Raw genomic sequence first — 71488 nt, 5'->3', positions numbered from 1 at the left:
CTATGATGCTTTTTGCAGAGAAACCTCTGCTGAGGCCCAGGTAACTTGCTATTTCCCATAGCTGGCACAGGAGCCTTGGAAGATAGGATTGTTTTCAGTATTTTTTCACCATTTTTTCGCCACTGTTTCAAGAACGGGAGCCCTTTTCAACCGTTAGCGGAAGAATCCTTCTTTGGAGATGAGATATTTTTCTGGGGTGGCAAGTGCAGGGCCTCTGTCAGTCCTGGGTTTGTTGGACTAGCGCCAGACATGAGAAGTGCGCCTTTGTGGGACAGGTGAATAGTGCGGATCCTGTTTCAGTCTAACTGAAACAGGATCCGCACTATTCACCGTTCCTTTCAGAATCATTTGATTCATCAGCTAGGAATGGCGATTGCTTCTCCAGCCCAATCGAAGGCTCGGCCAAAGTACCTCGATCTTTCCCAGAGGTGTGTGGCCCAACTTTTGAAAGAACCACTAAGTGGAGAACTATTTGGTATTTTTCCTAAGCACTTTTCACCGTAATTGTCCCAAGGTTGGTCTCTGCATCCTTAAGCATACCAGAGTTTTCACAGACGAAACAGGCTGAGGCCCAGTAATCTTGGCATTTCCAATAGTTGGTCTTAGAGACTACCAAGAAAGTGTTCTTTTAAGTATTATTCCTTTGTGGTTTCAGCATTATTTTCAGAACCCGAGCAGGGTTCTCGCATTAGCATAAGAATCCTGCCTGGTAGTTGAGATTTCATGGTGGGGTGTAAGTGCGGGGCTTCTGTCAGCCCTGCCTTTGATTTGTTTACCTCCAGAGTTGGAAAGTGCATATTTGCGTAAGATGGGAAAAGTGTGGATCGTGCTTCAGATTTCATCCTGACGCTTTGAAATGACCAGTGTGTTGGTAATTATTTGCCATTTCCATGGCGTTTGGCCCCGTAATAGTCATGAGGTCGGTCTCTGCATCCTGAAGCCTATGATGCTTTTTGCAGGGAAACCTCTGCTGAGGCCCAGGTAACCTGCTATTTCCCATAGCTGGCACAGGAGCCTTGGAAGATAGGATTGTTTTCAGTATTATTTCACCATTTTTTCACCACTGTTTCAAGAACGGGAGCCCTTTTCAACCGTTAGCGGAAGAATCCATCTTTGGAGATGAGATATTTTTCTGGGGTGGCAAGTGCAGGGCCTCTGTCAGTCCTGGGTTTGTTGGACGAGCGCCAGACATGAGAAGTGCGCCTTTGTGGGACAGGTGAATAGTGCGGATCCTGTTTCAGTCTAAAGACTGAAACAGGATCCGCACTTTTCACCGTTCCTTTCAGAATCATTTGATTCATCAGCTAGGAATGGCGATTGCTTCTCCAGACCAATCGAAGGCTAGGCCAAAGTACCTCGATCTTTCCAAGAGGTGTGTGGCCCAACTTTTGAAAGAACCGCTAAGTGGAGAACTATTTGGTATTTTTCCTAAGCACTTTTCACCGTAATTGTCCTAAGGTTGGTCTCTGCATCCTTAAGTATACCAGTGTTTTCACAGACGAAACAGGCTGAGGCCCAGTAATCTTGGCATTTCCAATAGTTGTTCTTAGAGACTACCAAGAAAGTGTTCTTTTAAGTATTATTCCTTTGTGGTTTCAGCATTATTTTCAGAACCCGAGCAGGGTTCTCGCATTAGCATAAGAATCCTGCCTGGTAGTTGAGATTTCATGGTGGGGTGTAAGTGCGGGGCTTCTGTCTGCCCTGCCTTTGATTTGTTTACCTCCAGAGTTGGAAAGTGCATATTTGCGTGAGATGGGAAAAGTGTGGATCGTGCTTCAGATTTCATCCTGACACTTTGAAATGACCAGTGTGTTGGTAATTATTTGCCATTTCCATGGCGTTTGGCCCCGTAATAGTCATGAGGTCAGTCTCTGCATCCTGAAGCCTATGATGCTTTTTGCAGGGAAACCTCTGCTGAGGCCCAGGTAACCTGCTATTTCCCATAGCTGGCACAGGAGCCTTGGAAGATAGGATTGTTTTCAGTATTATTTCACCATTTTTTCACCACTGTTTCAAGAACGGGAGCCCTTTTCAACCGTTAGCGGAAGAATCCATCTTTGGAGATGAGATATTTTTCTGGGGTGGCAAGTGCAGGGCCTCTGTCAGTCCTGGGTTTGTTGGACGAGCGCCAGACATGAGAAGTGCGCCTTTGTGGGACAGGTGAATAGTGCGGATCCTGTTTCAGTCTTTAGACTGAAACAGGATCCGCACTTTTCACCGTTCCTTTCAGAATCATTTGATTCATCAGCTAGGAATGGCGATTGCTTCTCCAGACCAATCGAAGGCTAGGCCAAAGTACCTCGATCTTTCCAAGAGGTGTGTGGCCCAACTTTTGAAAGAACCGCTAAGTGGAGAACTATTTGGTATTTTTCCTAAGCACTTTTCACCGTAATTGTCCTAAGGTTGGTCTCTGCATCCTTAAGCATACCAGTGTTTTCACAGACGAAACAGGCTGAGGCCCAGTAATCTTGGCATTTCCAATAGTTGTTCTTAGAGACTACCAAGAAAGTGTTCTTTTAAGTATTATTACTTTGTGGTTTCAGCATTATTTTCAGAACCCGAGCAGGGTTCTCGCATTAGCATAAGAATCCTGCCTGGTAGTTGAGATTTCATGGTGGGGTGTAAGTGCGGGGCTTCTGTCTGCCCTGCCTTTGATTTGTTTACCTCCAGAGTTGGAAAGTGCATAGTTGGGTGAGATGGGAAAAGTGTGGATCGTGCTTCAGATTTCATCCTGACACTCTGAAATGACCAGTGTGTTGGTAATTATTTGCCATTTCCATGGCGTTTGGCACCCTAATAGTCATGAGGTCGGTCTCTGCATCCTGAAGCCTATGATGCTTTTTGCAGAGAAACCTCTGCTGAGGCCCAGGTAACTTGCTATTTCCCATAGCTGGCACAGGAGCCTTGAAAGATAGGATTGTTTTCAGTATTATTTCACCATTTTTTCACCACTGTTTCAAGAACGGGAGCCCTTTTCAACCGTTAGCGGAAGAATCCTTCTTTGGAGATGAGATATTTTTCTGGGGTGGCAAGTGCAGGGCCTCTGTCAGTCCTGGGTTTGTTGGACTAGCGCCAGACATGAGAAGTGCGCCTTTGTGGGACAGGTGAATAGTGCGGATCCTGTTTCAGTCTAAAGACTGAAGCACTTTTCACCGTAATTGTCCTAAGGTTGGTCGCTGCATCCTTAAGCATACCAGAGTTTTCACAGACGAAACAGGCTGAGGCCCATTAATCTTGGCATTTCCAATAGTTGGTCCTAGAGACTACCAAGAAAGTGTTCTTTTAAGTATTATTCTGTTGTGGTTTCAGCATTATTTTCAGAACCCGAGCAGGGTTCTCGCATTAGCATAAGAATCCTGCCTGGTAGCTGAGATTTCTGGGTGGGGTGTAGGTGCGGGGCTTCTGTCAGCCCTGCCTTTGATTTGTTTACCTCCAGAGTTGGAAAGTGCATATTTGCGTGAGATGGGAAAAGTGTGGATCGTGCTTCAGATTTCATCCTGACACTTTGAAATGACCAGTGTGTTGGTAATTATTTGCCATTTCCATGGCATTTGGCACCGTAATCGTCATGAGGTCGGTCTCCGCATCCTGAAGCCTATGATGCTTTTTGCAGAGAAACCTCTGCTGAGGCCCAGGTAACTTGCTATTTCCCATAGCTGGCACAGGAGCCGTGGAAGATAGGATTGTTTTCAGTATTATTTCACCATTTTTTCACCACTGTTTCAAGAACGGGAGCCCTTTTCAACCGTTAGCGGAAGAATCCTTCTTTGGAGATGAGATATTTTTCTGGGGTGGCAAGTGCAGGGCCTCTGTCAGTCCTGGGTTTGTTGGACTAGCGCCAGACATGAGAAGTGCGCCTTTGTGGGACAGGTGAATAGTGCGGATCCTGTTTCAGTCTAAAGACTGAAACAGGATCCGCACTTTTCACCGTTCCTTTCAGAATCATTTGATTCATCAGCTAGGAATGGCGATTGCTTCTCCAGACCAATCGAAGGCTAGGCCAAAGTAACTCGGTCTTTCCAAGAGGTGTGTGGCCCAACTTTTGAAAGAACCGCTAAGTGGAGAACTATTTGGTATTTTTCCTAAGCACTTTTCACCGTAATTGTCCTAAGGTTGGTCTCTGCATCCTTAAGCATACCAGAGTTTTCACAGACGAAACAGGCTGAGGCCCATTAATCTTGGCATTTCCAATAGTTGGTCCTAGAGACTACCAAGAAAGTGTTCTTTTAAGTATTATTCCGTTGTGGTTTCAGCATTATTTTCAGAACCCGAGCAGGGTTCTCGCATTAGAATAAGAATCCTGCCTGGTAGTTGAGATTTCTTGGTGGGGTGTAGGTGCGGGGCTTCTGTCAGCCCTGCCTTTGATTTGTTTACCTCCAGAGTTGGAAAGAGCATATTTGCGTGAGATGGGAAAAGTGTGGATCGTGATTCAGATTTCATCCAGACACTTTGAAATGACCAGTGTGTTGGTAATTATTTGCCATTTCCATGGCGTTTGGCACCGTAATAGTCATGAGGTCGGTCTCTGCATCCTGAAGCCTATGATGCTTTTTGCAGAGAAACCTCTGCTGAGGCCCAGGTAACTTGCTATTTCCCATAGCTGGCACAGGAGCCGTGGAAGATAGGATTGTTTTCAGTATTATTTCACCATTTTTTCACCACTGTTTCAAGAACGGGAGCCCTTTTCAACCGTTAGCGGAAGAATCCTTCTTTGGAGATGAGATATTTTTCTGGGGTTGCAAGTGCAGGGCCTCTGTCAGTCCTGGGTTTGTTGGACTAGCGCCAGACATGAGAAGTGCGCCTTTGTGGGACAGGTGAATAGTGCGGATCCTGTTTCAGTCTAAAGACTGAAACAGGATCCGCACTTTTCACCGTTCCTTTCAGAATCATTTGATTCATCAGCTAGGAATGGCGATTGCTTCTCCAGACCAATCGAAGGCTAGGCCAAAGTAACTCGATCTTTCCAAGAGGTGTGTGGCCCATCTTTTGAACGAACCGCTAAGTGGAGAACTATTTGGTATTTTTCCTAAGCACTTTTCACCGTAATTGTCCTAAGGTTGGTCTCTGCATCCTTAAGCCTACCAGAGTTTTCACAGACGAAACAGGCTGAGGCCCAGTAATCTTGGCATTTCCAATAGTTGGTCCTAGAGACTACCAAGAAAGTGTTCTTTTAAGTATTATTCTGTTGTGGTTTCAGCATTATTTTCAGAACCCGAGCAGGGTTCTCGCATTAGCATAAGAATCCTGCCTGGTAGTTGAGATTTCATGGTGGGGTGTAAGTGCGGGGCTTCTGTCAGCCGTGCCTTTGATTTGTTTACCTCCAGAGTTGGAAAGTGCATATTTGCGTGAGATGGGAAAAGTGTGGATCGTGCTTCAGATTTCATCCAGACACTTTGAAATGACCAGTGTGTTGGTAATTATTTGCCATTTCCATGGCGTTTGGCACCGTAATAGTCATGAGGTCAGTCTCTGCATCCTGAAGACTATGATGCTTTTTGCAGAGAAACCTCTGCTGAGGCCCAGGTAAGTTGCTATTTCCCATAGCTGGCAGAGGTGCCTTGAGAGATAGGATTGTTTTCAGTATTATTTCACCATTTTTTCACCACTGTTTCAAGAACGGGAGCCCTTTTCAACCGTTAGCGGAAGAATCCTTCTTTGGAGATGAGATATTTTTCTGGGGTGGCAAGTGCAGGGCCTCTGTCAGTCCTGGGTTTGTTGGACTAGCGCCAGACATGAGAAGTGCGCCTTTGTGGGACAGGTGAATAGTGCGGATCCTGTTTCAGCCTAAAGACTGAAACAGGATCCGCACTTTTCACCGTTCCTTTCAGAATCATTTGATTCATCAGCTAGGAATGGCGATTGCTTCTCCAGACCAATCGAAGGCTAGGCCAAAGTAACTCGGTCTTTCCAAGAGGTGTGTGGCCCAACTTTTGAAAGAACCGCTAAGTGGAGAACTATTTGGTATTTTTCCTAAGCACTTTTCACCGTAATTGTCCTAAGGTTGGTCTCTGCATCCTTAAGCATACCAGAGTTTTCACAGACGAAACAGGCTGAGGCCCATTAATCTTGGCATTTCCAATAGTTGGTCCTAGAGACTACCAAGAAAGTGTTCTTTTAAGTATTATTCCGTTGTGGTTTCAGCATTATTTTCAGAACCCGAGCAGGGTTCTCGCATTAGCATAAGAATCCTGCCTGGTAGTTGAGATTTCATGGTGGGGTGTAAGTGCAGGGCTTCTGTCAGCCCTGCCTTTGATTTGTTTACCTCCAGAGTTGGAAAGTGCATATTTGCGTGAGATGGGAAAAGTGTGGATCGTGCTTCAGATTTCATCCTGACACTTTGAAATGACCAGTGTGTTGGTAATTATTTGCCATTTCCATGGCGTTTGGCACCATAATAGTCATGAGGTCGGTCTCTGCATCCTGAAGCCTATGATGCTTTTTGCAGAGAAACCTCTGCTGAGGCCCAGGTAACTTGCTATTTCCCATAGCTGGCACAGGAGCCTTGGAAGATAGCATTGTTTTCAGAATTATTTCACCATTTTTTCACCACTGTTTCAAGAACGGGAGCCCTGTTCAACCGTTAGCGGAAGAATCCTTCTTTGGAGATGAGATATTTTTCTGGGGTGGCAAGTGCAGGGCCTCTGTCAGTCCTGGGTTTGTTGGACTAGCGCCAGACATGAGAAGTGCGCCTTTGTGGGACAGGTGAATAGTGCGGATCCTGTTTCAGTCTAAAGACTGAAACAGGATCCGCACTTTTCACCGTTCCTTTCAGAATCATTTGATTCATCAGCTAGGAATGGCGATTGCTTCTCCAGACCAATCGAAGGCTAGGCCAAAGTACCTCGATCTTTCCCAGAGGTGTGTGGCCCAACTTTTGAAAGAACCGCTAAGTGGAGAACTATTTGGTATTTTTCGTAAGCACTTTTCACCGTAATTGTCCCAAGGTTGGTCTCTGCATCCTTAAGCATACCAGTGTTTTCACAGACGAAACAGGCTGAGGGCCAGTAATCTTGGCATTTCCAATAGTTGGTCTTAGAGACTACCAAGAAAGTGTTCTTTTAAGTATTATTCCTTTGTGGTTTCAGCATTATTTTCAGAACCCGAGCAGGGTTCTCGCATTAGCATAAGAATCCTGCCTGGTAGTTGAGATTTCATGGTGGGGTGTAAGTGCTGGGCTTCTGTCAGCCCTGCCTTTGATTTGTTTACCTCCAGAGTTGGAAAGTGCATATTTGCGTGAGATGGGAAAAGTGTGGATCGTGCTTCAGATTTCATCCAGACACTTTGAAATGACCAGTGTGTTGGTAATTATTTGTCATTTCCATGGCGTTTGGCCCCGTAATAGTCATGAGGTCCGTCTCTGCATCCTGAAGCCTATGATGCTTTTTGCAGAGAAACCTCTGCTGAGGCCCAGGTAACCTGCTATTTCCCATAGCTGGCACAGGAGCCTTGGAAGATAATATTGTTTTCAGTATTATTTCACCATTTTTTCACCACTGTTTCAAGAACGGGAGCCCTTTTCAACCGTTAGCGGAAGAATCCTTCTTTGGAGATGAGATATTTTTCTGGGGTGGCAAATGCAGGGCCTCTGTCAGTCCTGGGTTTGTTGCACTAGCGCCAGACATGAGAAGTGCGCCTTTGTGGGACAGGTGAATAGTGCGGATCCTGTTTCAGTCTAAAGACTGAAACAGGATCCGCACTTTTCACCGTTCCTTTCAGAATCATTTGATTCATCAGCTAGGAATGGCGATTGCTTCTGCAGACCAATCGAAGGCTAGGCCAAAGTACCTCGATCTTTCCCAGAGGTGTGTGGCCCCACTTTTGAAAGAACCGCTAAGTGGAGAACTATTTGGTATTTTTCCTAAGCACTTTTCACCGTAATTCTCCTAAGGTTGGTCTCTGCATCCTTAAGCATACCAGAGTTTTCACAGACGAAACAGGCTGAGGCCCAGTAATCTTGGCATTTCCAATAGTTGGTCCTAGAGACTACCAAGAAAGTGTTCTTTTAAGTATTATTCCGTTGTGGTTTCAGCATTATTTTCAGAACCCGAGCAGGGTTCTCGCATTAGCATAAGAATCCTGCCTGGTAGTTGAGATTTCATGGTGGGGTGTAAGTGTGGGGCTTCTGTCAGCCCTGCCTTTGATTTGTTTACCTCCAGAGTTGGAAAGTGCATATTTGCGTGAGATGGGAAAAGTGTGGATCGTGCTTCAGATTTCATCCTGACACTTTGAAATGACCAGTGTGTTGGTAATTATTTGCCATTTCCATGGCGTTTGGCACCGTAATAGTCATGAGGTCGGTCTCTGCATCCTGAAGCCTATGATGCTTTTTGCAGAGAAACCTCTGCTGAGGCCCAGGTAACTTGCTGTTTCCCATAGCTGGCACAGGAGCCTTGGAAGATAGGATTGTTTTCAGTATTATTTCACCATTTTTTCACCACTGTTTCAAGAACGGGAGCCCTTTTCAACCGTTAGCGGAAGAATCCTTCTTTGGAGATGAGATATTTTTCTGGGGTGGCAAGTGCAGGGCCTCTGTCAGTCCTGGGTTTGTTGGACTAGCGCCAGACATGAGAAGTGCGCCTTTGTGGGACAGGTGAATAGTGCGGATCCTGTTTCAGTCTAAAGACTGAAACAGGATCCGCACTTTTCACCGTTCCTTTCAGAATCATTTGATTCATCAGCTAGCAATGGCGATTGCTTCTCCAGACCAATCGAAGGCTAGGCCAAAGTACCTCGATCTTTCCAAGAGTTGTGTGGCCCAACTTTTGAAAGAACCGCTAATTGGAGAAGTATTTGGTATTTTTCCTAAGCACTTTTCACCGTAATTGTCCTAAGGTTGGTCTCTGCATCCTTAAGCATACCAGAGTTTTCACAGACGAAACAGGCTGAGGCCCATTAATCTTGGCATTTCCAATAGTTGGTCCTAGAGACTACCAAGAAAGTCTTCTTTTAAGTATAATTCTGTTGTGCTTTCAGCATTATTTTCAGAACCCGAGCAGGGTTCTCGCATTACCATAAGAATCCTGCCTGGTAGTTGAGATTTCATGGTGGGGTGTAAGTGCGGGGCTTCTGTCAGCCCTGCCTTTGATTTGTTTACCTCCAGAGTTGGAAAGTGCATATTTGCGTGAGATGGGAAAAGTGTGGATCGTGCTTCAGATTTCATCCAGACACTTTGAAATGACCAGTGTGTTGGTAATTATTTGCCATTTCCATGGCGTTTGGCACCGTAATAGTCATGAGGTCGGTCTCTGCATCCTGAAGCCTATGATGCTTTTTGCAGAGAAACCTCTGCTGAGGCCCAGGTAACTTGCTATTTCCCATAGCTGGCACAGGAGCCTTGGAAGATAGGATTGTTTTCAGTATTTTTTCACCATTTTTTCGCCACTGTTTCAAGAACGGGAGCCCTTTTCAACCGTTAGCGGAAGAATCCTTCTTTGGAGATGAGATATTTTTCTGGGGTGGCAAGTGCAGGGCCTCTGTCAGTCCTGGGTTTGTTGGACGAGCGCCAGACATGAGAAGTGCGCCTTTGTGGGACAGGTGAATAGTGCGGATCCTGTTTCAGTCTAAAGACTGAAACAGGATCCGCACTTTTCACCGTTCCTTTCAGAATCATTTGATTCATCAGCTAGGAATGGCGATTGCTTCTCCAGACCAATCGAAGGCTAGGCCAAAGTACCTCGATCTTTCCAAGAGGTGTGTGGCCCAACTTTTGAAAGAACCGCTAAGTGGAGAACTATTTGGTATTTTTCCTAAGCACTTTTCACCGTAATTGTCCTAAGGTTGGTCTCTGCATCCTTAAGCATACCAGTGTTTTCACAGACGAAACAGGCTGAGGCCCAGTAATCTTGGCATTTCCAATAGTTGTTCTTAGAGACTACCAAGAAAGTGTTCTTTTAAGTATTATTCCTTTGTGGTTTCAGCATTATTTTCAGAACCCGAGCAGGGTTCTCGCATTAGCATAAGAATCCTGCCTGGTAGTTGAGATTTCATGGTGGGGTGTAAGTGCGGGGCTTCTGTCTGCCCTGCCTTTGATTTGTTTACCTCCAGAGTTGGAAAGTGCATAGTTGGGTGAGATGGGAAAAGTGTGGATCGTGCTTCAGATTTCATCCTGACACTCTGAAATGACCAGTGTGTTGGTAATTATTTGCCATTTCCATGGCGTTTGGCACCCTAATAGTCATGAGGTCGGTCTCTGCATCCTGAAGCCTATGATGCTTTTTGCAGAGAAACCTCTGCTGAGGCCCAGGTAACTTGCTATTTCCCATAGCTGGCACAGTAGCCTTGGAAGATAGGATTGTTTTCAGTATTATTTCACCATTTTTTCACCACTGTTTCAAGAACGGGAGCCCTTTTCAACCGGTAGCGGAAGAATCCTTCTTTGGAGATGAGATATTTTTCTGGGGTGGCAAGTGCAGGGCCTCTGTCAGTCCTGGGTTTGTTGGACTAGCGCCAGACATGAGAAGTGCGCCTTTGTGGGACAGGTGAATAGTGCGGATCCTGTTTCAGTCTAAAGACTGAAACAGGATCCGCACTTTTCACCGTTCCTTTCAGAATCATTTGATTCATCAGCTAGGAATGGCGATTGCTTCTCCAGACCAATCGAAGGCTACGCCAAAGTAACTCGATCTTTCCAAGAGGTGTGTGGCCCAACTTTTGAAAGAACCGCTAAGTGGAGAACTATTTGGTATTTTTCCTAAGCACTTTTCACCGTAATTGTCCTAAGGTTGGTCTCTGCATCCTTAAGCATACCAGAGTTTTCACAGACGAAACAGGCTGAGGCCCATTAATCTTGGCATTTCCAATAGTTGGTCCTAGAGACTACCAAGAAAGTGTTCTTTTAAGTATTATTCCGTTGTGGTTTCAGCATTATTTTCAGAACCCGAGCAGGGTTCTCGCATTAGAATAAGAATCCTGCCTGGTAGTTGAGATTTCTGCGTGGGGTGTAGGTGCGGGGCTTCTGTCAGCCCTGCCTTTGATTTGTTTACCTCCAGAGTTGGAAAGTGCATATTTGCGTGAGATGGGAAAAGTGTGGATCGTGCTTCAGATTTCATCCTGACACTTTGAAATGACCAGTGTGTTGGTAATTATTTGCCATTTCCATGGCGTTTGGCACCGTAATAGTCATGAGGTCGGTCTCTGCATCCTGAAGCCTATGATGCTTTTTGCAGAGAAACCTCTGCTGAGGCCCAGGTAACTTGCTATTTCCCATAACTGGCACAGTAGCCTTGGAAGATAGGATTGTTTTCAGTATTATTTCACCATTTTTTCACCACTGTTTCAAGAACGGGAGCCCTTTTCAACCGGTAGCGGAAGAATCCTTCTTTGGAGATGAGATATTTTTCTGGGGTGGCAAGTGCAGGGCCTCTGTCAGTCCTGGGTTTGTTGGACTAGCGCCAGACATGAGAAGTGCGCCTTTGTGGGACAGGTGAATAGTGCGGATCCTGTTTCAGTCTAAAGACTGAAACAGGATCCGCACTTTTCACCGTTCCTTTCAGAATCATTTGATTCATCAGCTAGGAATGGCGATTGCTTCTCCAGACCAATCGAAGGCTACGCCAAAGTAACTCGATCTTCCCAAGAGGTGTGTGGCCCAACTTTTGAAAGAACCGCTAAGTGGAGAACTATTTGGTATTTTTCCGAAGCACTTTCCACCGTAATTGTCCTAAGGTTGGTCTCTGCATCCTTAAGCATACCAGAGTTTTCACAGACGAAACAGGCTGAGGCCCATTAATCTTGGCATTTACAATAGTTGGTCCTAGAGACTACCAAGAAAGTGTTCTTTTAAGTATTATTCCGTTGTGGTTTCAGCATTATTTTCAGAACCCGAGCAGGGTTCTCGCATTAGCATAAGAATCCTGCCTGGTAGCTGAGATTTCTGGGTGGGGTGTAGGTGCAGGGCTTCTGTCAGCCCTGCCTTTGATTTGTTTACCTCCAGAGTTGGAAAGTGCATATTTGCGTGAGATGGGAAAAGTGTGGATCGTGCTTCAGATTTAATCCTGACACTTTGAAATGACCAGTGTGTTGGTAATTATTTGACATTTCCATGGCGTCTGGCACCGTAATAGTCATGAGGTCGGTCTCTGCATCCTGAAGCCTATGATGCTTTTTGCAGAGAAACCTCTGCTGAGGCCCAGGTAACTTGCTATTTCCCATAGCTGGCACAGGAGCCTTGGAAGATAGGATTGTTTTCAGTATTATTTCACCATTTTTTCACCACTGTTTCAAGAACGGGAGCCCTTTTCAACCGTTAGCGGAAGAATCCTTCTTTGGAGATGAGATATTTTTCTGGGGTGGCAAGTGCAGGGCCTCTGTCAGTCCTGGGTTTGTTGGACTAGCGCCAGACATGAGAAGTGCGCCTTTGTGGGACAGGTGAATAGTGCGGATCCTGTTTCAGTCTAAAGACTGAAACAGCATCCGCACTTTTCACCGTTCCTTTCAGAATCATTTGATTCATCAGCTAGGAATGGCGATTGCTTCTCCAGACCAATCGAAGGCTAGGCCAAAGTACCTCGATCTTTCCAAGAGGTGTGTGGCACAATTTTTGAAAGAACCGCTAAGTGGAGAACTATTTGGTATTTTTCCTAAGCACTTTTCACCGTAATTGTCCTAAGGTTGGTCTCTGCATCCTTAAGCATACCAGAGTTTTCACAGAGGAAACAGGCTGAGGCCCATTAATCTTGGCATTTCCAATAGTTGGTCCTAGAGACTACCAAGAAAGTGTTCTTTTAAGTATAATTCTGTTGTGCTGTCAGCATTATTTTCAGAACCCTAGCAGGGTTCTCGCATTAGCATAAGAATCCTGCCTGGTAGTTGAGATTTCATGGTGGGGTGTAAGTGCGGGGCTTCTGTCAGCCCTGCCTTTGATTTCTTTACCTCCAGAGTTGGAAAGTGCATATTTGCGTGAGATGGGAAAAGTGTGGATCGTGCTTCCGATTTCATCCAGACACTTTGAAATGACCAGTGTGTTGGTAATTATTTGCCATTTCCATGGCGTTTGGCACTGTAATAGTCATGAGGTCGGTCTCTGCATCCTGAAGCCTATGATGCTTTTTGCAGAGAAACCTCTGCTGAGGCCCATGTAACTTGCTATTTCCCATAGCTGGCACAGGAGCCTTGGAAGATAGGATTGTTTTCAGTATTATTTCACCATTTTTTCACCACTGTTTCAAGAACGGGAGCCCTTTTCAACCGTTAGCGGAAGAATCCTTCTTTGGAGATGAGATATTTTTCTGGGGTGGCAAGTGCAGGGCCTCTGTCAGTCCTGGGTTTGTTGGACTAGCGCCAGACATGAGAAGTGCGCCTTTGTGGGACAGGTGAATAGTGCGGATCCTGTTTCAGTCTAAAGACTGAAACAGGATCCGCACTTTTCACCGTTCCTTTCAGAATCATTTGATTCATCAGCTAGGAATGGTGATTGCTTCTCCAGACCAATCGAAGGCTAGGCCAAAGTAACTCGATCTTTCCAAGAGGTGTGTGGCCCAACTTTTGAAAGATCCGCTAAGTGGAGAACTATTTGGTATTTTTCGTAAGCACTTTTCACCGTAATTGTCCTAAGGTTGGTCTTTGCATCCTTAAGCATACCAGAGTTTTCACAGACGAAACAGGCTGAGGCCCATTAATCTTGGCATTTCCAATAGTTGGTCCTAGAGACTACCAAGAAAGTGTTCTTTTAAGTATTATTCTGTTGTGGTTTCAGCATCATTTTCAGAACTCGAGCAGGGTTCTCGCATTAGCATAAGAATCCTGCCTGGTAGTTGAGATTTCATGTTGGGGTGTAAGTGCGGGGCTTCTGTCTTCCCTGCCTTTGATTTGTTTACCTCCAGAGTTGGAAAGTGCATAGTTGCGTGAGATGGGAAAAGTGTGGATCGTGCTTCAAATTTCATCCTGACACTTTGAAATGACCAGTGTGTTGGTAATTATTTGCCATTTCCATGGCGTTTGGCACTGTAATAGTCATGAGGTCGGTCTCTGCATCCTGAAGCCTATGATGCTTTTTGCAGAGAAACCTCTGCTGAGGCCCAGGTAACTTGCTATTTCCCATAGCTGGCACAGGAGCCTTGAAAGATAGGATTGTTTTCAGTATTATTTCACCATTTTTTCACCACTGTTTCAAGAACGGGAGCCCTTTTCAACCGTTAGCGGAAGAATCCTTCTTTGGAGATGAGATATTTTTCTGGGGTGGCAAGTGCAGGGCCTCTGTCAGTCCTGGGTTTGTTGGACTAGCGCCAGACATGAGAAATGCGCCTTTGAGGGACAGGTGAATAGTGCGGATCCTGTTTCATTCTAAAGACTGAAACAGGATCCGCACTTTTCACCGTTCCTTTCAGAATCATTTGATTCATCAGCTAGGAATGGCGATTGCTTCTCCAGACCAATCGAAGGCTAGGCCAAAGTAACTCGATCCTTCCAAGAGGTGTGTGGCCCAACTTTTGAAAGAACCGCTAAGTGGAGAACTATTTGGTATTTTTCCGAAGCACTTTTCACCGTAATTGTCCTAAGGTTGGTCTCTGCATCCTTAAGCATACCAGAGTTTTCACAGACGAAACAGGCTGAGGCCCAGTAATCTTGGCATTTCCAATAGTTGGTCCTAGAGACTACCAAGAAAGTGTTCTTTTAAGTATAATTCTGTTGTGCTTTCAGCATTATTTTCAGAACCCGAGCAGGGTTCTCGCATTAGCATAAGAATCCTGCCTGGTAGTTGAGATATCATGGTGGGGTGTAAGTGCGGGGCTTCTGTCAGCCCTGCCTATGATTTCTTTACCTCCAGAGTTGGAAAGTGCATATTTGCGTGAGATGGGAAAAGTGTGGATCGTGCTTCAGATTTCATCCAGACACTTTGAAATGACCAGTGTGTTGGTAATTATTTGCCATTTCCATGGCGTTTGGCACCGTAATAGTCATGAGGTCGGTCTCTGCATCCTGAAGCCTATGATGCTTTTTGCAGAGAAACCTCTGCTGAGGCCCAGGTAACTTGCTATTTCCCATAGCTGGCACAGGAGCCTTGGAAGATAGGATTGTTTTCAGTATTATTTCACCATTTTTTCACCACTGTTTCAAGAACGGGAGCCCTTTTCAACCGCTAGCGGAAGAATCCTTCTTTGGAGATGAGATATTTTTCTGGGGTTGCAAGTGCAGGGCCTCTGTCAGTCCTGGGTTTGTTGGACTAGCGCCAGACATGAGAAGTGCGCCTTTGTGGGACAGGTGAATAGTGCGGATCCTGTTTCAGTCTAAAGACTGAAACAGGATCCGCACATTTCACCGTTCCTTTCAGAATCATTTGATTCATCAGCTAGGAATGGCGATTGCTTCTCCAGTCCAATCGAAGGCTAGGCCAAAGTAACTCGATCTTTCCAAGAGGTGTGTGGCCCAACTTTTGAAAGAACCGCTAAGTGGAGAACTATTTGGTATTTTTCCTAAGCACTTTTCACCGTAATTGTCCTAAGGTTGGTCTCTGCATCCTTAAGCATACCAGAGTTTTCACAGATTAAACAGGCTGAGGCCCAGTAATCTTGGCATTTCCAATAGTTGGTCCTAGAGACTACCAAGAAAGTGTTCTTTTAAGTATAATTCTGTTGTGGTTTCAGCATTATTTTCAGAACCCGAGCAGGGTTCTCGCATTAGCATAAGAATCCTGCCTGGTAGTTGAGATATCATGGTGGGGTGTAAGTGCGGGGCTTCTGTCAGCCCTGCCTTTGATTTGTTTACCTCCAGAGTTGGAAAGTGCATATTTGCGTGAGATGGGAAAAGTGTGGATCGTGCTTCAGATTTCATCCAGACACTTTGAAATGACCAGTGTGTTGGTAATTATTTGCCATTTCCATGGCGTTTGGCACCGTAATAGTCATGAGGTCGGTCTCTGCATCCTGAAGCCTATGATGCTTTTTGCAGAGAAACCTCTGCTGAGGCCCAGGTAACTTGCTATTTCCCATAGCTGGCACAGGAGCCTTGAAAGATAGGATTGTTTTCAGTATTATTTCACCATTTTTTCACCACTGTTTCAAGAACGGGAGCCCTTTTCAACCGCTAGCGGAAGAATCCTTCTTTGGAGATGAGATATTTTTCTGGGGTGGCAAGTGCAGGGCCTCTGTCAGTCCTGGGTTTGTTGGACTAGCGCCAGACATGAGAAGTGCGCCTTTGTGGGACAGGTGAATAGTGCGGATCCTGTTTCAGTCTAAAGACTGAAACAGGATCCGCACTTTTCACCGTTCCTTTCAGAATCATTTGATTCATCAGCTAGGAATGGCGATTGCTTCTCCAGTCCAATCGAAGGCTAGGCCAAAGTAACTCGATCTTTCCAAGAGGTGTGTGGCCCAACTTTTGAAAGAACCGCTAAGTGGAGAACTATTTGGTATTTTTCCTAAGCACTTTTCACCGTAATTGTCCTAAGGTTGGTCTCTGCATCCTTAAGCATACCAGAGTTTTCACAGACGAAACAGACTGAGGCCCAGTAATCTTGGCATTTCCAATAGTTGGTCCTAGAGACTACCAAGAAAGTGTTCTTTTAAGTATAATTCTGTTGTGGTTTCAGCATTATTTTCAGAACCCGAGCAGGGTTCTCGCATTAGCATAAGAATCCTGCCTGGTAGTTGAGATATCATGGTGGGGTGTAAGTGCGGGGCTTCTGTCAGCCCTGCCTTTGATTTGTTTACCTCCAGAGTTGGAAAGTGCATATTTGCGTGAGATGGGAAAAGTGTGGATCGTGCTTCAGATTTCATCCAGACACTTTGAAATGACCAGTGTGTTGGTAATTATTTGCCATTTCCATGGCGTTTGGCACCGTAATAGTCATGAGGTCGGTCTCTGCATCCTGAAGCCTATGATGCTTTTTGCAGAGAAACCTCTGCTGAGGCCCAGGTAACTTGCTATTTCCCATAGCTGGCACAGGAGCCTTGAAAGATAGGATTGTTTTCAGTATTATTTCACCATTTTTTCACCACTGTTTCAAGAACGGGAGACCTTTTCAACCGCAAGCGGAAGAATCCTTCTTTGGAGATGAGATATTTTTCTGGGGTGGCAAGTGCAGGGCCTCTGTCAGTCCTGGGTTTGTTGGACTAGCGCCAGACATGAGAAGTGCGCCTTTGTGGGACAGGTGAATAGTGCGGATCCTGTTTCAGTCTAAAGACTGAAACAGGATCCGCACTTTTCACCGTTCCTTTCAGAATCATTTGATTCATCAGCTAGGAATGGCGATTGCTTCTCCAGTCCAATCGAAGGCTAGGCCAAAGTAACTCGATCTTTCCAAGAGGTGTGTGGCCCAACTTTTGAAAGAACCGCTAAGTGGAGAACTATTTGGTATTTTTCCTAAGCACTTTTCACCGTAATTGTCCTAAGGTTGGTCTCTGCATCCTTAAGCATACCAGAGTTTTCACAGATGAAACAGGCTGAGGCCCAGTAATCTTGGCATTTCCAATAGTTGGTCCTAGAGACTACCAAGAAAGTGTTCTTTTAAGTATAATTCTGTTGTGGTTTCAGCATTATTTTCAGAACCCGAGCAGGGTTCTCGCATTAGCATAAGAATCCTGCCTGGTAGTTGAGATATCATGGTGGGGTGTAAGTGCGGGGCTTCTGTCAGCCCTGCCTTTGATTTGTTTACCTCCAGAGTTGGAAAGTGCATATTTGCGTGAGATGGGAAAAGTGTGGATCGTGCTTCAGATTTCATCCTGACACTTTGAAATGACCAGTGTGTTGGTAATTATTTGCCATTTCCATGGCGTTTGGCACCGTAATAGTCATGAGGTCGGTCTCTGCATCCTGAAGCCTATGATGCTTTTTGCAGAGAAACCTCTGCTGAGGCCCAGGTAACTTGCTATTTCCCATAGCTGGCACAGGAGCCTTGAAAGATAGGATTGTTTTCAGTATTATTTCACCATTTTTTCACCACTGTTTCAAGAACGGGAGCCCTTTTCAACCGCTAGCGGAAGAATCCTTCTTTGGAGATGAGATATTTTTCTGGGGTGGCAAGTGCAGGGCCTCTGTCAGTCCTGGGTTTGTTGGACTAGCGCCAGACATGAGAAGTGCGCCTTTGTGGGACAGGTGAATAGTGCGGATCCTGTTTCAGTCTAAAGACTGAAACAGGATCCGCACTTTTCACCGTTCCTTTCAGAATCATTTGATTCATCAGCTAGGAATGGCGATTGTTCTCCAGACCAATCGAAGGCTAGGCCAAAGTACCTCGATCTTTCCCAGAGGTGTGTGGCCCAACTTTTGAAAGAACCGCTAAGTGGAGAACTATTTGGTATTTTTTCTAAGCACTTTTCACCGTAATTGTCCTAAGGTTGGTCTCTGCATCCTTAAGCATACCAGTGTTTTCACAGACGAAACAGGCTGAGGCCCAGTAATCTTGGCATTTCCAATAGTTGGTCCTAGAGACTACCAAGAAAGTGTTCTTTTAAGTATAATTCTGTTGTGCTTTCAGCATTATTTTCAGAACCCGAGCAGGGTTCTCGCATTAGCATAAGAATCCTGCCTGGTAGTTGAGATATCATGGTGGGGTGTAAGTGCGGGGCTTCTGTCAGCCCTGCCTTTGATTTCTTTACCTCCAGAGTTGGAAAGTGCATATTTGCGTGAGATGGGAAAAGTGTGGATCGTGCTTCAGATTTCATCCAGACACTTTGAAATGACCAGTGTGTTGGTAATTATTTGCCATTTCCATGGCGTTTGGCACCGTAATAGTCATGAGGTCGGTCTCTGCATCCTGAAGCCTATGATGCTTTTTGCAGAGAAACCTCTGCTGAGGCCCAGGTAACTTGCTATTTCCCATAGCTGGCACAGGAGCCTTGAAAGATAGGATTGTTTTCAGTATTATTTCACCATTTTTTCACCACTGTTTCAAGAACGGGAGCACTTTTCAACCGCAAGCGGAAGAATCCTTCTTTGGAGATGAGATATTTTTCTGGGGTGGCAAGTGCAGGGCCTCTGTCAGTCCTGGGTTTGTTGGACTAGCGCCAGACATGAGAAGTGCGCCTTTGTGGGACAGGTGAATAGTGCGGATCCTGTTTCAGTCTAAAGACTGAAACAGGATCCGCACTTTTCACCGTTCCTTTCAGAATCATTTGATTCATCAGCTAGGAATGGCGATTGCTTCTCCAGTCCAATCGAAGGCTAGGCCAAAGTAACTCGATCTTTCCAAGAGGTGTGTGGCCCAACTTTTGAAAGAACCGCTAAGTGGAGAACTATTTGGTATTTTTCCTAAGCACTTTTCACCGTAATTGTCCTAAGGTTGGTCTCTGCATCCTTAAGCATACCAGAGTTTTCACAGACGAAACAGACTGAGGCCCCCTAATCTTGGCATTTCCAATAGTTGGTCCTAGAGACTACCAAGAAAGTGTTCTTTTAAGTATAATTCTGTTGTGGTTTCAGCATTATTTTCAGAACCCGAGCAGGGTTCTCGCATTAGCATAAGAATCCTGCCTGGTAGTTGAGATATCATGGTGGGGTGTAAGTGCGGGGCTTCTGTCAGCCCTGCCTTTGATTTCTTTACCTCCAGAGTTGGAAAGTGCATATTTGCGTGAGATGGGAAAAGTGTGGATCGTGCTTCAGATTTCATCCAGACACTTTGAAATGACCAGTGTGTTGGTAATTATTAGCCATTTCCATGGCGTTTGGCACCGTAATAGTCATGAGGTCGGTCTCTGCATCCTGAAGCCTATGATGCTTTTTGCAGAGAAACCTCTGCTGAGGCCCAGGTAACTTGCTATTTCCCATAGCTGGCACAGGAGCCTTGAAAGATAGGATTGTTTTCAGTATTATTTCACCATTTTTTCACCACTGTTTCAAGAACGGGAGCCCTTTTCAACCGCTAGCGGAAGAATCCTTCTTTGGAGATGAGATATTTTTCTGGGGTGGCAAGTGCAGGGCCTCTGTCAGTCCTGGGTTTGTTGGACTAGCGCCAGACATGAGAAGTGCGCCTTTGTGGGACAGGTGAATAGTGCGGATCCTGTTTCAGTCTAAAGACTGAAACAGGATCCGCACTTTTCACCGTTCCTTTGAGAATCATTTGATTCATCAGCTAGGAATGGCGATTGCTTCTCCAGTCCAATCGAAGGCTAGGCCAAAGTAACTCGATCTTTCCAAGAGGTGTGTGGCCCAACTTTTGAAAGAACCGCTAAGTGGAGAACTATTTGGTATTTTTCCTAAGCACTTTTCACCGTAATTGTCCTAAGGTTGGTCTCTGCATCCTTAAGCATACCAGAGTTTTCACAGACGAAACAGGCTGAGGCCCAGTAATCTTGGCATTTCCAATAGTTGGTCCTAGAGACTACCAAGAAAGTGTTCTTTTAAGTATTATTCTGTTGTGGTTTCAGCATTATTTTCAGAACCCGAGCAGGGTTCTCGCATTAGCATAAGAATCCTGCCTGGTAGTTGAGATTTCATGGTGGGGTGTAAGTGCGGGGCTTCTGTCAGCCCTGCCTTTGATTTCTTTACCTCCAGAGTTGGAAAGTGCATATTTGCGTGAGATGGGAAAAGTGTGGATCGTGCTTCAGATTTCATCCTGACACTTTGAAATGACCAGTGTGTTGGTAATTATTTGCCATTACCATGGCGTTTGGCACCGTAATAGTCATGAGGTCGGTCTCTGCATCCTGAAGCCTATGATGCTTTTTGCAGAGAAACCTCTACTGAGGCCCAGGTAAGTTGCTATTTCCCATAGCTGGCACAGGAGCCTTGGAAGATAGGATTGTTTTCAGTAGTATTTCACCATTTTTTCACCACTGTTTCAAGAACGGGAGCCCTTTTCAACCGTTAGCGGAAGAATCCTTCTTTGGACATGAGATATTTTTCTGGGGTTGCAAGTGCAGGGCCTCTGTCAGTCCTGGGTTTGTTGGACTAGCGCCAGACATGAGAAGTGCGCCTTTGTGGGACAGGTGAATAGTGCGGATCCTGTTTCAGTCTAAAGACTGAAACAGGATCCGCACTTTTCACCGTTCCTTTCAGAATCATTTGATTCATCAGCTAGGAATGGCGATTGCTTCTCCAGTCCAATCGAAGGCTAGGCCAAAGTAACTCGATCTTTCCAAGAGGTGTGTGGCCCAACTTTTGAAAGAACCGCTAAGTGGAGAACTATTTGGTATTTTTCCGAAGCACTTTTCACCGTAATTGTCCTAAGGTTGGTCTCTGCATCCTTAAGCATACCAGAGTTTTCACAGACGAAACAGGCTGAGGCCCAGTAATCTTGGCATTTCCAATAGTTGGTCCTAGAGACTACCAAGAAAGTGTTCTTTTAAGTATTATTCTGTTGTGGTTTCAGCATTATTTTCAGAACCCGAGCAGGGTTCTCGCATTAGCATAAGAATCCTGCCTGGTAGTTGAGATTTCATGGTGGGGTGTAAGTGCGGGGCTTCTGTCAGTCCTGCCTTTGATTTGTTTACCTCCAGAGTTGGAAAGTGCATATTTGCGTTAGATGGGAAAAGTGTGGATCGTGCTTCAGATTTCATCCTGACACTTTGAAATGACCAGTGTGTTGGTAATTATTTGCCATTTCCATGGCGTTTGGCACCGTAATAGTCATGAGGTCGGTCTCTGCATCCTGAAGCCTATGATGCTTTTTGCAGAGAAACCTCTGCTGAGGCCCAGGTAACTTGCTATTTCCCATAGCTGGCACAGGAGCATTGGAAGATAGGATTGTTTTCAGTATTATTTCACCATTTTTTCACCACTGTTTCAAGAACGGGAGCCCTTTTCAACCGTTAGCGGAAGAATCCTTCTTTGGAGATGAGATATTTTTCTGGGGTGGCAAGTGCAGGGCCTCTGTCAGTCCTGGGTTTGTTGGACTAGCGCCAGACATGAGAAGTGCGCCTTTGTGGGACAGGTGAATAGTGCGGATCCTGTTTCAGTCTAAAGACTGAAACAGGATCCGCACTTTTCACCGTTCCTTTCAGAATCATTTGATTCATCAGCTAGGAATGGCGATTGCTTCTCCAGACCAATCGAAGGCTAGGCCAAAGTACCTCGATCTTTCCAAGAGGTGTGTGGCCCAACTTTTGAAAGAACCGCTAAGTGGAGAACTGTTTGGTATTTTTCCTAAGCACTTTTCACCGTAATTGTCCTAAAGTTGGTCTCTGCATCCTTAAGCATACCAGAGTTTTCACAGAGGAAACAGGCTGAGGCCCAGTAATCTTGGCATTTCCAATAGTTGGTCCTAGAGACTACCAAGAAAGTGTTCTTTTAAGTATAATTCTGTTGTGCTTTCAGCATTATTTTCAGAACCTGAGCAGGGTTCTCGCATTAGCATAAGAATCCTGCCTGGTAGTTGAGATATCATGGTGGGGTGTAAGTGCGGGGCTTCTGTCAGCCCTGCCTTTGATTTCTTTACCTCCAGAGTTGGAAAGTGCATATTTGCGTGAGATGGGAAAAGTGTGGATCGTGCTTCAGATTTCATCCAGACACTTTGAAATGACCAGTGTGTTGGTAATTATTTGCCATTTCCATGGCGTTTGGCACCGTAATAGTCATGAGGTCGGTCTCTGCATCCTGAAGCCTATGATGCTTTTTGCAGAGAAACCTCTGCTGAGGCCCAGGTAACTTGCTATTTCCCATAGCTGGCACAGGAGCCTTGGAAGATAGGATTGTTTTCAGTATTATTTCACCATTTTTTCACCACCGTTTCAAGAACGGGAGCCCTTTTCAACCGCTAGCGGAAGAATCCTTCTTTGGAGGTGAGATATTTTTGTGGGGTGGCAAGTGCAGGGCCTCTGTCAGTCCTGGGTTTGTTGGACTAGCGCCAGACATGAGGAGTGCGCCTTTGTGGGACAGGTGAATAGTGCGGATCCTGTTTCAGTCTAAAGACTGAAACAGGATCCGCACTTTTCACCGTTCCTTTCAGAATCATTTGTTTCATCAGCTAGGAATGGCGATTGCTTCTCCAGACCAATCGAAGGCTAGGCCAAAGTAACTCGATCTTTCCAAGAGGTGTGTGGCCCAACTTTTGAAAGAACCGCTAAGTGGAGAAGTATTTGGTATTTTTCCTAAGCACTTTTCACCGTAATTGTCCTAAGGTTGGTCTCTGCATCCTTAAGCATACCAGAGTTTTCACAGACGAAACAGGCTGAGGCCCATTAATCTTGGCATTTCCAATAGTTGGTCCTAGAGACTACCAAGAAAGTGTTCTTTTAAGTATTATTCTGTTGTCGTTTCAGCATTATTTTCAGAACCCGAGCAGGGTTCTCGCATTAGCATAAGAATCCTGCCTGGTAGTTGAGATTTCTGGGTGGGGTGTAAGTGCGGGGCTTCTGTCAGCCCTGCCTTTGATTTGTTTACCTCCAGAGTTGGAAAGTGCATAGTTGCGTGAGATGGGAAAAGTGTGGATCGTGCTTCAGATTTCATCCTGACACTTTGAAATGACCAGTGTGTTGGTAATTATTTGCCATTTCCATGGCGTTTGGCCCCGTAATAGTCAGGAGGTCGGTCTCTGCATCCTGAAGCCTATGATGCTTTTTGCAGAGAAACCTCTGCTGAGGCCCAGGTAACTTGCTATTTCCCATAGCTGGCACAGGAGCCTTGGAAGATAGGATTGTTTTCAGTATTATTTCACCATTTTTTCACCACTGTTTCAAGAACGGGAGCCCTTTTCAACCGTTAGCGGAAGAATCCTTCTTTGGAGATGAGATATTTTTCTGGGGTGGCAAGTGCAGGGCCTCTGTCAGTCCTGGGTTTGTTCGACTAGCGCCAGACATGAGAAGTGCGCCTTTGTGGGACAGGTGAATAGTGCGGATCCTGTTTCAGTCTAAAGACTGAAACAGGATCCGCACTTTTCACTGTTCCTTTCAGAATCATTTGATTCATCAGCTAGGAATGGCGATTGCTTCTCCAGCCCAATCGAAGGCTAGGCCAAAGTACCTCGATCTTTCCAAGAGGTGTGTGGCCCAACTTTTGAAAGAACCGCTAAGTGGAGAACTATTTGGTATTTTTCGTAAGCACTTTTCACCGTAATTGTCCTAAGGTTGGTCTCTGCATCCTTAAGCATACGAGAGTTTTCACAGACGAAACAGGCTGAGGCCCAGTAATCTTGGCATTTCCAATAGTTGGTCCTAGAGACTACCAAGAAAGTGTTCTTTTAAGTATTATTCTGTTGTGGTTTTAGCATTATTTTCAGAACCCGAGCAGGGTTCTCGCATTAGCATAAGAATCCTGCCTGGTAGTTGAGATTTCTGGGTGGGGTGTAAGTGCGGGGCTTCTGTCAGCCCTGCCTTTGATTTGTTTACCTCCAGAGTTGGAAAGTGCATAGTTGCGTGAGATGGGAAAAGTGTGGATCGTGCTTCAGATTTCATCCTGACACTTTGAAATGACCAGTGTGTTGGTAATTATTTGCCATTTCCATGGCGTTTGGCCCCGTAATAGTCAGGAGGTCGGTCTCTGCATCCTGAAGCCTATGATGCTTTTTGCAGAGAAACCTCTGCTGAGGCCCAGGTAACTTGCTGTTTCCCATAGCTGGCACAGGAGCCTTAGAAGATAGGATTGTTTTCAGTATTATTTCACCATTTTTTCACCACTGTTTTAAGAACGGGAGCCCTTTTGAACCGTTAGCGGAAGAATCCTTCTTTGGAGATGAGATATTTTTCTGGGGTGGCAAGTGCAGGGCCTCTGTCAGTCCTGGGTTTGTTGGACTAGTGCCAGACATGAGAAGTGCGCCTTTGTGGGACAGGTGAATAGTGCGGATCCTGTTTCAGTCTAAAGACTGAAACAGGATCCGCACTTTTCACCGTTCCTTTCAGAATCATTTGTTTCATCAGCTAGGAATGGCGATTGCTTCTCCAGACCAATCGAAGGCTAGGCCAAAGTAACTCGATGTTTCCAATGGGTGTGTGGCCCAACTTTTGAAAGAACCGCTAAGTGGAGAACTATTTGGTATTTTTCCTAAGCACATTTCACCGTAATTATCCTAAGGTTGGTCTCTGCATCCTTAAGCATTCCAGAGTTTTCACAGACGAAACAGGCTGAGGCCCATTAATCTTGGCATTTCCAATAGTTGGTCCTAGAGACTACCAAGAAAGTGTTCTTTTAAGTATTATTCTGTTGTGGTTTCAGCATTATTTTCAGAACCCGAGCAGGGTTCTCGCATTAGCATAAGAATCCTGCCTGGTAGTTGTGATTTCATGGTGGGGTGTAAGTGCGGGGCTTCTGTCAGCCCTGCCTTTGATTTGTTTACCTCCAGAGTTGGAAAGTGCACATTTGCGTGAGATGGGAAAAGTGTGGATCGTGCTTCAGATTTCATCCTGACACTTTGAAATGACCAGTGTGTTGGTAATTATTTGCCATTTCCATGGCGTTTGGCCCCGTAATAGTCATGAGGTCGGTCTCTGCATCCTGAAGCCTATGATGCTTTTTGCAGAGAAACCTCTGCTGAGGCCCAGGTAACTTGCTATTTCCCATAGCTGGCACAGGAGCCTTGGAAGATAGGATTGTTTTCAGTATTATTTCACCATTTTTTCACCACTGTTTCAAGAACGGGAGCCCTTTTCAACCGCTAGCGGAAGAATCCTTCTTTGGAGATGAGATATTTTTGTGGGGTGGCAAGTGCAGGGCCTCTGTCAGTCCTGGGTTTGTTGGACTAGCGCCAGACATGAGAAGTGCGCCTTTGTGGGACAGGTGAATAGTGCGGATCCTGTTTCAGTCTAAAGACTGAAACAGGATCCGCACTTTTCACTGTTCCTTTCAGAATCATTTGATTCATCAGCTAGGAATGGCGATTGCTTCTCCAGACCAATCGAAGGCTAGGCCAAAGTACCTCGATCTTTCCAAGAGGTGTGTGGCCCAACTTTTGAAAGAACCGCTAAGTGGAGAAGTGTTTGGCATTTTTCTGAAGCACTTTTCACCGTAATTGTCCTAAGGCTGGTCTCTGCATCCTTAAGCATAGGAGAGTTTTCACAGACGAAACAGGCCGAGGCCCAATAAAATTGGCATTTCCAATAGTTGGGCCTAGAGACTTCCAAGAGAGTGTTCTTTTAAGTATTATTCTGTTGTGGTTTCAGCATTATTTTCAGAACCCGAGCAGGGTTCTCGCATTAGCATTAGAATCCTGCCTGGTGGTTGAGATCTCTGGGTGGGGTGTAAGCGTGGGGCTTCTGTCAGCCCTGCCTTTGATTTGTTTACCTCCAGAGTTGGTAAGTGCATATTTGCGTGAGATGGGAAAAGTGTGGATCGTGCTTCAGATTTCATCCTGACACTTTGAAATGACCAGTGTGTTGGTAATTATTTGCCATTTGCATGACGTTTTCCACCGTAATAGTCATGAGGTCGGTCTCTGCATCCTGAAGCCTATCATGCTTTTTGCAGAGAAACCTCTGCTGAGGCCCAGGTAACTTGCTATTTCCCATAGCTGGCACAGAAGCCTTGGAAGATAGGATTGTTTTCAGTATTATTTCACCATTTTTTCACCACTGTTTCAAGAACGGGAGCCCTTTTCCACCGTTAGCGGAAGAATCCTTCTTTGGAGATGAGATATTTTTCTGGGGTGGAAGTGCAGGGCCTCTGTCAGTCCTGGGTTTGTTGGACTAGCGCCAGACATGAGAAGTGCGCCTTTGTGGGACAGGTGAATAGTGCGGATCCTGTTTAAGTCTAAAGAATGAAACAGGATCCGCACTTTTCACCGTTCCTTTCAGAATCATTTGATTCATCAGCTAGGAATGGCAATTGCTTCACCAGACCAATCGAAGGCTAAGCCAAAGTAACACGATCTTTCCAAGAGGTGTGTGGCCCAACTTTTGAAAGAACCGCTAGGTGGAAAACTATTTGTTATTTTTCCAAAGCACTTTTCACCGTAATTATCCTAAGGTTGGTCTCTGCATCCTTAACATACCAGAGTCTTCACAGACGAAACAGGCTGAGGCCCAGTAATCTTGGCATTTCCAATAGTTGGTCCTAGAGACTACCAAGAAAGTGTTCTTTTAAGTATTATTCCGTTGTGGTTTCAGCATTATTTTCAGAACCCGAGCAGGGTTCTCGCATCAGCATAAGAATCCTGCCTGGTGGTTGAGATTTCTGGGTGGGGTGTAAGCTCGGGGCTTCTGTAAGCCCTGCCTTTGATTTGTTCACCTCCAGAGTTGGTAAGTGCATATTTGCGTCAGATGGGAAAAGTGTGGATCGTGCTCAGATTTCATCCTGACACTTAGAAATGACAAGTGTGTTAGTAATTATTTGCCATTTGCATGGCGTTTGGCACCGTAATAGTCATGAGGTCGGTCTCTGCATCCTGAAGGCTATGATGCTTTTTGCAGAGAAACCTCTGCTGAGGCCCAGGTAACTTGCTATTTCCCATAGCTGGCACAGGAGCCTTGGAAGATAGGATTGTTTTCAGTATTATTTCACCATTTTTTCACCACTGTTTCTAGATCGGGAGCCCTTTTCAACCGTTGGCGGAAGAATCCTTCTTTGGAGATGAGATATTCTTCTGGGGTGGCAAGTGCAGGGCCTCTGTCAGTCCTGGGTTTGTTGGACTAGCGCCAGACATGAGAAGTGCGCCTTTGAGGGACAGGTGAATAGTGCGGATCCTGTTTCAGTCTAAAGACTGAAACAACATCCGCACTTTTCACCGTTCGTTTCAGAATCATTTGATTCATCAGCTAGGAATGGCGATTGCTTCTCCAGACCAATCGAAGGCTAGTCCAAAGTAACTCCATCTTTCCAAGAGGTGTGTGGCCCAACTTTTGAAAGAACCGCTAAGTGGAGAACTATTTGGTATTTTTCCGAAGCACTTTTCACCGTAATTGTCCTAAGGTTGGTCTCTGCATCCTTAAGCATACCAGAGTTTTCACAGACGAAACAGGCTGAGGCCCATTAATCTTGGCATTTCCAATAGTTTTTCCTAGAGACTACCAAGAAAGTGTTTTTTTTTAGTATTATTCCATTGTGGTTTCAGCATTATTTTCAGAACCCGAGCAGGGTTCTCGCATTAGCATAAGAATCCTGCCTGGTAGTTGAGATTTCTGTGTGGGGTGTAAGAGCAGGGCTTCTGTCAGCCCTGCCTTGATTTGTTTCCCTCCAGAGTTGGAAAGTGCATATTTGCGTGAGATGGGAAAAGTGTGGATCGTGCTTCAGATTTCATTCTGACACTTTGCAATGACCAGTGTGTTGGTAATTATTTGCCATTTCCATGGCGTTTGGCACCGTAATAGTCATGAGGTCGGTCTCTGCATCCTGAAGCCTATGATGCTTTTTGCAGAGAAACCTCTGCTGAGGCCCAGGTAACTTACTATTTCCCATAGCCGGCACAGGAGCCTTGGAAGATAGGATTGTTTTCAGTATTATTTCACCATTTTTTCACCACTGTTTCAAGAACGGGAGCCCTTTTCAACCGGTAGCGGAAGAATCCTTCTTTGGAGATGAGATATTTTTCTGGGGTGGCAAGTGCAGGGCCTCTGTCAGTCCTGGGTTTGTTGGACTAGCGCCAGACATGAGAAGTGCGCCTTTGTGGGACAGGTGAATAGTGCGGATCCTGTTTCAGTCTAAAGACTGAAACAGGATCCGCACTTTTCACCGTTCCTTTCAGAATCATTTGATTCATCAGCTAGGAATGGCGATTGCTTCTCCAGACCAGTCGAAGGCTAGGCCAAAGTAACTCGATGTTTCCAATGGGTGTGTGCCCCAACTTTTGAAAGAACCGCTAAGTGGAGAAGTGTTTGGCATTTTTCTGAAGCACTTTTCACCTAATTGTCATAAGGCTGGTCTCTGCATCCTTAAGCATACGAGAGTTTTCACAGACAAAACAGGCCGAGGCCCAATAAAATTGGCATTTCCAATAGTTGGGCCTAGAGACTACCAAGAGAGTGTTCTTTTAAGTATTATTCTGTTGTGGTTTCAGCATTATTTTCAGAACCCGAGCAGGGTTCTCGCATTAGCATTAGAATCCTGCCTGGTCGTTGAGATTTCTGGGTGGGTTGTAAGCGTGGGGCTTCTCTAAGCCCTGCCTTTGATTTGTTTACCTCCAGAGTTGGTAAGTGCATATTTGCGTGAGATGGGAAAAGTGTGGATCGTGCTTCAGATTTCATCCTGACACTTTGTAATGACCAGTGTGTTCGTAATTATTTGCCATTTGCATGACGTTTTCCACCGTAATAATCATGAGGTCGGTCTCTGCATCCTGAAGCCTATGATGCTTTTTGCAGAGAAACCTCTGCTGAGGCCCAGGTAACTTGCTGTTTCCCATAGCTGGCACAGGAGCCTTGGAAGATAGGATTGTTTTCAGTATTATTTCACCATTTTTTCACCACTGTTTCAAGAACGGGAGCCCTTTTCCACCGTTAGCGGAAGAATCCTTCTTTGGAGATGAGATATTTTTCTGGGGTGGCAAGTGCAGGGCCTCAGTCAGTCCTAGGTTTGTTGGACTAGCGCCAGACATGAGAAGTGCGCCTTTGTGGGACAGGTGAATAGTGGGAATCCTGTTTCAGTCTAAAGACTGAAACAGGATCCGCACTTTTCACCGTTCCTTTCAGAATCATTTGATTCATCAGGTAGGAATGGCGATTGCTTCTCCAGACCAATCGAAGGCTAGGCCAAAGTAACTCGATCTTTCCAAGAGGTGTGTTGCCCAACTTTTGAAAGAACCGCTAAGTGGAGAACTATTTGGTATTTTTCCGAAGCACTTTTCACCGTAATTGTCATAAGGTTGGTCTCTGCATCATTAAGCATATCAGAGTTTTCACAGACGAAACAGGCTGAGGCCCAGTAATCTTGGCATTTCCAATAGTTGGTCCTAGAGACTACCAAGAAAGTGTTTTTTTAAAGTATTATTCCATTGTGGTTTCAGCATTATTTTCAGAACCCGAGCAGGGTTCTCGCATTAGCATAAGAATCCTGCCTGGTAGTTGAGATTTCTGTGTGGGGTGTAAGTGCGGGGCTTCTGTCAGCCCTGCCTTGATTTGTTTACCTCCAGTGTTGGAAAGTGCATATTTGCGTTAGATGGGAAAAGTGTGGATCGTGCTTCAGATTTCATTCTGACACTTTGCAATGACCAGTGTGTTGGTAATTATTTGCCGTTTCCATGGCGTTTGGCACCGTAATAGTCATGAGGTCGGTCTCTGCATCCTGAAGCCTATGATGCTTTTTGCAGAGAAACCTCTGCTGAGGCCCAGGTAACTTACTATTTCCAATAGCCGGCACAGGAGCCTTGGAAGATAGGATTGTTTTCAGTATTATTTCACCATTTTTTCACCACTGTTTCAAGAACGGGAGCCCTTTTCAACCGTTAGCGGAAGAATCCTTCTTTGGAGATGAGATATTTTTCTGGGGTGGCAAGTGCAGGGCCTCTGTCAGTCCTGGGTTTGTTGGACTAGCGCCAGACATGAGAAGTGCGCCTTTGTGGGACAGGTGAATACTGCGGATCCTGTTTCAGTCTAAAGACTGAAACAGGATCCGCACTTTTCACCGTTCCTTTCAGAATCATTTGATTCATCAGGTAGGAATGGCGATTGCTTCTCCAGACCAATCGAAGGCTAGGCCAAAGTAACTCCATCTTTCCAAGAGGTGTGTGGCCCAACTTTTGAAAGAACCGCTAATTGGAGAACTATTTGGTATTTTTCCGAAGCACTTTTCACCGTAATTGTCATAAGGTTGGTCTCTGCATCCTTAAGCATACGAGAGTTTTCATAGACGAAACAGGCTGAGGACCAGTAATCTTGGCATTTTCAATAGTTGGTGCTAGAGACTACCAAGAAAGTGTTCTTTTAAGTATTATTCCGTTGTGGTTTCAGCATTATTTTCAGAACCCGAGCAGGGTTCTCGCATTACCATAAGAATCCTGCCTGGTAGTTGAGATTTCATGGTGGGGTGTAAGTGCGTGGCTTCTGTCAGCCCTGCCTTTGATTTGTTTACCTCCAGAGTTGGAAAGTGCATATTTGCGTGAGATGGGAAAAGTGTGGATCGTGCTTCAGATTTCATCCTGACACTTTGAAATGACCAGTGTGTTGGTAATTATTTGCCATTTGCATGGCGTTTGGCACCGTAATAGTCATGAGGTCGGTCTCTGCATCCTGAAGCCTATGATGCTTTTTGCAGAGAAACCTCTGCTGAGGCCCAGGTAACTTGCTATTTCCCATAGCTGGCACAGGAGCCTTGGAAGATTGGATGGTTTTCAGTATTATTTCACCATCCTTTCAACACTGTTTCAAGAACGGGAGCACTTTTCAACCGGTAGCGGAAGAATCCTTCTTTGGAGATGAGATATTTTTCTGGGGTGGCAAGTGCAGGGCCTCTGTCAGTCCTGGGTTTGTTGGACTAGCGCCAGACATGAGAAGTGCGCCTTTGTGGGACAGGTGAATAGTGCGGATCCTGTTTCAGTCTTTAGACTGAAACAGGATCCGGACTTTTAACCGTTCCTTTCAGAATCATTTGATTCATCAGCTAGGAATGGCGATTGCTTCTCCAGACCAATCGAAGACTAGGACACAGTAACTCGATCTTTCCAAGAGGTGTGTGGCCCAACTTTTTAAAGAACCGCTAAGTGGAGAACTATTTGGTATTTTTCCTAAGCACTTTTCACCTTAATTGTCCTAAGGTTGGTCTCTGCATCCTTAAGCATACCAGAGTTTTCACAGAGGAAACAGGCTGAGGCCCAGTAATCTTGGCATTTCCAATAGTTGGTCCTAGAGACTACCAAGAAAGTGTTCTTTTAAGTATAATTCTGTTGTGCTTTCAGCATTATTTTCAGAACCCGAGCAGGGTTCTCGCATTAGCATAAGAATCCTGCCTGGTAGTTGAGATATCATGGTGGGGTGTAAGTGCGGGGCTTCTGTCAGCCCTGCCTTTGATTTCTTTACCTCCAGAGTTGGAAAGTGCATATTTGCGTGAGATGGGAAAAGTGTGGATCGTGCTTCAGATTTCATCCAGACACTTTGAAATGACCAGTGTGTTGGTAATTATTTGCCATTTCCATGGCGTTTGGCACCGTAATAGTCATGAGGTCGGTCTCTGCATCCTGAAGCCTATGATGCTTTTTGCAGAGAAACCTCTGCTGAGGCCAAGGTAACTTGCTATTTCCCATAGCTGGCACAGGAGCCTTGAAAGATAGGATTGTTTTCAGTATTATTTCACCATTTTTTCACCACTGTTTCAAGAACGGGAGCACTTTTCAACCGCTAGCGGAAGAATCCTTCTTTGGAGATGAGATATTTTTCCGGGGTGGCAAGTGCAGGGCCTCTGTCAGTCCTGGGTTTGTTGGACTAGCGCCAGACATGAGAAGTGCGCCTTTGTGGGACAGGTGAATAGTGCGGATCCTGTTTCAGTCTAAAGACTGAAACAGGATCCGCACTTTTCACCGTTCCTTTCAGAATCATTTGATTCATCAGCTAGGAATGGCGATTGCTTCTCCAGACAAATCGAAGGCCAGGCCACAGTACCTCGATCTTTCCAAGAGGTGTGTGGCCCAAATTTTGAAAGAACCGCTAAGTGGAGAACTATTTGGTATTTTTCCTAAGCACTTTTCACTCTAATTGTCCTAAGGTTCGTCTCTACATCCTTAAGCATACGAGAGTTTTCACAGACGAAACAGGCTGAGGCCCATTAATCTTGGCATTTCCAATAGTTGGTCCTAGAGACTACCAAGAAAGTGTTCTTTAAAGTATTATTCTGTTGTGGTTTCAGCATCATTTTCAGAACCCGAGCAGGGTTCTCGCAGTAGCATAAGAATAGTGCCTGGTAGTTGAGATTTCATGGTGGGGTGTAAGTGCGGGGCTTCTGTCAGCCCTGCCTTTGATTTGTTTACCTCCAGAGTTGGAAAGTGCATATTTGCGTGAGATGGGAAAAGTGTGGATCGTGCTTCAGATTTCATCCTGACACTTTGAAATGACCAGTGTGTTGGTAATTATTTGCCATTTCCATTGCGTTTGGCACGGTAATAGTCATGAGGTCGGTCTCTGCATCCTGAAGCCTATGATGCTTTTTGCAGAGAAACCTCTGCTGAGGCCCAGGTAACTTGCTATTTCCCATAGCTGGCACAGGAGCCTTGGAAGATAGGATTGTTTTCAGTATTATTTCACCATTTTTTCACCACTGTTTCAAGAACGGGAGCCCTTTTCAACCGCTAGCGGAAGAATCCTTCTTTGGAGATGAGATATTTTTGTGGGGTGGCAAGTGCAGGGCCTCTGTCAGTCCTGGGTTTGTTGGACTAGCGCCAGACATGAGAAGTGCGCCTTTGTGGGACAGGTGAATAGTGCGGATCCTGTTTCAGTCTAAAGACTGAAACAGGATCCGCACTTTTCACTGTTCCTTTCAGAATCATTTGATTCATCAGCTAGGAATGGCGATTGCTTCTCCAGACCAATCGAAGGCTAGGCCAAAGTACCTCGATCTTTCCAAGAGGTGTGTGGCCCAACTTTTGAAAGAACCGCTAAGTGGAGAAGTGTTTGGCATTTTTCTGAAGCACTTTTCACCGTAATTGTCCTAAGGCTGGTCTCTGCATCCTTAAGCATACGAGAGTTTTCACAGACGAAACAGGCCGAGGCCCAATAAAATTGGCATTTCCAATAGTTGGGCCTAGAGACTGCCAAGAGAGTGTTCTTTTAAGTATTATTCTGTTGTGGTTTCAGCATTATTTTCAGAACCCGAGCAGGGTTCTCGCATTAGCATTAGAATCCTGCCTGGTGGTTGAGATCTCTGGGTGGGGTGTAAGCGTGGGGCTTCTGTCAGCCCTGCCTTTGATTTGTTTACCTCCAGAGTTGGTAAGTGCATATTTGCGTGAGATGGGAAAAGTGTGGATCGTGCTTCAGATTTCATCCAGACACTTTGAAATGACCAGTGTGTTGGTAATTATTTGCCATTTGCATGACGTTTTCCACCGTAATAGTCATGAGGTCGGTCTCTGCATCCTGAAGCCTATCATGCTTTTTGCAGAGAAACCTCTGCTGAGGCCCAGGTAACTTGCTATTTCCCATAGGTGGCACAGAAGCCTTGGAAGATAGGATTGTTTTCAGTATTATTTCACCATTTTTTCACCACTGTTTCAAGAACGGGAGCCCTTTTCCACCGTTAGCGGAAGAATCCTTCTTTGGAGATGAGATATTTTTCTGGGGTGGAAGTGCAGGGCCTCTGTCAGTCCTGGGTTTGTTGGACTAGCGCCAGACATGAGAAGTGCGCCTTTGTGGGACAGGTGAATAGTGCGGATCCTGTTTAAGTCTAAAGAATGAAACAGGATCCGCACTTTTCACCGTTCCTTTCAGAATCATTTGATTCATCAGCTAGGAATGGCAATTGCTTCACCAGACCCATCGAAGGCTAAGCCAAAGTAACACGATCTTTCCAAGAGGTGTATGGCCCAACTTTTGAAAGAACCGCTAGGTGGAAAACTATTTGTTATTTTTCCAAAGCACTTTTCACCGTAATTATCCTAAGGTTGGTCTCTGCATCCTTAACATACGAGAGTCTTCACAGACGAAACAGGCTGAGGCCCAGTAATCTTGGCATTTCCAATAGTTGGTCCTAGAGACTACCAAGAAAGTGTTCTTTTAAGTATTATTCCGTTGTGGTTTCAGCATTATTTTCAGAACCCGAGCAGGGTTCTCGCATTAGCATAAGAATCCTGCCTGGTGGTTGAGATTTCTGGGTGGGGTGTAAGCTCGGGGCTTCTGTAAGCCCTGCCTTTGATTTGTTCACCTCCAGAGTTGGTAAGTGCATATTTGCGTCAGATGGGAAAAGTGTGGATCGTGCTCAGATTTCATCCTGACACTTAGAAATGACAAGTGTGTTAGTAATTATTTGCCATTTGCATGGCGTTTGGCACCGTAATAGTCATGAGGTCGGTCTCTGCATCCTGAAGGCTATGATGCTTTTTGCAGAGAAACCTCTGCTGAGGCCCAGGTAACTTGCTATTTCCCATAGCTGGCACAGGAGCCTTGGAAGATAGGATTGTTTTCAGTATTATTTCACCATTTTTTCACCACTGTTTCTAGATCGGGAGCCCTTTTCAACCGTTGGCGGAAGAATCCTTCTTTGGAGATGAGATATTCTTCTGGGGTGGCAAGTGCAGGGCCTCTGTCAGTCCTGGGTTTGTTGGACTAGCGCCAGACATGAGAAGTGCGCCTTTGAGGGACAGGTGAATAGTGCGGATCCTGTTTCAGTCTAAAGACTGAAACAACATCCGCACTTTTCACCGTTCGTTTCAGAATCATTTGATTCATCAGCTAGGAATGGCGATTGCTTCTCCAGACCAATCGAAGGCTAGTCCAAAGTAACTCCATCTTTCCAAGAGGTGTGTGGCCCAACTTTTGAAAGAACCGCTAAGTGGAGAACTATTTGGTATTTTTCCGAAGCACTTTTCACCGTAATTGTCCTAAGGTTGGTCTCTGCATCCTTAAGCATACCAGAGTTTTCACAGACGAAACAGGCTGAGGCCCATTAATCTTGGCATTTCCAATAGTTTTTCCTAGAGACTACCAAGAAAGTGTTTTTTTTTAGTATTATTCCATTGTGGTTTCAGCATTATTTTCAGAACCCGAGAAGGGTTCTCGCATTAGCATAAGAATCCTGCCTGGTAGTTGAGATTTCTGTGTGGGGTGTAAGTGCAGGGCTTCTGTCAGCCCTGCCTTGATTTGTTTCCCTCCAGAGTTGGAAAGTGCATATTTGCGTGAGATGGGAAAAGTGTGGATCGTGCTTCAGATTTCATTCTGACACTTTGCAATGACCAGTGTGTTGGTAATTATTTGCCATTTCCATGGCGTTTGGCACCGTAATAGTCATGAGGTCGGTCTCTGCATCCTGAAGCCTATGATGCTTTTTGCAGAGAAACCTCTGCTGAGGCCCAGGTAACTTACTATTTCCCATAGCCGGCACAGGAGCCTTGAAAGATAGGATTGTTTTCAGTATTATTTCACCATTTTTTCACCACTGTTTCAAGAACGGGAGCCCTTTTCAACCGGTAGCGGAAGAATCCTTCTTTGGAGATGAGATATTTTTCTGGGGTGGCAAGTGCAGGGCCTCTGTCAGTCCTGGGTTTGTTGGACTAGCGCCAGACATGAGAAGTGCGCCTTTGTGGGACAGGTGAATAGTGCGGATCCTGTTTCAGTCTAAAGACTGAAACAGGATCCGCACTTTTCACCGTTCCTTTCAGAATCATTTGATTCATCAGCTAGGAATGGCGATTGCTTCTCCAGACCAGTCGAAGGCTAGGCCAAAGTAACTCGATGTTTCCAATGGGTGTGTGCCCCAACTTTTGAAAGAACCGCTAAGTGGAGAAGTGTTTGGCATTTTTCTGAAGCACTTTTCACCTAATTGTCATAAGGCTGGTCTCTGCATCCTTAAGCATACGAGAGTTTTCACAGACAAAACAGGCCGAGGCCCAATAAAATTGGCATTTCCAATTGTTGGGCCTAGAGACTACCAAGAGAGTGTTCTTTTAAGTATTATTCTGTTGTGGTTTCAGCATTATTTTCAGAACCCGAGCAGGGTTCTCGCATTAGCATTAGAATCCTGCCTGGTCGTTGAGATTTCTGGGTGGGGTGTAAGCGTGGGGCTTCTGTAAGCCCTGCCTTTGATTTGTTTACCTCCAGAGTTGGTAAGTGCATATTTGCGTGAGATGGGAAAAGTGTGGATCGTGCTTCAGATTTCATCCTGACACTTTGTAATGACCAGTGTGTTGGTAATTATTTGCCATTTGCATGACGTTTTCCACCGTAATAATCATGAGGTCGGTCTCTGCATCCTGAAGCCTATGATGCTTTTTGCAGAGAAACCTCTGCTGAGGCCCAGGTAACTTGCTATATCCCATAGCCGGCACAGGAGCCTTGGAAGATAGGATTGTTTTCAGTATTATTTCACCATTTTTTCACCACTGTTTCTAGATCGGGAGCCCTTTTCAACCGTTGGCGGAAGAATCCTTCTTTGGAGATGAGATATTCTTCTGGGGTGGCAAGTGCAGGGCCTCTGTCAGTCCTGGGTTTGTTGGACTAGCGCCAGACATGAGAAGTGCGCCTTTGTGGGACAGGTGAATAGTGGGAATCCTGTTTCAGTCTAAAGACTGAAGCAGGATCCGCACTTTTCACCATTCCTTTCAGAATCATTTGATTCATCAGGTAGGAATGGCGATTGCTTCTCCAGACCAATCGAAGGCTAGGCCAAAGGAACTCGATCTTTCCAAGAGGTGTGTGGCCCAACTTTTGAAAGAACCGCTAAGTGGAGAACTATTTGGTATTTTTCCGAAGCACTTTTCACCGTAATTGTCATAAGGTTGGTCTCTGCATCATTAAGCATATCAGAGTTTTCACAGACGAAACAGGCTGAGGCCCAGTAATCTTGGCATTTCCAATAGTTGGTCTTAGAGACTACCAAGAAAGTGTTTTTTTAAAGTATTATTCCATTGTGGTTTCAGCATTATTTTCAGAACCCGAGCAGGGTTCTCGCATTAGCATAAGAATCCTGCCTGGTAGTTGAGATTTCGGTGTGGGGTGTAAGTGCGGGGCTTCTGTCAGCCCTGCCTTGATTTGTTTACCTCCAGAGTTGGAAAGTGCATATTTGCGTTAGATGGGAAAAGTGTGGATCGTGCTTCAGATTTCATTCTGACACTTTGCAATGACCAGTGTGTTGGTAATTATTTGCCGTTTCCATGGCGTTTGGCACCGTAATAGTCATGAGGTCGGTCTCTGCATCCTGAAGCCTATGATGCTTTTTGCAGAGAAACCTCTGCTGAGGCCCAGGTAACTTACTATTTCCCATAGCCGGCACAGGAGCCTTGGAAGATAGGATTGTTTTCAGTATTATTTCACCATTTTTTCACCACTGTTTCAAGAACGGGAGCCCTTTTCAACCGTTAGCGGAAGAATCCTTCTTTGGAGATGAGATATTTTTCTGGGGTGGCAAGTGCAGGGCCTCTGTCAGTCCTGGGTTTGTTGGACTAGCGCCAGACATGAGAAGTGCGCCTTTGTGGGACAGGTGAATACTGCGGATCCTGTTTCAGTCTAAAGACTGAAACAGGATCCGCACTTTTCACCGTTCCTTTCAGAATCATTTGATTCATCAGCTAGGAATGGCGATTGCTTCTCCAGACCAGTCGAAGGCTAGGCCAAAGTAACTCCATCTTTCCAAGAGGTGTGTGGCCCAACTTTTGAAAGAACCGCTAATTGGAGAACTATTTGGTATTTTTCCGAAGCACTTTTCACCGTAATTGTCATAAGGTTGGTCTCTGCATCCTTAAGCATACGAGAGTTTTCACAGACGAAACAGGCTGAGGACCAGTAATCTTGGCATTTTCAATAGTTGGTGCTAGAGACTACCAAGAAAGTGTTCTTTTAAGTATTATTCCGTTGTGGTTTCAGCATTATTTTCAGAACCCGAGCAGGGTTCTCGCATTACCATAAGAATCCTGCCTGGTAGTTGAGATTTCATGGTGGGGTGTAAGTGCGGGGCTTCTGTCAGCCCTGCCTTTGATTTGTTTACCTCCAGAGTTGGAAAGTGCATATTTGCGTGAGATGGGAAAAGTGTGGATCGTGCTTCAGATTTCATCCTGACACTTTGAAATGACCAGTGTGTTGGTAATTATTTGCCATTTGCATGGCGTTTGGCACCGTAATAGTCATGAGGTCGGTCTCTGCATCCTGAAGCCTATGATGCTTTTTGCAGAGAAACCTCTGCTGAGGCCCAGGTAACTTACTATTTCCCATAGCCGGCACAGGAGCCTTGGAAGATAGGATTGTTTTCAGTATTATTTCACCATTTTTTCACCACTATTTCAAGAACCGGAGCCCTTTTCAACCGTTAGCGGAAGAATCCTTCTTTGGAGATGAGATATTTTTCTGGGGTGGCAAGTGCAGCGCCTCTGTCAGTCCTGGGTTTGTTGGACTAGCGCGAGACATGAGAAGTGCGCCTTTGTGGGACAGGTGAAAGGTGCGGATCCTGTTTCAGTCTAAAGACTGAAACAGGATCCGCACTTTTCACCGTTCCTTTCAGAATCATTTGATTCATCAGGTAGGAATGGCGATTGCTTCTCCAGACCAATCGAAGGCTACGCCAAAGTAACTCGATCTTTCCAAGAGGTGTGTGGCCCAACTTTTGAAAGAACCGCTAAGTGGAGAACTATTTGGTATTTTTCCGAAGCACTTTTCACCGTAATTGTCCTAAGGTTGGTCTCTGCATCCTTAAGCATACCAGAGTTTTCACAGACGAAACAGGCTGAGGCCCAGTAATCTTGGCATTTCCAATAGTTGGTCCTAGAGACTACCAAGAAAGTGTTTTTTTAAGTATTATTCCATTGTGGTTTCAGCATTATTTTCAGAACCCGAGCAGGGTTCTCGCATTAGCATAAGAATCCTGCCTGGTAGTTGAGATTTCTGGGTGCGGTGTTAGTGCGGGACTTCTGTCAGCCCTGCCTTTGATTTGTTTACCTCCAGAGTTGGAAAGTGCATATTGCGTGAGATGGGAAAAGTGTGGATCGTGCTTGAGATTTCATCCTGACACTTTGAAATGACCAGTGTGTTGGTAATTATTTGCCATTTCCATGGCGTTTGGCACCGTAATAGTCATGAGGTCGGTCTCTGCATCCTGAAGCCTATGATGCTTTTTGCAGAGAAACCTCTGCTGAGGCCCAGGTAACTTGCTATTTCCCATAGCCGGCACAGGAGCCTTGGAAGTTAGGATTGTTTTCAGTATTATTTCACCATTTTTTCACCACTGTTTCAAGAACGGGAGCCCTTTTCCACCGTTAGCGGAAGAATCCTTCTTTGGAGATGAGATATTTTTCTGGGGTGGCAAGTGCAGGGCCTCTGTCAGTCCTAGGTTTGTTGGACTAGCGCCAGACATGAGAAGTGCGCCTTTGTGGGACAGGTGAATAGTGGGAATCCTGTTTCAGTCTAAAGACTGAAACAGGATCCGCACTTTTCACCGTTCCTTTCAGAATCATTTGATTCATCAGGTAGGAATGGCGATTGCTTCTCCAGACCAATCGAAGGCTAGGCCAAAGTAACTCGATCTTTCCAAGAGGTGTGTGGCCCAACTTTTGAAAGAACCGCTAAGTGGAGAACTATTTGGTATTTTTCCGAAGCACTTTTCACCGTAATTGTCATAAGGTTGGTCTCTGCATCCTTAAGCATATCAGAGTTTTCACAGACGAAACAGGCTGAGGCCCAGTAATCTTGGCATTTCCAATAGTTGGTCTAAAGACTACCAAGAAAGTGTTTTTTTAAGTATTATTCCATTGTGGTTTCAGCATTATTTTCAGAACCCGAGCAGGGTTCTCGCATTAGCATAAGAATCCTGCCTGGTAGTTGAGATTTCTGTGTGGGGTGTAAGTGCGGGGCTTCTGTCAGCCCTGCCTTGATTTGTTTACCTCCAGAGTTGGAAAGTGCATATTTGCGTGAGATGGGAAAAGTGTGGATCGTGCTTCAGATTTCATTCTGACACTTTGCAATGACCAGTGTGTTGGTAATTATTTGCCATTTCCATGGCGTTTGGCACCGTAATAGTCATGAGGTCGGTCTCTGCATCCTGAAGCCTATGATGCTTTTTGCAGAGAAACCTCTGCTGAGGCCCAGGTAACTTACTATTTCCCATATCCGGCACAGGAGCCTTGGAAGATAGGATTGTTTTCAGTATTATTTCACCATTTTTTCACCACTGTTTCAAGAACGGGGGCCCTTTTCAACCGGTAGCGGAAGAATCCTTCTTTGGAGATGAGATATTTTTCTGGGGTGGCAAGTGCAGGGCCTCTGTCAGTCCTGGGTTTGTTGGACTAGCGCCAGACATGAGAAGTGCGCCTTTGTGGGACAGGTGAATAGTGCGGATCCTGTTTCAGTCTAAAGACTGAAACAGGATCCGCACTTTTCACCGTTCCTTTCAGAATCATTTGATTCATCAGCTAGGAATGGCGATTGTTTCTCCAGACCAGTCGAAGGCTAGGCCAAAGTAACTCGATGTTTCCAATGGGTGTGTGGCCCAACTTTTGAAAGAACCGCTAAGTGGAGAAGTGTTTGGCATTTTTCTGAAGCACTTTTCACCGTAATTGTCATAAGGCTGGTCTCTGCATCCTTAAGCATACGAGAGTTTTCACAGACGAAACAGGCCGAGGCCCAATACAATTGGCATTTCCAATAGTTGGGCCTAGAGACTACCAAGAGAGTGTTCTTTTAAGTATTATTCTGTTGTGGTTTCAGCATTATTTTCAGACCCCGAGCAGGGTTCTCGCATTAGCATTAGAATCCTGCCTGGTGGTTGAGATTTCTGGGTGGGGTGTAAGCGTGGGGCTTCTGTAAGCCCTGCCTTTGATTTGTTTACCTCCAGAGTTGGTAAGTGCATATTTGCGTGAGATGGGAAAAGTGTGGATCGTGTTTCAGATTTCATCCTGACACTTTGAAATGACCAGTGTGTTGGTAATTATTTGCCATTTCCATGGCGTTTGGCAACGTAATAGTCATGAAGTCAGTCTCTGCATCCTGAAGCCTACGATGCTTTTTGCAGAGAAACCTCTGCTGAGGCCCAGGTAACTTGCTGTTTCCCATAGCTGGCACAGGAGCCTTGGAAGATAGGATTGTTTTCAGTATTATTTCACCATTTTTTCACCACTGTTTCAAGAACGGGAGCCCTTTTCAACCGTTAGCCCAAGAATCCTTCGTTGGAGACGAGATATTTTTCTGGGGTGGCAAGTGCAGGGCCTCTGTCAGTCCTGGGTTTGTTGGACTAGCGCCAGACATGAGAAGTGCGCCTTTGTGGGACAGGTGAATAGTGGGGATCCTGTTTCAGTCTAAAGACTGAAACAGGATCCGCACTTTTCACCGTTCCTTTCAGAATCATTTGATTCATCAGCTAGGAATGGCGATTGCTTCTCCAGACCAATCGAAGGCTAGGCCAAAGTAACTCGATCTTGTCAAGAGGTGTGTGGCCCAACTTTTGAAAGAACCGCTAAGTGGAGAACTATTTGGTATTTTTCCGAAGCACTTTTCACCGTAATTGTCATAAGGTTGGTCTCTGCATCCTTAAGCATAAGAGAGTTTTCACAGACGAAACAGGCTGAGGACCAGTAATCTTGGCATTTCCAATAGTTGGTCCTAGAGACTACCAAGAAAGTGTTTTTTTAAGTATTATTCCATTGTGGTTTCAGCATTTTCTTGAGAACCCCAGCAGGGTTCTCGCATTAGCATAAGAATCCTGCCTGGTAGTTGAGATATCTGGGTGGGGTGTAAGTGCGGGGCTTCTGTCAGCCCTGCCTTGATTTGTTTACCTCCAGAGTTGGAAAGTGCATATTTGCGTGAGATGGGAAAAGTGTGGATCGTGCTTCAGATTTCATTCTGACACTTTGCAATGACCAGTGTGTTGGTAATTATTTGCCATTTCCATGGCGTTGGCACCGTAATAATCATGAGGTCGGTCTCTGCATCCTGAAGCCTATGATGCTTTTTGCAGAGAAACCTCTGCTGAGGCCCAGGTAACTTACTATTTCCCATAGCCGGCACAGGAGCCTTGGAAGATAGGATTGTTTTCAGTATTATTTCACCATTTTTTCACCACTGTTTCAAGAACGGGAGCACTTTTCAACCGCTAGCGGAAGAATCCTTCTTTGGAGATGAGATATTTTTCTGGGGTGGCAAGTGCAGCGCCTCTGTCAGTCCTGGGTTTGTTGGACTAGCGCCAGACATGAGAAGTGCGCCTTTGTGGGACAGGTGAATAGTGCGGATCCTGTTTCAGTCTAAAGACTGAAACAGGATCCGCACTTTTCACCGTTCCTTTCAGAATCATTTGATTCATCAGCTAGGAATGGCGATTGCTTCTCCAGACCAATCGAAGGCTAGGCCAAAGTACCTCGAACTTTCCAAGAGGTGTGTGGCCCAACTTTTGAAAGAACCGCTAAGTGGAGAACTATTTGGTATATTTCCGAAGCACTTTTCACCGTAATTGTCATAAGGTTGGTCTCTGCATCCTTAAGCATACGAGAGTTTTCACAGACGAAACAGGCTGAGGCCCAGTAATCTTGGCATTTCCAATAGTTTGTCCTAGAGACTACCAAGAACGTGTTCTTTTAAGTATTATTCTGTTGTGGTTTCAGCATTATTTTCAGAACCCGAGCAGGGTTCTCGCATTAGCATAATAATCCTGCCTGGTAGTTGAGATTTCTTGGTGGGGTATAAGTTGGGGGATTCTGTCAGCCCTGCCTTTGATTTGTTTACCTCCAGAGGTGGAAAGTGCATAATTGCGTCAGATGGGAAAAGTATGGATCGTGTTTCAGATTTCATACTGACATTTGAAATGATCAGTGTGTTGGTAATTATTTGCAATTTCCATGGCGTTTGGCACCGTAATAGTCATGAGGTCGGTCTCTGCATCCTGAAGCCTATGATGCTTTTTGCAGAGAAACCTCTGCTGAGGCCCAGGTAACTTGCTATTTCCCATAGCTGGCACAGGAGCCTTGGAAGATAGGATTGTTTTCAGTATTATTTCACCATTTTTTCACCACTGTTTCAAGAACGGGAGCCCTTTTCAACCGTTAGCGGAAGAATCCTTCTTTGGAGATGAGATATTTTTCTGGGGTGGCAAGTGCAGGGCCTCTGTCAGTCCTGGGTTTGTTGGACTAGCGCCAGACATGAGAAGTGCGCCTTTGTGGGACAGGTGAATAGTGCGGATCCTGTTTCAGTCTAAAGACTGAAACAGGATCCGCACTTTTCACCGTTCCTTTCAGAATCATTTGATTCATCAGCTAGGAATGGCGATTGCTTCTCCAGACCAATCGAAGGCTACGCCAAAGTAACTCGATCTTTCCAAGAGGTGTGTGGCCCAACTTTTGAAAGAACTGCTAAGTGGAGAACTATTTGGTATTTTTCCTAAGCACTTTTCAACGTAATTGTCCTAAGGTTGGTCTCTGCATCCTTAAGCATACGAGGGTTTTCACAGACGAAACAGGCTGAGGCCCATTAATCTTGGCATTTCCAATAGTTGGTCCTAGAGACTACCAAGAAAGTGTTCTTTTAAGTATTATTCTGTTGTGGTTTCAGCATTATTTTCAGAACCCGAGCAGGGTTCTCGCATAAGCATAAAAATCCTGCCTGGTAGTTGAGATTTCATGGTGGGGTGTAAGTGCGGGGCTTCTGTCAGCCCTGCCTTTGATATGTTTACCTCCAGAGTTGGAAAGTGCATATTTGCGTGAAATGGGAAAAGTGTGGATCGTGCTTCAGATTTCATCCTGACACTTTGAAATGACCAGTGTGTTGGTAATTATTTGCCATTTCCATGGGGTTTGGCACCGTAATAGTCATGAGGTCGGTCTCTGCATCCTGAAGCCTATGATGCTTTTTGCAGGGAAACCTCTGCTGAGGCCCAGGTAACTTGCTCTTTCCCATAGCTGGCACAGGAGCCTTGGAAGATAGGATTGTTTTCAGTATTATTTCACCATTTTTTCACCACTGTTTCAAGAACCGGAGCCCTTTTCAACCGTTAGCGGAAGAATCCTTCTTTGGAGATGAGATATTTTTCTGGGGTGGCAAGTGCAGCGCCTCTGTCAGTCCTGGGTTTGTTGGACTAGCGCCAGACATGAGAAGTGCGCCTTTGTGGGACAGGTGAATAGTGCGGATCCTGTTTCATTCTAAAGACTGAAACAGGATCCGCACTTTTCACCGTTCCTTTCAGAATCATTTGATTCATCAGCTAGGAATGGCGATTGCTTCTCCAGACCAATCGAAGGCTACGCCAAAGTAACTCGATCTTTCCAAGAGGTGTGTGGCCCAACTTTTGAAAGAACCGCTAAGTGGAGAACTATTTGTTATTTTTCCGAAGCACTTTTCACCGTAATTGTCCTAAGGTTGGTCTCTACATCCTTAAGCATACCAGAGTTTTCACAGACGAAACAGGCTGAGGCCCAGTAATCTTGGCATTTCCAATAGTTGGTCCTAGAGACTACCAAGAAAGTGTTCTTTTAAGTATTACTCTGTTGTGGTTTCAGCATTATTTTCAGAACCCTAGCAGGGTTCTCGCATTAGCATAAGAATCCTGCCTGGTAGTTGAGATTTCATGGTGGGGTGTAAGTGTGGGGCTTCTGTCAGCTCTGCCTTTGATTTGTTTACCTCCAGAGTTGGAAAGTGCATATTTGCGTGAGATGGGAAAAGTGTGGATCGTGCTTCAGATTTCATTCTGACACTTTGCAATGACCAGTGTGTTGGTAATTATTTGCCGTTTCCATGGCGTTTGGCACCGTAATAGTCATGAGGTCGGTCTCTGCATCCTGAAGCCTATGATGCTTTTTGCAGAGAAACCTCTGCTGAGGCCCAGGTAACTTACTATTTCCCATAGCCGGCACAGGAGCCTTGGAAGATAGGATTGTTTTCAGTATTATTTCACCATTTTTTCACCACTGTTTCAAGAACGGGAGCCCTTTTCAACCGTTAGCGGAAGAATCCTTCTTTGGAGATGAGATATTTTTCTGGGGTGGCAAGTGCAGGGCCTCTGTCAGTCCTGGGTTTGTTGGACTAGCGCCAGACATGAGAAGTGCGCCTTTGTGGGACAGGTGAATAGTGCGGATCCTGTTTCAGTCTAAAGACTGAAACAGGATCCGCACTTTTCACCGTTCCTTTCAGAATCATTTGATTCATCAGCTAGGAATGGCGATTGCTTCTCCAGACCAATCGAAGGCTACGCCAAAGTAACTCCATCTTTCCAAGAGGTGTGTGGCCCAACTTTTGAAAGAACCGCTAATTGGAGAAATATTTGGTATTTTTCCGAAGCACTTTTCACCGTAATTGTCATAAGGTTGGTCTCTGCATCCTTAAGCATACGAGAGTTTTCACAGACGAAACAGGCTGAGGACCAGTAATCTTGGCATTTTCAATAGTTGGTGCTAGAGACTACCAAGAAAGTGTTCTTTTAAGTATTATTCCGTTGTGGTTTCAGCATTATTTTCAGAACCCGAGCAGGGTTCTCGCATTACCATAAGAATCCTGCCTGGTAGTTGAGATTTCATTTTGGGGTGTAAGTGCGGGGCTTCTGTCAGCCCTGCCTTTGATTTGTTTACCTCCAGAGTTGGAAAGTGCATATTTGCGTGAGATGGGAAAAGTGTGGATCGTGCTTCAGATTTCATCCTGACACTTTGAAATGACCAGTGTGTTGGTAATTATTTGCCATTTGCATGGCGTTTGGCACCGTAATAGTCATGAGGTCGGTCTCTGCATCCTGAAGCCTATGATGCTTTTTGCAGAGAAACCTCTGCTGAGGCCCAGGTAACTTGCTATTTCCCATAGCTGGCACAGGAGCCTTGGAAGATTGGATGGTTTTCAGTATTATTTCACCATCCTTTCAACACTGTTTCAAGAACGGGAGCACTTTTCAACCGGTAGCGGAAGAATCCTTCTTTGGAGATGAGATATTTTTCTGGGGTGGCAAGTGCAGGGCCTCTGTCAGTCCTGGGTTTGTTGGACTAGCGCCAGACATGAGAAGTGCGCCTTTGTGGGACAGGTGAATAGTGCGGATCCTGTTTCAGTCTTTAGACTGAAACAGGATCCGGACTTTTAACCGTTCCTTTCAGAATCATTTGATTCATCAGCTAGGAATGGCGATTGCTTCTCCAGACCAATCGAAGACTAGGACACAGTAACTCGATCTTTCCAAGAGGTGTGTGGCCCAACTTTTTAAAGAACCGCTAAGTGGAGAACTATTTGGTATTTTTCCGAAGCACTTTTCACCTTAATTGTCCTAAGGTTGGTCTCTGCATCCTTAAGCGTACCAGAGTATTCAAAGATGAAACGGGCTGAGGCCCATTAATCTTGGCATTTCTAATAGTTGGTCCCAGAGACTACCAAGAAAGTGTTCTTTTAAGTATTATTCCGTTGTGGTTTCAGCATTATTTTCAGTACCCGAGCAGGGTTCTTGCATTAGCATAAGAATCCTGCCTGGTAGTTGAGATTTCATTTTGGGGTGTAAGTGCGGGGCTTGTGTCAGCCATGCCTTTGATTTGTTTACCTCCAGAGTTGGAAAGTGCATATTTCCGTGAGATGGGAAAAGTGTGAATCGTGTTTCAGATTTCATCCAGACACTTTGAAATGACCAGTGTGTTGGTAATTATTTGCCATTTCCATGGCGCTTGGCACCGTAATAGTCATGAAGTCGGTCTCTGCATCCTGAAGCCTACCATGCTTTTTGCAGAGAAACCTCTGCTGAGGCCCAGGTAACTTGCTATTTCCCATAGCTGGCACAGGAGCCTTGGAAGATAGGATTGTTTTCAGTATTATTTCACCATTTTTTCACCACTGTTTCAAGAACGGGAGCCCTTTTCAACCGTTAGCGGAAGAATCCTTCTTTGGAGATGAGATATTTTTCTGGGGTGGCAAGTGCAGGGCCTCTGTCAGTCCTGGGTTTGTTGGACTAGCGCCAGACATGAGAAGTGCGCCTTTGTGGGACAGGTGAATAGTACGGATCCTGTTTCAGTCTAAAGACTGAAACAGGATCCGCACTTTTCACCGTTCCTTTCAGAATCATTTGATTCATCAGCTAGGAATGGCGATTGCTTCTCCAGACCAATCGAAGGCTAGGCCATAGTAACTCGATCTTGTCAAGAGGTGTGTGGCCCAACTTTTGAAAGAACCGCTAAGTGGAGAACTATTTGGTATTTTTCCGAAGCACTTTTCACCGTAATTGTCATAAGGTTGGTCTCTGCATCCTTAAGCGTAAGAGAGTTTTCACAGACGAAACAGGCTGAGGACCAGTAATCTTGGCATTTCCAATAGTTGGTCCTAGAGACTACCAAGAAAGTGTTTTTTTAAGTATTATTCCATTGTGGTTTCAGCATTTTTTTGAGAACCCGAGCAGGGTTCTCGCATTAGCATAAGAATCCTGCCTGGTAGTTGAGATTTCTGGGTGGGGTGTAAGTGAGGGGCTTCTGTCAGCCCTGCCTTGATTTGTTTACCTCCAGAGTTGGAAAGTGCATATTTGCGTGAGATGGGAAAAGTGTGGATCGTGCTTCAGATTTCATCCAGACACTTTGCAATGACCAGTGTGTTGGTAATTATTTGCCATTTCCATGGCGTTGGCACCGTAATAATCATGAGGTCGGTCTCTGCATCCTGAAGCCTATGATGCTTTTTGCAGAGAAACCTCTGCTGAGGCCCAGGTAACTTACTATTTCCCATAGCCGGCACAGGAGCCTTGGAAGATAGGATTGTTTTCAGTATTATTTCACCATTTTTTCACCACTATTTCAAGAACCGGAGCCCTTTTCAACCGTTAGCGGAAGAATCCTTCTTTGGAGATGAGATATTTTTCTGGGGTGGCAAGTGCAGCGCCTCTGTCAGTCCTGGGTTTGTTGGACTAGCGCGAGACATGAGAAGTGCGCCTTTGTGGGACAGGTGAATAGTGCGGATCCTGTTTCAGTCTAAAGACTGAAACAGGATCCGCACTTTTCACCGTTCCTTTCAGAATCATTTGATTCATCAGGTAGGAATGGCGATTGCTTCTCCAGACCAATCGAAGGCTAGGCCAAAGTAACTCGATCTTTCCAAGAGGTGTGTGGCCCAACTTTTGAAAGAACCGCTAAGTGGAGAACTATTTGGTATTTTTCCGAAGCACTTTTCACCGTAATTGTCCTAAGGTTGGTCTCTGCATCCTTAAGCATACCAGAGTTTTCACAGACGAAACAGGCTGAGGCCCAGTAATCTTGGCATTTCCAATAGTTGGTCCTAGAGACTACCAAGAAAGTGTTTTTTTAAGTATTATTCCATTGTGGTTTCAGCATTATTTTCAGAACCCGAGCAGGGTTCTCGCATTAGCATAAGAATCCTGCCTGGTAGTTGAGATTTCTGGGTGCGGTGTTAGTGCGGGACTTCTGTCAGCCCTGCCTTTGAATTGTTTACCTCCAGAGTTGGAAAGTGCATATTGCGTGAGATGGGAAAAGTGTGGATCGTGCTTGAGATTTCATCCTGACACTTTGAAATGACCAGTGTGTTGGTAATTATTTGCCATTTCCATGGCGTTTGGCACCGTAATAGTCATGAGGTCGGTCTCTGCATCCTGAAGCCTATGATGCTTTTTGCAGAGAAACCTCTGCTGAGGCCCAGGTAACTTGCTATTTCCCATAGCCGGCACAGGAGCCTTGGAAGTTAGGATTGTTTTCAGTATTATTTCACCATTTTTTCACCACTGTTTCAAGAACGGGAGCCCTTTTCCACCGTTAGCGGAAGAATCCTTCTTTGGAGATGAGATATTTTTCTGGGGTGGCAAGTGCAGGGCCTCTGTCAGTCCTAGGTTTGTTGGACTAGCGCCAGACATGAGAAGTGCGCCTTTGTGGGACAGGTGAATAGTGGGAATCCTGTTTCAGTCTAAAGACTGAAACAGGATCCGCACTTTTCACCGTTCCTTTCAGAATCATTTGATTCATCAGGTAGGAATGGCGATTGCTTCTCCAGACCAATCGAAGGCTAGGCCAAAGTAACTCGATCTTTCCAAGAGGTGTGTGGCCCAACTTTTGAAAGAACCGCTAAGTGGAGAACTATTTGGTATTTTTCCGAAGCACTTTTCACCGTAATTGTCATAAGGTTGGTCTCTGCATCCTTAAGCATATCAGAGTTTTCACAGACGAAACAGGCTGAGGCCCAGTAATCTTGGCATTTCCAATAGTTGGTCCTAGAGACTACCAAGAAAGTGTTTTTTTAAGTATTATTCCATTGTGGTTTCAGCATTATTTTCAGAACCCGAGCAGGGTTCTCGCATTAGCATAAGAATCCTGCCTGGTAGTTGAGATTTCTGTGTGGGGTGTAAGTGCGGGGCTTCTGTCAGCCCTGCCTTGATTTGTTTACCTCCAGAGTTGGAAAGTGCATATTTGCGTGAGATGGGAAAAGTGTGGATCGTGCTTCAGATTTCATTCTGACACTTTGCAATGACCAGTGTGTTGGTAATTATTTGCCATTTCCATGGCGTTTGGCACCGTAATAGTCATGAGGTCGGTCTCTGCATCCTGAAGCCTATGATGCTTTTTGCAGAGAAACCTCTGCTGAGGCCCAGGTAACTTACTATTTCCCATAGCCGGCACAGGAGCCTTGGAAGATAGGATTGTTTTCAGTATTATTTCACCATTTTTTCGCCACTGTTTCAAGAACGGGGGCCCTTTTCAACCGGTAGCGGAAGAATCCTTCTTTGGAGATGAGATATTTTTCTGGGGTGGCAAGTGCAGGGCCTCTGTCAGTCCTGGGTTTGTTGGACTAGCGCCAGACATGAGAAGTGCGCCTTTGTGGGACAGGTGAATAGTGCGGATCCTGTTTCAGTCTAAAGACTGAAACAGGATCCGCACTTTTCACCGTTCCTTTCAGAATCATTTGATTCATCAGCTAGGAATGGCGATTGTTTCTCCAGACCAGTCGAAGGCTAGGCCAAAGTAACTCGATGTTTCCAATGGGTGTGTGGCCCAACTTTTGAAAGAACCGCTAAGTGGAGAAGTGTTTGGCATTTTTCTGAAGCACTTTTCACCGTAATTGTCATAAGGCTGGTCTCTGCATCCTTAAGCATACGAGAGTTTTCACAGACGAAACAGGCCGAGGCCCAATAAAATTGGCATTTCCAATAGTTGGGCCTAGAGACTACCAAGAAAGTGTTCTTTTAAGTATTATTCTGTTGTGGTTTCAGCATTATTTTCAGAACCCGAGCAGGGTTCTCGCATTAGCATAATAATCCTGCCTGGTAGTTGAGATTTCTTGGTGGGGTATAAGTTGGGGGATTCTGTCACCCCTGCCTTTGATTTGTTTACCTCCAGAGGTGGAAAGTGCATAATTGCGTCAGATGGGAAAAGTATGGATCGTGTTTCAGATTTCATACTGACATTTGAAATGATCAGTGTGTTGGTAATTATTTGCAATTTCCATGGCGTTTGGCACCGTAATAGTCATGAGGTCGGTCTCTGCATCCTGAAGCCTATGATGCTTTTTGCAGAGAAACCTCTGCTGAGGCCCAGGTAACTTGCTATTTCCCATAGCTGGCACAGGAGCCTTGGAAGATAGGATTGTTTTCAGTATTATTTCACCATTTTTTCACCACTGTTTCAAGAACGGGAGCCCTTTTCAACCGTTAGCGGAAGAATCCTTCTTTGGAGATGAGATATTTTTCTGGGGTGGCAAGTGCAGGGCCTCTGTCAGTCCTGGGTTTGTTGGACTAGCGCCAGACATGAGAAGTGCGCCTTTGTGGGACAGGTGAATAGTGCGGATCCTGTTTCAGTCTAAAGACTGAAACAGGATCCGCACTTTTCACCGTTCCTTTCAGAATCATTTGATTCATCAGCTAGGAATGGCGATTGCTTCTCCAGACCAATCGAAGGCTACGCCAAAGTAACTCGATCTTTCCAAGAGGTGTGTGGCCCAACTTTTGAAAGAACTGCTAAGTGGAGAACTATTTGGTATTTTTCCTAAGCACTTTTCAACGTAATTGTCCTAAGGTTGGTCTCTGCATCCTTAAGCATACGAGGGTTTTCACAGACGAAACAGGCTGAGGCCCAGTAATCTTGGCATTTCCAATAGTTGGTCCTAGAGACTACCAAGAAAGTGTTCTTTTAAGTATTATTCTGTTGTGGTTTCAGCATTATTTTCAGAACCCGAGCAGGGTTCTCGCATTAGCATAAAAATCCTGCCTGGTAGTTGAGATTTCATGGTGGGGTGTAAGTGCGGGGCTTCTGTCAGCCCTGCCTTTGATTTGTTTACCTCCAGAGTTGGAAAGTGCATATTTGCGTGAAATGGGAAAAGTGTGGATCGTGCTTCAGATTTCATCCTGACACTTTGAAATGACCAGTGTGTTGGTAATTATTTGCCATTTCCATGGGGTTTGGCACCGTAATAGTCATGAGGTCGGTCTCTGCATCCTGAAGCCTATGATGCTTTTTGCAGGGAAACCTCTGCTGAGGCCCAGGTAACTTGCTCTTTCCCATAGCTGGCACAGGAGCCTTGGAAGATAGGATTGTTTTCAGTATTATTTCACCATTTTTTCACCACTGTTTCAAGAACGGGAGCCCTTTTCAACCGTTAGCGGAAGAATCCTTCTTTGGAGATGAGATATTTTTCTGGGGTGGCAAGTGCAGCGCCTCTGTCAGTCCTGGGTTTGTTGGACTAGCGCCAGACATGAGAAGTGCGCCTTTGTGGGACAGGTGAATAGTGCGGATCCTGTTTCATTCTAAAGACTGAAACAGGATCCGCACTTTTCACCGTTCCTTTCAGAATCATTTGATTCATCAGCTAGGAATGGCGATTGCTTCTCCAGACCAATCGAAGGCTACGCCAAAGTAACTCGATCTTTCCAAGAGGTGTGTGGCCCAACTTTTGAAAGAACCGCTAAGTGGAGAACTATTTGTTATTTTTCCGAAGCACTTTTCACCGTAATTGTCCTAAGGTTGGTCTCTACATCCTTAAGCATACCAGAGTTTTCACAGACGAAACAGGCTGAGGCCCATTAATCTTGGCATTTCCAATAGTTGGTCCTAGAGACTACCAAGAAAGTGTTCTTTTAAGTATTACTCTGTTGTGGTTTCAGCATTATTTTCAGAACCCGAGCAGGGTTCTCGCATTAGCATAAGAATCCTGCCTGGTAGTTGAGATTTCATGGTGGGGTGTAAGTGCGGGGCTTCTGTGAGCTCTGCCTTTGATTTGTTTACCTCCAGAGTTGGAAAGTGCATATTTGCGTGAGATGGGAAAAGTGTGGATCGTGCTTCAGATTTCATCCAGACACTTTGAAATGACCAGTGTGTTGGTAATTATTTGCCAATTCCATGGCGTTTGGCCCCGTAATAGTCATGAGGTCGGTCTCTGCATCCTGAAGCCTATGATGCTTTTTGCAGAGAAACCTCTGCTGAGGCCCAGGTAACTTGCTATTTCCCATAGCTGGCACAGGAGCCTTGGAAGATAGGATTGTTTTCAGTATTATTTCACCATTTTTCCACCACTGTTTCAAGAACGGGACCCTTTTCAACCGTTAGCGGAAGAATCCTTCTTTGGAGATGAGATATTTTTCTGGGGTGGCAAGTGCAGGGCCTCTGTCAGTCCTGGGTTTGTTGGACTAGCGCCAGACATGAGAAGTGCGCCTTTGTGGGACAGGTGAATAGTGCGGATCCTGTTTCAGTCTAAAGACTGAAACAGGATCCGCACTTTTCACCGTTCCTTTCAGAATCATTTGATTCATCAGCTAGGAATGGCGATTGCTTCTCCAGACCAATCGAAGGCTAGGCCAAAGTACCTCGATCTTTCCCAGAGGTGTGTCGCCCAACTTTTGAAAGAACCGCTAAGTGGAGAAAGATTTGGTATTTTTCCGAAGCACTTTTCACCGTAATTGTCATAAGGTTGGTCTCTGCATCCTTAGGCATACGAGAGTTTTCACAGACGAAACAGGCTGAGGCCCAGTAATCTTGGCATTTCCAATAGTTTGTCCTAGAGACTACCAAGAATGTGTTCTTTTAAGTATTATTCCATTGTGGTTTCAGCATTATTTTCAGAACCCGAGCAGGGTTCTCGCATTAGCATAAGAATCCTGCCTGGTAGTTGAGATTTCTGGGTGGGGTATAAGTTGGGGGATTCTGTCAGCCCTGCCTTTGATTTGTTTACCTCCAGAGGGGGAAAGTGCATATTTGCGTGAGATGGGAAAAGTGTGGATCGTGTTTCAGATTTCATACTGACATTTGAAATGATCAGTGTGTTGGTAATTATTTGCCATTTCCATGGCGTTTGGCACCGTAATAGTCATGAGGTCGGTCTCTGCATCCTGAAGCCTATGATGCTTTTTGCAGAGAAACCTCTGCTGAGGCCCAGGTAACTTGCTATTTCCCATAGCTGGCACAGGAGCCTTGAAAGATAGGATTGTTTTCAGTATTATTTCACCATTTTTTCACCACTGTTTCAAGAACGGGAGCCCTTTTCAACCGTTAGCGGAAGAATCCTTCTTTGGAGATGAGATATTTTTCTGGGGTGGCAAGTGCAGGGCCTCTGTCATTCCTGGGTTTGTTGGACGAGCTCCAGACATGAGAAGAGCGCCTTTATGGGACAGGTGAATAGTGCGGATCCTGTTTCAGTCTAAAGACTGAAACAGGATCCGCACTTTTCACCGTTCCTTTCAGAATCATTTGATTCATCAGCTAGGAATGGCGATTGCTTCTCCAGACCAATCGAAGGCTAGGCCAAAGTACCTCGATCTTTCCAAGACGTGTGTGGCCCAACTTTTGAAAGAACCGCTAAGTGGAGAAGTATTTGGTATTTTTCCGAAGCACTTTTCACCGTAATTGTCCTAAGGTTGGTCTCTGCATCCTTAAGCATACCAGAGTTTTCACAGACGAAACAGGCTGAGCCCCATTAATCTTGGCATTTCCAATAGATGGTCCTAGAGACTACCAAGAAAGTGTTCTTTTAAGTATTATTTTGTTGTGGTTTCAGCATTATTTTCAGAACCCGAGCAGGGTTCTCGCATTAGCATAAGAATCCTGCCTGGTAGTTGAGATTTCATGGTGGGGTGTAAGTGCGGGGCTTCTGTCAGCCCTGCCTTTGATTTGTTTACCTCCAGAGTTGGAAAGTGCACATTTGCGTGAGATGGGAAAAGTGTGGATCGTGCTTCAGATTTCATCCTGACACTTTGAATTGACCAGTGTGTTGGTAATTATTTGCCATTTCCATGGCGTTTGGCACCGTAATAGTCATGAGGTCGGTCTCTGCATCCTGAAGCCTATGATGATTTTTGCAGAGAAACCTCTGCTGAGGCCCAGGAAACTTGCTATTTCCCATAGCTGGCACAGGAGCCTTGGAAGATAGGATTGTTTTCAGTATTATTTCACCATTTTTTCACCACTGTTTCAAGAACGGGACACTTTTCAACCGTTAGCGGAAGAATCCTTCTTTGGAGATGAGATATATTTCTGGGGTGGCAAGTGCAGGGCCTCTGTCAGTCCTGGGTTTGTTGGACTAGCGCCAGACATGAGAAGTGCGCCTTTGTGGGACAGGTGAATAGTGCGGATCCTGTTTCAGTCTAAAGACTGAAACAGGATCCGCACTTTTCACCGTTCCTTTCAGAATCATTTGATTCATCAGCTAGGAATGGCGATTGCTTCTCCAGACCAATCGAAGGCTACGCCAAAGTAACTCGATCTTTCCAAGAGGTGTGTGGCCCAACTTTTGAAAGAACTGCTAAGTGGAGAACTATTTGGTATTTTTCCTAAGCACTTTTCAACGTAATTGTCCTAAGGTTGGTCTCTGCATCCTTAAGCATACGAGGGTTTTCACAGACGAAACAGGCTGACGCCCATTAATCTTGGCATTTCCAATAGTTGGTCCTAGAGACTACCAAGAAAGTGTTCTTTTAAGTATTATTCTGTAATGGTTTCAGCATTATTTTCAGAACCCGAGCAGGGTTCTCGCATTAGCATAAAAATCCTGCCTGGTAGTTCAGATTTCATGGTGGGGTGTAAGTGCGGGGCTTCTGTCAGCCCTGCCTTTGATTTGTTTACCTCCAGAGTTGGAAAGTGCATATTTGCGTGAAATGGGAAAAGTGTGGATCGTGCTTCAGATTTCATCCTGACACTTTGAAATGACCAGTGTGTTGGTAATTCTTTGCCATTTCCATGGGGTTTGGCACCGTAATAGTCATGAGGTCGGTCTCTGCATCCTGAAGCCTATGATGCTTTTTGCAGGGAAACCTCTGCTGAGGCCCAGGTAACTTGCTCTTTCCCATATCTGGCACAGGAGCCTTGGAAGATAGGATTGTTTTCAGTATTATTTCACCATTTTTTCACCACTGTTTCAAGAACGGGAGCCCTTTTCAACCGTTAGCGGAAGAATCCTTCTTTGGAGATGAGATATTTTTCTGGGGTGGCAAGTGCAGGGCCTCTGTCAGTCCTGGGTTTGTTGGACTAGCGCCAGACATGAGAAGTGCGCCTTTGTGGGACAGGTGAATAGTGCGGATCCTGTTTCAGTCTAAAGACTGAAACAGGATCCGCACTTTTCACCGTTCCTTTCAGAATCATTTGATTCATCAGCTAGGAATGGCGATTGCTTCTCCAGACCAATCGAAGGCTACGCCAAAGTAACTCGATCTTTCCAAGAGGTGTGTGGCCCAACTTTTGAAAGAACTGCTAAGTGGAGAACTATTTGGTATTTTTCCTAAGCACTTTTCAACGTAATTGTCCTAAGGTTGGTCTCTGCATCCTTAAGCATACGAGGGTTTTCACAGACGAAACAGGCTGAGGCCCATTAATCTTGGCATTTCCAATAGTTGGTCCTAGAGACTACCAAGAAAGTGTTCTTTTAAGTATTATTCTGTTGTGGTTTCAGCATTATTTTCAGAACCCGAGCAGGGTTCTCGCATTAGCATAAAAATCCTGCCTGGTAGTTGAGATTTCATGGTGGGGTGTAAGTGCGGGGCTTCTGTCAGCCCTGCCTTTGATTTGTTTACCTCCAGAGTTGGAAAGTGCATATTTGCGTGAAATGGGAAAAGTGTGGATCGTGCTTCAGATTTCATCCTGACACTTTGAAATGACCAGTGTGTTGGTAATTATTTGCCATTTCCATGTGGTTTGGCACCGCAATAGTCATGAGGTCGGTCTCTGCATCCTGAAGCCTATGATGCTTTTTGCAGGGAAACCTCTGCTGAGGCCCAGGTAACTTGCTCTTTCCCATAGCTGGCACAGGAGCCTTGGAAGATAGGATTGTTTTCAGTATTATTTCACCATTTTTTCACCACTGTTTCAAGAACGGGAGCCCTTTTCAACCGTTAGCGGAAGAATCCTTCTTTGGAGATGAGATATTTTTCTGGGGTGGCAAGTGCAGCGCCTCTGTCAGTCCTGGGTTTGTTGGACTAGCGCCAGACATGAGAAGTGCGCCTTTGTGGGACAGGTGAATAGTGCGGATCCTGTTTCATTCTAAAGACTGAAACAGGATCCGCACTTTTCACCGTTCCTTTCAGAATCATTTGATTCATCAGCTAGGAATGGCGATTGCTTCTCCAGACCAATCGAAGGCTACGCCAAAGTAACTCGATCTTTCCAAGAGGTGTGTGGCCCAACTTTTGAAAGAACCGCTAAGTGGAGAACTATTTGTTATTTTTCCGAAGCACTTTTCACCGTAATTGTCCTAAGGTTGGTCTCTACATCCTTAAGCATACCAGAGTTTTCACAGACGAAACAGGCTGAGGCCCAGTAATCTTGGCATTTCCAATAGTTGGTCCTAGAGACTACCAAGAAAGTGTTCTTTTAAGTATTACTCTGTTGTGGTTTCAGCATTATTTTCAGAACCCGAGCAGGGTTCTCGCATTAGCGTAAGAATCCTGCCTGGTAGTTGAGATTTCATGGTGGGGTGTAAGTGCGGGGCTTCTGTCAGCCCTGCCTTTGATTTGTTTACCTCCAGAGTTGGAAAGTGCATATTTGCGTGAGATGGGAAAAGTGTGGATCGTGCTTCAGATTTCATCCAGACACTTTGAAATGACCAGTGTGTTGGTAATTATTTGCCAATTCCATGGCGTTTGGCCCCGTAATAGTCATGAGGTCGGTCTCTGCATCCTGAAGCCTATGATGCTTTTTGCAGAGAAACCTCTGCTGAGGCCCAGGTAACTTGCTATTTCCCATAGCTGGCACAGGAGCCTTGGAAGATAGGATTGTTTTCAGTATTATTTCACCATTTTTTCACCACTGTTTCAAGAACGGGAGCCCTTTTCAACCGTTAGCGGAAGAATCCTTCTTTGGAGATGAGATATTTTTCTGGGGTGGCAAGTGCAGGGCCTCTGTCATTCCTGGGTTTGTTGGACGAGCTCCAGACATGAGAAGAGCGCCTTTATGGGACAGGTGAATAGTGCGGATCCTGTTTCAGTCTAAAGACTGAAACAGGATCCGCACTTTTCACCGTTCCTTTCAGAATCATTTGATTCATCAGCTAGGAATGGCGGTTGCTTCTCCAGACCAATCGAAGGCTAGGCCAAAGTACCTCGATCTTTCCAAGACGTGTGTCGCCCAACTTTTGAAAGAACCGCTAAGTGGAGAAGTATTTGGTATTTTTCCGAAGCACTTTTCACCGTAATTGTCCTAAGGTTGGTCTCTGCATCCTTAAGCATACCAGAGTTTTCACAGACGAAACAGGCTGAGCCCCATTAATCTTGGCATTTCCAATAGTTGGTCCTAGAGACTACCAAGAAAGTGTTCTTTTAAGTATTATTTTGTTGTGGTTTCAGCATTATTTTCAGAACCCGAGCAGGGTTCTCGCATTAGCATAAGAATCCTGCCTGGTAGTTGAGATTTCATGGTGGGGTGTAAGTGCGGGGCTTCTGTCAGCCCTGCCTTTGATTTGTTTACCTCCAGAGTTGGAAAGTGCACATTTGCGTGAGATGGGAAAAGTGTGGATCGTGCTTCAGATTTCATCCTGACACTTTGAATTGACCAGTGTGTTGGTAATTATTTGCCATTTCCATGGCGTTTGGCACCGTAATAGTCATGAGGTCGGTCTCTGCATCCTGAAGCCTATGATGATTTTTGCAGAGAAACCTCTGCTGAGGCCCAGGAAACTTGCTATTTCCCATAGCTGGCACAGGAGCCTTGGAAGATAGGATTGTTTTCAGTATTATTTCACCATTTTTTCACCACTGTTTCAAGAACGGGACACTTTTCAACCGTTAGCGGAAGAATCCTTCTTTGGAGATGAGATATATTTCTGGGGTGGCAAGTGCAGGGCCTCTGTCAGTCCTGGGTTTGTTGGACTAGCGCCAGACATGAGAAGTGCGCCTTTGTGGGACAGGTGAATAGTGCGGATCCTGTTTCATTCTAAAGACTGAAACAGGATCCGCACTTTTCACCGTTCCTTTCAGAATCATTTGATTCATCAGCTAGGAATGGGGATTGCTTCTCCAGACCAATCGAAGGCTAGGCCAAAGTAACTCGATCTTTCCAAGAGGTGTGTGGCCCAACTTTTGAAAGAACCGCTAAGTGGAGAACTATTTGGTATTTTTCCGAAGCACTTTTCACCGTAATTGTCCTAAGGTTGGTCTCTGCATCCTTAAGCATACGAGGGTTTTCCCAGACGAAACAGGCTGAGCCCCATTAATCTTGGCATTTCCAATAATTGGTCCTAGAGACTACCAAGAAAGTGTTTTTTTAAGTATTATTTTGCTGTGGTTCAGCATTATTTTCAGAACCCGAGCAGGGTTCTCGCATTAGCATAAGAATACTGCCTGGTAGTTGAGATTTCATGGTGGGGTGTAAGTGCGGGGCTTCTGTCAGCCCTGCCTTTGATTTGTTTACCTCCAGAGTTGGAAAGTGCATAGTTGCGTGAGATGGGAAAAGTGTGGATCGTGCTTCAGATTTCATCCTGACACTTTGAAATGACCAGTGTGTTGGTAATTATTTGCCATTTCCATGGCGTTTGGCACCGTAATAGTCATGAGGTCGGTCTCTGCATCCTGAAGCCTATGATGATTTTTGCAGAGAAACCTCTGCTGAGGCCCAGGTAACTTGCTATTTCCCATAGCTGGCACAGGAGCCTTGGAAGATAGGATTGTTTTCAGTATTATTTCACCATTTTTTCACCACTGTTTCAAGAACGGGACCCTTTTCAACCGTTAGCGGAAGAATCCTTCTTTGGAGATGAGATATATTTCTGGGGTGGCAAGTGCAGGGCCTCTGTCAGTCCTGGGTTTGTTGGACTAGCGCCAGACATGAGAAGTGCGCCTTTGTGGGACAGGTGAATAGTGCGGATCCTGTTTCAGTCTAAAGACTGAAACAGGATCCGCACTTTTCACCGTTCCTTTCAGAATCATTTGATTCATCAGGTAGGAATGGCGATTGCTTCTCCAGACCAATCGAAGGCTAGGCCAAAGTAACTCGATCTTTCCAAGAGGTGTGTGGCCCAACTTTTGAAAGAACCGCTAAGTGGAGAACTATTTGGTATTTTTCCGAAGCACTTTTCACCGTAATTGTCCTAAGGTTGGTCTCTGCATCCTTAAGCATACCAGAGTTTTCACAGACGAAACAGGCTGAGGCCCAGTAATCTTGGCATTTCCAATAGTTGGTCCTAGAGACTACCAAGAAAGTGTTTTTTTAAGTATTATTCCATTGTGGTTTCAGCATTATTTTCAGAACCCGAGCAGGGTTCTCGCATTAGCATAAGAATCCTGCCTGGTAGTTGAGATTTCTGGGTGCGGTGTTAGTGCGGGACTTCTGTCAGCCCTGCCTTTGATTTGTTTACCTCCAGAGTTGGAAAGTGCATAATTGCGTGAGATGGGAAAAGTGTGGATCGTGCTTGAGATTTCATCCTGACACTTTGAAATGACCAGTGTGTTGGTAATTATTTGCCATTTCCATGGCGTTTGGCACCGTAATAGTCATGAGGTCGGTCTCTGCATCCTGAAGCCTATGATGCTTTTTGCAGAGAAACCTCTGCTGAGGCCCAGGTAACTTGCTATTTCCCATAGCCGGCACAGGAGCCTTGGAAGTTAGGATTGTTTTCAGTATTATTTCACCATTTTTTCACCACTGTTTCAAGAACGGGAGCCCTTTTCCACCGTTAGCGGAAGAATCCTTCTTTGGAGATGAGATATATTTCTGGGGTGGCAAGTGCAGGGCCTCTGTCAGTCCTGGGTTTGTTGGACTAGCGCCAGACATGAGAAGTGCGCCTTTGTGGGACAGGTGAATAGTGCGGATCCTGTTTCAGTCTAAAGACTGAAACCGGATCCGCACTTTTCACCGTTCCTTTCAGAATCATTTGATTCATCAGGTAGGAATGGCGATTGCTTCTCCAGACCAATCGAAGGCTAGGCCAAAGTAAATCGATCTTTCCAAGAGGTGTGTGGCCCAACTTTTGAAAGAACCGCTAAGTGGAGAACTATTTGGTATTTTTCCGAAGCACTTTTCACCATAATTGTCATAAGGTTGGTCTCTGCATCCTTAAGCATATCAGAGTTTTCACAGACGAAACAGGCTGAGGCCCAGTAATCTTGGCATTTCCAATAGTTGGTCCTAGAGACTACCAAGAAAGTGTTTTTTTAAGTATTATTCCATTGTGGTTTCAGCATTATTTTCAGAACCCGAGCAGGGTTCTCGCATTAGCATAAGAATCCTGCCTGGTAGTTGAGATTTCTGTGTGGGGTGTAAGTGCGGGGCTTCTGTCAGCCCTGCCTTGATTTGTTTACCTCCAGAGTTGGAAAGTGCATATTTGCGTGAGATGGGAAAAGTGTGGATCGTGCTTCAGATTTCATTCTGACACTTTGCAATGACCAGTGTGTTGGTAATTATTTGCCATTTCCATGGCGTTTGGCACCGTAATAGTCATGAGGTCGGTCTCTGCATCCTGAAGCCTATGATGCTTTTTGCAGAGAAACCTCTGCTGAGGCCCAGGTAACTTGCTATTTCCCATAGCCGGCACAGGAGCCTTGGAAGTTAGGATTGTTTTCAGTATTATTTCACCATTTTTTCACCACTGTTTCAAGAACGGGAGCCCTTTTCCACCGTTAGCGGAAGAATCCTTCTTTGGAGATGAGATATATTTCTGGGGTGGCAAGTGCAGGGCCTCTGTCAGTGCTGGGTTTGTTGGACTAGCGCCAGACATGAGAAGTGCGCCTTTGTGGGACAGGTGAATAGTGCGGATCCTGTTTCAGTCTAAAGACTGAAACAGGATCCGCACTTTTCACCGTTCCTTTCAGAATCATTTGATTCATCAGCTAGGAATGGCGATTGCTTCTCCAGACCAGTCGAAGGCTAGGCCAAAGTAACTCGATGTTTCCAATGGGTGTGTGGCCCAACTTTTGAAAGAACCGCTAAGTGGAGAAGTGTTTGGCATTTTTCTGAAGCACTTTTCACCGTAATTGTCCTAAGGTTGGTCTCTGCATCCTTAAGCATACCAGAGTTTTCACAGACGAAACAGGCTGACGCCCATTAATCTTGGCATTTCCAATAGTTGGGCCTAGAGACTACCAAGAGAGTGTTCTTTTAAGTATTATTCTGTTGTGGTTTCAGCATTATTTTCAGACCCCGAGCAGGGTTCTCGCATTAGCATTAGAATCCTGCCTTGTGGTTGAGATTTCTGGGTGGGGTGTAAGCGTGGGGCTTCTGTAAGCCCTGCCTTTGATTTGTTTACCTCCAGAGTTGGTAAGTGCATATTTGCGTGAGATGGGAAAAGTGTGGATCGTGTTTCAGATTTCATCCTGACACTTTGAAATGACCAGTGTGTTGGTAATTATTTGCCATTTCCATGGCGTTTGGCACCGTAATAGTCATGAAGTCAGTCTCTGCATCCTGAAGCCTACGATGCTTTTTGCAGAGAAACCTCTGCTGAGGCCCAGGTAACTTGCTGTTTCCCATAGCTGGCACAGGAGCCTTGGAAGATAGGATTGTTTTCAGTATTATTTCACCATTTTTTCACCACTGTTTCAAGAACGGGAGCCCTTTTCAACCGTTAGCCCAAGAATCCTTCGTTGGAGACGAGATATTTTTCTGGGGTGGCAAGTGCAGGGCCTCTGTCAGTCCTGGGTTTGTTGGACTAGCGCCAGACATGAGAAGTGCGCCTTTGTGGGACAGGTGAATAGTGGGGATCCTGTTTCAGTCTAAAGACTGAAACAGGATCCGTACTTTTCACCGTTCCTTTCAGAATCATTTGATTCATCAGCTAGGAATGGCGATTGCTTCTCCAGACCAATCGAAGGCTAGGCCAAAGTAACTCGATCTTGTCAAGAGGTGTGTGGCCCAACTTTTGAAAGAACCGCTAAGTGGAGAACTATTTGGTATTTTTCCGAAGCACTTTTCACCGTAATTGTCATAAGGTTGGTCTCTGCATCCTTAAGCATAAGAGAGTTTTCACAGACGAAACAGGCTGAGGACCAGTAATCTTGGCATTTCCAATAGTTGGTCCTAGAGACTACCAAGAAAGTGTTTTTTTAAGTATTATTCCATTGTTGTTTCAGCATTTTCTTGAGAACCCGAGCAGGGTTCTCGCATTAGCATAAGAATCCTGCCTGGTAGTTGAGATATCTGGGTGGGGTGTAAGTACGGAGCTTCTGTCAGCCCTGCCTTGATTTGTTTACCTCCAGAGTTGGAAAGTGCATATTTGCGTGAGGTGGGAAAAGTGTGGATCGTGCTTCAGATTTCATTCTGACACTTTGCAATGACCAGTGTGTTGGTAATTATTTGCCATTTCCATGGCGTTGGCACCGTAATAATCATGAGGTCGGTCTCTGCATCCTGAAGCCTATGATGCTTTTTGCAGAGAAACCTCTGCTGAGGCCCAGGTAACTTACTATTTCCCATAGCCGGCACAGGAGCCTTGGAAGATAGGATTGTTTTCAGTATTATTTCACCATTTTTTCACCACTATTTCAAGAACCGGAGCCCTTTTCAACCGTTAGCGGAAGAATCCTTCTTTGGAGATGAGATATTTTTCTGGGGTGGCAAGTGCAGGGCCTCTGTCAGTCCTGGGTTTGTTGGACTAGCGCCAGACATGAGAAGTGCGCCTTTGTGGGACAGGTGAATAGTGCGGATCCTGTTTCAGTCTAAAGACTGAAACAGGATCCGCACTTTTCACCGTTCCTTTCAGAATCATTTGATTCATCAGCTAGGAATGGCGATTGCTTCTCCAGACCAATCGAAGGCTAGGCCAAAGTACCTCGATCTTTCCAAGAGGTGTGTGGCCCAACTTTTGAAAGAACCGCTAAGTGGAGAACTATTTGGTATTTTTCCGAAGCACTTTTCACCGTAATTGTCATAAGGTTGGTCTCTGCATCCTTAAGCATACGAGAGTTTTCACAGACGAAACAGGCTGAGGCCCAGTAATCTTGGCATTTCCAATAGTTTGTCCTAGAGACTACCAAGAACGTGTTCTTTTAAGTATTATTCTGTTGTGGTTTCAGCATTATTTTCAGAACCCGAGCAGGGTTCTCGCATTAGCATAATAATCCTGCCTGGTAGTTGAGATTTCTTGGTGGGGTATAAGTTGGGGGATTCTGTCAGCCCTGCCTTTGATTTGTTTACCTCCAGAGGTGGAAAGTGCATAATTGCGTCAGATGGGAAAAGTATGGATCGTGTTTCAGATTTCATACTGACATTTGAAATGATCAGTGTGTTGGTAATTATTTGCAATTTCCATGGCGTTTGGCACCGTAATAGTCATGAGGTCGGTCTCTGCATCCTGAAGCCTATGATGCTTTTTGCAGAGAAACCTCTGCTGAGGCCCAGGTAACTTGCTATTTCCCATAGCTGGCACAGGAGCCTTGGAAGATAGGATTGTTTTCAGTATTATTTCACCATTTTTTCACCACTGTTTCAAGAACGGGAGCCCTTTTCAACCGTTAGCGGAAGAATCCTTCTTTGGAGATGAGATATTTTTCTGGGGTGGCAAGTGCAGGGCCTCTGTCAGTCCTGGGTTTGTTGGACTAGCGCCAGACATGAGAAGTGCGCCTTTGTGGGACAGGTGAATAGTGCGGATCCTGTTTCAGTCTAAAGACTGAAACAGGATCCGCACTTTTCACCGTTCCTTTCAGAATCATTTGATTCATCAGCTAGGAATGGCGATTGCTTCTCCAGAGCAATCGAAGGCTAGGCCAAAGTAACTCGATCTTTCCAAGAGGTGTGTGGCCCAACTTTTGAAAGAACTGCTAAGTGGAGAACTATTTGGTATTTTTCCTAAGCACTTTTCAACGTAATTGTCCTAAGGTTGGTCTCTGCATCCTTAAGCATACGAGGGTTTTCACAGACGAAACAGGCTGACGCCCATTAATCTTGGCATTTCCAATAGTTGGTCCTAGAGACTACCAAGAAAGTGTTCTTTTAAGTATTATTCTGTTGTGGTTTCAGCATTATTTTCAGAACCCGAGCAGGGTTCTCGCATTAGCATAAGAATCCTGCCTGGTAGTTGAGATTTCATGGTGGGGTGTAAGTGCGGGGCTTCTGTCAGCCCTGCCTTTGATTTGTTTACCTCCAGAGTTGGAAAGTGCATATTTGCGTGAGATGGGAAAAGTGTGGATCGTGCTTCAGATTTCATCCTTACACTTTGAAATTACCAGTGTGTTGGTAATTATTTGCCATTTCCATGGCGTTTGGCACCGTAATAGTCATGAGGTCAGTCTCTGCATCCTGAAGCCTATGATGCTTTTTGCAGAGAAACCTCTGCTGAGGCCCAGGTAACTTGCTATTTCCCATAGCTGGCACAGGAGCCTTGAAAGATAGGATTGTTTTCAGTATTATTTCACCATTTTTTCACCACTGTTTCAAGAACGGGAGTCCTTTTCAACCGTTAGCGGAAGAATCCTTCTTTGGAGATGAGATATTTTTCTGGGGTGGCAAGTGCAGGGCCTTTGTCAGTCCTGGGTTTGTTGGACTAGCGCCAGACATGAGAAGTGCGCCTTTGTGGGACAGGTGAATAGTGCGGATGCTGTTTCAGTCTAAAGACTGAAACAGGATCCGCACTTTTCACCGTTCCTTTCAGAATCATTTGATTCATCAGCTAGGAATGGCGATTGCTTCTCCAGACCAATCGAAGGCTAGGTCAAAGTAACTCGATCTTTCCAAGAGGTGTGTGGCCCAACTTTTGAAAGAACCGCTAAGTGGAGAACTATTTGGTATTTTTCCTAAGCACTTTTCACCGTAATTGTCATAAGGTTGGTCTCTGCATCCTTAAGCATACGAGAGTTTTCACAGACGAAACAGGCTGAGGCCCAGTAATCTTGGCATTTCCAATAGTTTGTCCTAGAGACTACCAAGAACGTGTTCTTTTAAGTATTATTCTGTTGTGGTTTCAGCATTATTTTCAGAACCCGAGCAGGGTTCTCGCATTAGCATAATAATCCTGCCTGGTAGTTGAGATTTCTTGGTGGGGTATAAGTTGGGGGATTCTGTCAGCCCTGCCTTTGATTTGTTTACCTCCAGAGTTGGAAAGTGCATATTTGCGTGAAATGGGAAAAGTGTGGATCGTGCTTCAGATTTCATCCTGACACTTTGAAATGACCAGTGTGTTGGTAATTATTTGCCATTTCCATGGGGTTTGGCACCGTAATAGTCATGAGGTCGGTCTCTGCATCCTGAAGCCTATGATGCTTTTTGCAGGGAAACCTCTGCTGAGGCCCAGGTAACTTGCTGTTTCCCATAGCTGGCACAGGAGCCTTGGAAGATAGGATTGTTTTCAGTATTATTTCACCATTTTTTCACCACTGTTTCAAGAACGGGAGCCCTTTTCAACCGTTAGCGGAAGAATCCTTCTTTGGAGATGAGATATTTTTCTGGGGTGGCAAGTGCAGGGCCTCTGTCAGTCCTGGGTTTGTTGGACTAGCGCCAGACATGAGAAGTGCGCCTTTGTGGGACAGGTGAATAGTGCGGATCCTGTTTCAGTCTAAAGACTGAAACAGGATCCGCACTTTTCACCGTTCCTTTCAGAATCATTTGATTCATCAGCTAGGAATGGCGATTGCTTCTCCAGACCAATCGAAGGCTACGCCAAAGTAACTCGATCTTTCCAAGAGGTGTGTGGCCCAACTTTTGAAAGAACTGCTAAGTGGAGAACTATTTGGTATTTTTCCTAAGCACTTTTCAACGTAATTGTCCTAAGGTTGGTCTCTGCATCCTTAAGCATACGAGGGTTTTCACAGACGAAACAGGCTGAGGCCCATTAATCTTGGCATTTCCAATAGTTGGTCCTAGAGACTACCAAGAAAGTGTTCTTTTAAGTATTATTCTGTTGTGGTTTCAGCATTATTTTCAGAACCCGAGCAGGGTTCTCGCATTAGCATAAAAATCCTGCCTGGTAGTTGAGATTTCATGGTGGGGTGTAAGTGCGGGGCTTCTGTCAGCCCTGCCTTTGATTTGTTTACCTCCAGAGTTGGAAAGTGCATATTTGCGTGAGATGGGAAAAGTGTGGATCGTGCTTCAGATTTCATCCTGACACTTTGAAATGACCAGTGTGTTGGTAATTATTTGCCATTTCCATGGGGTTTGGCACCGTAATAGTCATGAGGTCGGTCTCTGCATCCTGTAGCCTATGATGCTTTTTGCAGGGAAACCTCTGCTGAGCCCCAGGTAACTTGCTCTTTCCCATAGCTGGCACAGGAGCCTTGGAAGATAGGATTGTTTTCAGTATTATTTCACCATTTTTTCACCACTGTTTCAAGAACCGGAGCCCTTTTCAACCGTTAGCGGAAGAATCCTTCTTTGGAGATGAGATATTTTTCTGGGGTGGCAAGTGCAGCGCCTCTGTCAGTCCTGGGTTTGTTGGACTAGCGCCAGACATGAGAAGTGCGCCTTTGTGGGACAGGTGAATAGTGCGGATCCTGTTTCATTCTAAAGACTGAAACAGGATCCGCACTTTTCACCGTTCCTTTCAGAATCATTTGATTCATCAGCTAGGAATGGCGATTGCTTCTCCAGACCAATCGAAGGCTAGGCCAAAGTAACTCGATCTTTCCAAGAGGTGTGTGGCCCAACTTTTGAAAGAACCGCTAAGTGGAGAACTATTTGGTATTTTTCCGAAGCACTTTTCACCGTAATTGTCCTAAGGTTGGTCTCTGCATCCTTAAGCATACCAGAGTTTTCACAGACGAAACAGGCTGAGGCCCAGTAATCTTGGCATTTCCAATAGTTGGTCCTAGAGACTACCAAGAAAGTGTTCTTTTAAGTATTATTCTGTTGTGGTTTCAGCATTATTTTCAGAACCCGAGCAGGGTTCTCGCATTAGCATAAGAATCCTGCCTGGTAGTTGAGATTTCTGGGTGGGGTGTAAGTGCGGGGCTTCTGTCAGCCCTGCCTTGATTTGTTTACCTCCAGAGTTGGAAAGTGCATATTTGCGTGAGATGGGAAAAGTGTGGATCGTGCTTCAGATTTCATTCTGACACTTTGCAATGACCAGTGTGTTGGTAATTATTTGCCATTTCCATGGCGTTGGCACCGTAATAATCATGAGGTCGGTCTCTGCATCCTGAATCCTATGATGCTTTTTGCAGAGAAACCTCTGCTGAGGCCCAGGTAACTTACTATTTCCCATAGCCGGCACAGGAGCCTTGGAAGATAGGATTGTTTTCAGTATTATTTCACCATTTTTTCACCACTGTTTCAAGAACGGGAGTACTTTTCAACCGTTAGCGGAAGAATCCTTCTTTGGAGATGAGATATTTTTCTGGGGTGGCAAGTGCAGGGCCTTTGTCAGTCCTGGGTTTGTTGGACTAGCGCCAGACATGAGAAGTGCGCCTTTGTGGGACAGGTGAATAGTGCGGATGCTGTTTCAGTCTAAAGACTGAAACAGGATCCGCACTTTTCACCGTTCCTTTCAGAATCATTTGATTCATCAGCTAGGAATGGCGATTGCTTCTCCAGACCAATCGAAGGCTAGGTCAAAGTAACTCGATCTTTCCAAGAGGTGTGTGGCCCAACTTTTGAAAGAACCGCTAAGTGGAGAACTATTTGGTATTTTTCCTAAGCACTTTTCACCGTAATTGTCATAAGGTTGGTCTCTGCATCCTTAAGCATACGAGAGTTTTCACAGACGAAACAGGCTGAGGCCCAGTAATCTTGGCATTTCCAATAGTTTGTCCTAGAGACTACCAAGAACGTGTTCTTTTAAGTATTATTCTGTTGTGGTTTCAGCATTATTTTCAGAACCCGAGCAGGGTTCTCGCATTAGCATAATAATCCTGCCTGGTAGTTGAGATTTCTTGGTGGGGTATAAGTTGGGGGATTCTGTCAGCCCTGCCTTTGATTTGTTTACCTCCAGAGTTGGAAAGTGCATATTTGCGTGAAATGGGAAAAGTGTGGATCGTGCTTCAGATTTCATCCTGACACTTTGAAATGACCAGTGTGTTGGTAATTATTTGCCATTTCCATGGGGTTTGGCACCGTAATAGTCATGAGGTCGGTCTCTGCATCCTGAAGCCTATGATGCTTTTTGCAGGGAAACCTCTGCTGAGGCCCAGGTAACTTGCTGTTTCCCATAGCTGGCACAGGAGCCTTGGAAGATAGGATTGTTTTCAGTATTATTTCACCATTTTTTCACCACTGTTTCAAGAACGGGAGCCCTTTTCAACCGTTAGCGGAAGAATCCTTCTTTGGAGATGAGATATTTTTCTGGGGTGGCAAGTGCAGGGCCTCTGTCAGTCCTGGGTTTGTTGGACTAGCGCCAGACATGAGAAGTGCGCCTTTGTGGGACAGGTGAATAGTGCGGATCCTGTTTCAGTCTAAAGACTGAAACAGGATCCGCACTTTTCACCGTTCCTTTCAGAATCATTTGATTCATCAGCTAGGAATGGCGATTGCTTCTCCAGACCAATCGAAGGCTACGCCAAAGTAACTCGATCTTTCCAAGAGGTGTGTGGCCCAACTTTTGAAAGAACTGCTAAGTGGAGAAGTATTTGGTATTTTTCCTAAGCACTTTTCAACGTAATTGTCCTAAGGTTGGTCTCTGCATCCTTAAGCATACGAGGGTTTTCACAGACGAAACAGGCTGAGGCCCATTAATCTTGGCATTTCCAATAGTTGGTCCTAGAGACTACCAAGAAAGTGTTCTTTTAAGTATTATTCTGTTGTGGTTTCAGCATTATTTTCAGAACCCGAGCAGGGTTCTCGCATTAGCATAAAAATCCTGCCTGGTAGTTGAGATTTCATGGTGGGGTGTAAGTGCGGGGCTTCTGTCAGCCCTGCCTTTGATTTGTTTACCTCCAGAGTTGGAAAGTGCATATTTGCGTGAAATGGGAAAAGTGTGGATCGTGCTTCAGATTTCATCCTGACACTTTGAAATGACCAGTGTGTTGGTAATTATTTGCCATTTCCATGGGGTTTGGCACCGTAATAGTCATGAGGTCGGTCTCTGCATCCTGTAGCCTATGATGCTTTTTGCAGGGAAACCTCTGCTGAGGCCCAGGTAACTTGCTCTTTCCCATAGCTGGCACAGGAGCCTTGGAAGATAGGATTGTTTTCAGTATTATTTCACCATTTTTTCACCACTGTTTCAAGAACCGGAGCCCTTTTCAACCGTTAGCGGAAGAATCCTTCTTTGGAGATGAGATATTTTTCTGGGGTGGCAAGTGCAGCGCCTCTGTCAGTCCTGGGTTTGTTGGACTAGCGCCAGACATGAGAAGTGCGCCTTTGTGGGACAGGTGAATAGTGCGGATCCTGTTTCATTCTAAAGACTGAAACAGGATCCGCACTTTTCACCGTTCCTTTCAGAATCATTTGATTCATCAGCTAGGAATGGCGATTGCTTCTCCAGACCAATCGAAGGCTAGGCCAAAGTAACTCGATCTTTCCAAGAGGTGTGTGGCCCAACTTTTGAAAGAACCGCTAAGTGGAGAACTATTTGTTATTTTTCCGAAGCACTTTTCACCGTAATTGTCCTAAGGTTGGTCTCTGCATCCTTAAGCATACCAGAGTTTTCACAGACGAAACAGGCTGAGGCCCAGTAATCTTGGCATTTCCAATAGTTGGTCCTAGAGACTACCAAGAAAGTGTTCTTTTAAGTATTATTCTGTTGTGGTTTCAGCATTATTTTCAGAACCCGAGCAGGGTTCTCGCATTAGCATAAGAATCCTGCCTGGTAGTTGAGATTTCTGGGTGGGGTGTAAGTGCGGGGCTTCTGTCAGCCCTGCCTTGATTTGTTTACCTCCAGAGTTGGAAAGTGCATATTTGCGTGAGATGGGAAAAGTGTGGATCGTGCTTCAGATTTCATTCTGACACTTTGCAATGACCAGTGTGTTGGTAATTATTTGCCATTTCCATGGCGTTGGCACCGTAATAATCATGAGGTCGGTCTCTGCATCCTGAATCCTATGATGCTTTTTGCAGAGAAACCTCTGCTGAGGCCCAGGTAACTTACTATTTCCCATAGCCGGCACAGGAGCCTTGGAAGATAGGATTGTTTTCAGTATTATTTCACCATTTTTTCACCACTATTTCAAGAACCGGAGCCCTTTTCAACCGTTAGCGGAAGAATCCTTCTTTGGAGATGAGATATTTTTCTGGGGTGGCAAGTGCAGCGCCTCTGTCAGTCCTGGGTTTGTTGGACTAGCGCGAGACATGAGAAGTGCGCCTTTGTGGGACAGGTGAATAGTGCGGATCCTGTTTCAGTCTAAAGACTGAAACCGGATCCGCACTTTTCACCGTTCCTTTCAGAATCATTTGATTCATCAGGTAGGAATGGCGATTGCTTCTCCAGACCAATCGAAGGCTAGGCCAAAGTAACTCGATCTTTCCAAGAGGTGTGTGGCACAACTTTTGAAAGAACCGCTAAGTGGAGAACTATTTGGTATTTTTCCGAAGCACTTTTCACCGTAATTGTCATAAGGTTGGTCTCTGCATCCTTAAGCATATCAGAGTTTTCACAGACGAAACAGGCTGAGGACCAGTAATCTTGGCATTTCCAATAGTTGGTCCTAGAGACTACCAAGAAAGTGTTTTTTTAAGTATTATTCCATTGTGGTTTCAGCATTATTTTCAGAACCCGAGCAGGGTTCTCGCATTAGCATAAGAATCCTGCCTGGTAGTTGAGATTTCTGTGTGGGGTGTAAGTGCGGGGCTTCTGTCAGCCCTGCCTTGATTTGTTTACCTCCAGAGTTGGAAAGTGCATATTTGCGTGAGATGGGAAAAGTGTGGATCGTGCTTCAGATTTCATCCTGACACTTTGAAATGACCAGTGTGTTGGTAATTATTTGCCATTTCCATGGCGTTTGG

This window comes from Lemur catta, chromosome 5, assembly GCF_020740605.2.
Source record: "Lemur catta isolate mLemCat1 chromosome 5, mLemCat1.pri, whole genome shotgun sequence".
NCBI classification, from domain to species: Eukaryota; Metazoa; Chordata; class Mammalia; order Primates; family Lemuridae; genus Lemur; species Lemur catta.
The sequence above is the reverse complement of the archived record's forward strand: the minus strand, read 5'-3'. Positions refer to the sequence as shown.